The 72,089-nt window shown below is 41.4% G+C and overlaps 2 protein-coding genes across 10 annotated transcripts; both read right to left on the bottom strand.

Annotated features, from left to right (window-relative positions):
- Positions 1 to 11,670: 11,670 nt before the first annotated feature.
- Positions 11,671 to 27,790, bottom strand: VEZF1 (vascular endothelial zinc finger 1). Of its 5 annotated transcripts, none has more exons than XM_074974442.1 (7): positions 27,611 to 27,790; positions 20,803 to 21,608; positions 20,088 to 20,151; positions 18,875 to 19,058; positions 17,071 to 17,208; positions 14,742 to 14,786; positions 11,671 to 14,426 (listed from the first exon to the last, which is right to left on the bottom strand). In XM_074974442.1, the coding sequence occupies exons 1-7, from the start codon at positions 27,641 to 27,643 to the stop codon at positions 13,999 to 14,001; spliced, it is 1,698 nt and encodes a 565-aa protein (XP_074830543.1). In that variant the 5' UTR covers positions 27,644 to 27,790; the 3' UTR covers positions 11,671 to 13,998. The 5 variants fall into 5 exon arrangements, with proteins under 5 accessions (XP_074830543.1, XP_074830544.1, XP_074830545.1 ...); XM_074974444.1 differs by having other exon boundaries at positions 13,927 to 14,426; positions 20,911 to 21,608; positions 27,611 to 27,786; XM_074974443.1 differs by lacking the exon at positions 14,742 to 14,786 and having other exon boundaries at positions 11,672 to 14,426; positions 27,611 to 27,789.
- Positions 27,791 to 50,749: 22,959 nt separating this feature from the next.
- Positions 50,750 to 57,601, bottom strand: SRSF1 (serine and arginine rich splicing factor 1). 5 transcript variants are annotated; one of them, XM_074974969.1, is made up of 6 exons: positions 57,220 to 57,593; positions 56,334 to 56,518; positions 55,803 to 55,975; positions 55,367 to 55,553; positions 54,840 to 54,959; positions 50,750 to 53,640 (listed from the first exon to the last, which is right to left on the bottom strand). In XM_074974969.1, the coding sequence occupies exons 1-5, from the start codon at positions 57,411 to 57,413 to the stop codon at positions 54,937 to 54,939; spliced, it is 762 nt and encodes a 253-aa protein (XP_074831070.1). In that variant the 5' UTR covers positions 57,414 to 57,593; the 3' UTR covers positions 50,750 to 53,640; positions 54,840 to 54,936. The 5 variants fall into 5 exon arrangements, with proteins under 5 accessions (XP_074831070.1, XP_074831073.1, XP_074831069.1 ...); XM_074974968.1 differs by having other exon boundaries at positions 53,634 to 53,935; positions 57,220 to 57,592; XM_074974972.1 differs by lacking the exon at positions 55,367 to 55,553 and having other exon boundaries at positions 57,220 to 57,599.
- Positions 57,602 to 72,089: the final 14,488 nt, after the last annotated feature.

Below are 72,089 nucleotides of genomic sequence, written 5' to 3'. Positions count from 1 at the left end.
CAGCATCCATGGGCAAGAGCCCTGTGATTTCCTCAGCCAGGCTCCTCTTTGTGGTACCAATGCACCGCCCAGGGCCCGGTCTCTAGCCATGAGCGAACCCCGGGGGGGCAGGGAATTGACATTCCCCCCGGCACAGAAGGGGGAAATGAAGGAGCCCAGAGGTTAAGCAACTTGCCCGAGGTCACAGAGTGGAGTCAGTGTCTTGATTAAAATTCAGGTGTGCCTGGCTCCCAGGACCCATTGGTAAGCAGCAGCTGTTGTCTCACCTCTGTACCTGAGAGCAAGTATTTGTGTGGCATGAGACAGCATTGTACTGTAAAAAGAAAAAAGAAAAGGAGTACTTGTGGCACCTTAGAGACTAACCAGTTTATTTGAGCATGAGCTTTCGTGAGCTACAGCTCACTTCATCGGATGCATAGCATATCGTGGAAACTGCAGAAGACATTATATACACACAGAGACCATGAAACAAAACTTCCTCCCACCCCACTGTCCTGCTGCTAACAGCTTATCTAAAGTGATCATCAAGGAAGGCCATTTCCAGCACAAATCCAGGTTTTCTCACCCTTCCCCCCCCCCCCCACAGACACACATACAAACTCACTCTCCTGCTGGTAATAGCCCATCCCTCTTTGAAACCTCTCTTTATAATGCGCATGATAATCAAGGTGGGTCATTTCCAGCACTAATCCAGGTTTTCTCACCCCCCCCCACACACACACCCCTCCAAAAACCACACACACAAACTCACTCTCCTGCTGGCAATAGCTCATCTTACAATGTGCACAGCAATAATCCAAGTTTAACCAGAACGTCTTGGGGGGGGGGGGGGTTTGTAGGAAAAAAACAAGGGGAGATAGGCTACCTTGCATAATGACTTAGCCACTCCCAGTCTCTATTCAAGCCCAAATTAATAGTATCCAATTTGCAAATGAATTCCAATTCAGCAGTTTCTCGCTGGAGTCTGGATTTGAAGTTTTTTTGCTTTAAGATAGCGACCCTCATGTCTGTGATTGCGTGACCAGAGAGATTGAAGTGTTCTCCGACTGGTTTATGAATGTTATAATTCTTAACATCTGATTTGTGTCCATTTATTCTTTTACGTAGAGACTGTCCAGTTTGACCAATGTACATGGCAGAGGGGCATTGCTGGCACATGATGGCATATATCACATTGGTGGATGTGCAGGTGAACGAGCCTCTGATAGTGTGGCTGATGTTGTTAGGCCCTGTGATGGTGTTCCCTGAATAGATATGTGGGCACAGTTGGCAACGGGCTTTGTTGCAAGGATAGGTTCCTGGGTTAGTGGTTCCGTTGTGTGGTATGTGGTTGTTGGTGAGTATTCGCTTCAGGTTGGGGGGCTGTCTGTAGGCAAGGACTGGCCTTTCTCCCAAGATTTGTGAGAGTGTTGGGTCATCCTTCAGGATAGGTTGTAGATCCTTAATAATGCGTTGGAGGGGTTTTAGTTGGGGGCTGAAGGTGACGGCTAGTGGCGTTCTGTTATTTTCTTTGTTAGGCCTGTCCTGTAGTAGGTGACTTCTGGGAACTCTTCTGGCTCTATCAATCTGTTTCTTCACTTCCAAAGATGGACTACAAGCCATCAAGAACACTATCCCCGATAATGTCACGGCTAACCTGGTGGCTGAACTTTGTGACTTTGTCCTCACCCATAACTATTTCACATTTGGGGACAATGTATACCTTCAGATCAGCGGCACTGCTATGGGTACCCGCATGGCCCCACAGTATGCCAACATTTTTATCGCTGATTTAGAACAACGCTTCCTCAGCTCTCGTCCCCTAACGCCCCTACTTTACTTGCGCTATATTGATGACATCTTCATCATCTGGACCCATGGAAAAGAAGCCCTTGAGGAATTCCACCATGATTTCAACAATTTCCATCCCACCATCAACCTCAGCCTGGTCCAGTCCACACATGAGATCCACTTTCTGGACACTACAGTGCTAATAAACGATGGTCACATCAACACCACCCTATACCGGAAACCTACTGACCGCTATTCCTACCTACATGCCTCCAGCTTTCACCCTGACCACACCACACGATCCATCGTCTACAGCCAAGCTCTGCGATACAACCGCATTTGCTCCAACCCCTCAGACAGAGACAAACACCTACAAGATCTCTATCAAGCATTCTTACAACTACAATACCCACCTGCGGAAGTGAAGAAACAGATTGATAGAGCCAGAAGAGTTCCCAGAAGTCACCTACTACAGGACAGGCCTAACAAAGAAAATAACAGAACGCCACTAGCCGTCACCTTCAGCCCCCAACTAAAACCCCTCCAACGCATTATTAAGGATCTACAACCTATCCTGAAGGATGACCCAACACTCTCACAAATCTTGGGAGAAAGGCCAGTCCTTGCCTACAGACAGCCCCCCAACCTGAAGCGAATACTCACCAACAACCACATACCACACAACGGAACCACTAACCCAGGAACCTATCCTTGCAACAAAGCCCGTTGCCAACTGTGCCCACATATCTATTCAGGGAACACCATCACAGGGCCTAACAACATCAGCCACACTATCAGAGGCTCGTTCACCTGCACATCCACCAATGTGATATATGCCATCATGTGCCAGCAATGCCCCTCTGCCATGTACATTGGTCAAACTGGACAGTCTCTACGTAAAAGAATAAATGGACACAAATCAGATGTTAAGAATTATAACATTCATAAACCAGTCGGAGAACACTTCAATCTCTCTGGTCACGCAATCACAGACATGAGGGTCGCTATCTTAAAGCAAAAAAACTTCAAATCCAGACTCCAGCGAGAAACTGCTGAATTGGAATTCATTTGCAAATTGGATACTATTAATTTGGGCTTGAATAGAGACTGGGAGTGGCTAAGTCATTATGCAAGGTAGCCTATCTCCCCTTGTTTTTTTCCTACAAACCCCCCCCCCCCCCAAGACGTTCTGGTTAAACTTGGATTATTGCTGTGCACATTGTAAGATGAGCTATTGCCAGCAGGAGAGTGAGTTTGTGTGTGTGGTTTTTGGAGGGGTGTGTGTGGGGGGGGGTGAGAAAACCTGGATTAGTGCTGGAAATGACCCACCTTGATTATCATGCGCATTATAAAGAGAGGTTTCAAAGAGGGATGGGCTATTACCAGCAGGAGAGTGAGTTTGTATGTGTGTCTGTGGGGGGGGGGGGGAAGGGTGAGAAAACCTGGATTTGTGCTGGAAATGGCCTTCCTTGATGATCACTTTAGATAAGCTGTTAGCAGCAGGACAGTGGGGTGGGAGGAAGTTTTGTTTCATGGTCTCTGTGTGTATATAATGTCTTCTGCAGTTTCCACGATATGCTATGCATCCGATGAAGTGAGCTGTAGCTCACGAAAGCTCATGCTCAAATAAACTGGTTAGTCTCTAAGGTGCCACAAGTACTCCTTTTCTTTTTTCTTTTTACGAATACAGACTAACACGGCTGTTACTCTGAAACCTGTCATTGTACTATAGTTACTTAGGGAAAACACAATGAGCCAAATGCATCCCCAGAAGCAGGCCCCTGAAATTGACGAGGGTTCTCAGCGAGCCTTCAGAGATTCTGGACTGCACAGCCTTCTGCACTGCAAAGTGTGAGGCGCCCACCAAAGTGGTGAGGCGCCCTACAGAAAAGGGAGTGGGGGAGGATCCCAATGTGGGAACAGTTGAGAACCACCGCCATGGAATTCCACCAGAAGAGGACTGGGCCTCATGTTGCCTTTCTGGATAGTGACCTTTACGTGCAGTGGCAGGAAACAGAAGCTAAAGGGACTAGAAAGGGCCAGAGAATTTAGAATAATGTGCACAATGTATCTACTGACTAGGGCGAGAAGAGCATTTACATTTGGCCTATCCTGAATGTGGAACATACCTTTTAAGAAGCAAAGGTGTAAATATTTATATTATGGTGGCGCCCCGCAGCCCAACGTTTAGAATGCCCGGTTGCTGCTCGGAGTTATGCTCCACCATGTGCTGTGGTGCTAATGCTGAAGAGACTATGGAATCCACTACAGAAGCTTCTCTAGAAGGGTCAGGTAAATTCTAGGTTGTCGGTTACCATAGCAATAGGTAGGGACTAAGGCCCTGAATAGAATTTGTCTCAACAACATTCTGGGAATGAGTTTATGTTGGCATAGCACTTTTTGTCCTGAAGGCTCCCAACACACTTTGGGATTGTCCGTAAATTACATAAGGTATTGGGGGGTGGGGGGAGGGTCCTTAATTTTGCATGTTTGTTTCAGTATTAAAGAGGGGTGGGTAGGTCTTGAAAATCGCCAAAGAAGTGTTACCTAATTTATGGGCATCCCCTTTACAAACAACTAGCTTTACTGAGCACCAGTATCATGGTGTGGATATAGAATAAAGAAGAGGACAGTTCCTCCCCCTCCCCCTAAGGGCTTAACGTGAGATGCAGTCTATAATAGGGGATCACTTCAACCACAGATAAAAAGGTGCCATCTCTGGTGTGTAACTTGGCAGTGTTTTTGACAGCTCCCATCAACATCACATAACAGTTTAGGACAGGAAGTGATCTTTTCTAACAAATTACAGAAGAAGCTTAAAGTAGAATATACACAACTTGTCCTCTTTACCAAAGGACAGAATGACATCCTTAATGACAAGTGGTTAAGACCTTAGTTTCACATCTAGATATAAAGCTCCTCAATGACCTGTGCTGGAACATTTGCTTAGCACTGATTCAAGGGGCAGAGTGCCCCAGCTACGGAGTCATCAACACTACTTCCTGCAGCACCTAGTAGTTCCTTAAAGGTCTCCCATCCAACTATGACACTTCTTTGCCCCTGCTTAACCCATGCTTATAGCATAAGGGACAATGGTTGCAGGATATAATTGCAGAATTTTACTATGTTTTTAGTATGATTAACTTTATAAGATAATATCCTGGTCTATATTAAAAGAACTCAACTTGGAAGGGTACGTTTCAAAAGCGTGTGTCTTATCGTTATAGCATCCTTGATCCTGTTGCACAGCATGGGACAGCCAAAGATTGTACATGACCCTGTGTATCAATCAAGGCTGGACATGTCGACTGGTAACTTTACAAATAAGTTGCAAAGATGGAGGCAGGAATGGTTTTGTGATAGATATTCTTGTTAAGACCCATTGTGCGTTATACGTATGTGGAAAGAATAAGTGACAGAAACAATGACATACTTCTTATTTCTATTTAGTGGCAAACTCACATTGTCATGAATGGGAGCTGGAAACTGGCCCTGAATAATTTGGATTTGGTCCTGCATCTGGGCAGGTGGCACTGAACCAGATACTGAGCTACCAAATTAGCTCTCTACCAAGATTCTTATATGGTTCCCATCACCAAAGTGTCTGAGCACCTGTTTACAACAGAAAGCCTACTATTCTGTGTTTGTACAGTGCCCAGCACAGGGCCTGATCCTTGGTTGACCCTTAGGCACTACTGTAATTAACCTGAAGATTAATAATAATAATAGTTCCATACCAGTGCTGAAGGGGACCTCAAGGGGGGCTCCCAAGAGCATCTTGTCAGAATTCCACCATCAAATGAAAGGCCGTTTTGGGGTGATTTCTCTGGATTAACCCCCCTTCTGGAAGTGGGTTTGATAGGATCTTAAGCAGTGCATTGGTCTGGTGGGTGAAATTCATCCTTGTGCAGACAGACCAACACAGAATCTATGCACTGATTAGTCCTACCTTGGGAATGTAAGGACACAAAGATCTTATATCATGGCCCTTTGCACAGAGGTCACTTTCACCCAAGTGCAATTTTTCACCTTTGTTTAGCAGCTAAGCAAACTGTAGCCTGGATAAAAATACATAATGCTCTGACTGTGAGTACTTGGGAATAGGCATCAATAACAGGATCGTTAGTGAGAGTGTTTTCTATAACTTTTACAATTTTCAAGAACATGTTGCCATAAATATTTGACTTCATAAAGTTAAATGCAGACCAGCTTGAGCACTATCTTTGACATTTTAATGCATTTGCAGTAAGCCATTGGCTGACCTCTTGTTTGCTGCCCTGGAACTGCCTGATGGAACTTTATGCTGGTAATATTATACTGTTGCTGTGTGTATCAGTGTCCCTGTTGCACTAGGATTAGCTGTTAATGACACTGAGCACTTACAATGATGGGAGTGAGAAATATAAAACTCTAAGGAATTCTGTGAGTGCATTTTAATCTAAACAGATCAAACTAATAGGACAATGGCTTGAAAAGGGAGCTCTCACATGGAATGTGTATGATTTTATTTAACAGCTGTCAAGGATTCAGGCATGACTCTAAAATGGCTGTAACTGGGGTATTATTTTCTCTCTGAAAAAAATCACATATTCCTTACAAAACAAGATGTCCTCTGAAGATTACACTGACCACATATTTCCCCAAAAATATTTTAATAAACTGGTTAAACATTTTTTACAATCTGAAATGGCTAATATTAGGGTTAAAAAAAGAGTCCTACATTGACAAAGAGATTAGTGATCTTAAGTGTCAAACTTAAGACCTTACAGGGGCCTGATTTTCAGAAAGTGCTAAGCAAACCCCCTCCACTCTCCCCTCTCTACAAATGCAGGTCCCTTAACAAACTCATCCCTTTACTAACTATTCAATTTTTACTTCTACAGACAGGGAAGTGAGGGAGATGTTTATTTTCATAATTGTTATGTGCACGAGATACCATGGTGATGTAGGCCATCTAAGCACCTAGATAGACCTCAAAGACCTCCACAAATACTAATTAATTCTTACAGTATTTCTAGGCACTGGGTAGTAGGTCCATTTTTGAGTGTCAGAGTTTTCAGAAGGGTTCAGTACCCAAAACTGAGGTCAGATTTTTCAAGAGAGCTCAGCTGCCATTTAGACATCAAAATAAGTGGCCATATTTTCAACAGTTCTGCCTATTGGGTGCTGAGAATTTTTTAAAATCTGGCCATTTTTAGGAACTGATATGGGAGCACTTCTTTTTAAAATCTAGTTCCAATTGTGGGTGCTGAACACTTGAAAATGAGGCTTTGAGCTCTTCTGAATATCTGTCTCTCAGTGACTTGTCCCTAAAATCACAGAGCAAATCAGTAGCGAATTTGGAAACAGAACTCAGGAGTCCTGACTCCCAATCACCTGTTCTGTTATTATCATTAGCACCACTAATGTGCGCTGATGTGCATTTCATAAAGTCCTTTTCCCAGAGAACTGAGAGTTTAGTAGGTTCCAATCACTAGGACCCGGATCTCAAAGGTATTTAAATATCTAACTCCCATTGAAATCAATGGGCAACTCCGTCACTCTGCCTTGATTCTAATGGCTAAAGTTTTTATTTTTTTAGACTAAAACCCTGTTAACAGAAGTACAAATATGAATGTCTCTTCTTTGCCATACTTATAAAAATATTTATTGTAAAAGAAAATTCACTCTATTTAAAGAGCTCCTTTTTATATGTTCAGTATTGGCCAAACATTATTTGATTTGTACTGCAGAGGGAGAAAAATATCCTTTAATCCAGGAAGAGGAAACATTCTGAAAGCTATTTTTTTGTCAGACTGATCAAGTATAAAATATCTCTCATGTCTATATCCTTATTTCCTCTGGTAGCACCAACATATTTTATGACTTCAGACCATGACACCCCAAGCAAATTAGCATTAAAATATTGATTCTCTTCATTGTTTCCTGGGCTGTTATTGCTTCAATTCATTAGTCATCATTTCAATAGTGCCTAGAAGCCCCAATTAGGATCAGACCCTCATTGTGCTAAACATAAAAGAAGACCCAGTCTCTGTTCTTATTTTCATACCAGAATGGTTACAATCCAAGGCCCCAGTGTTGCAAACACTTAAGCACCAAAGTATCTTTACCTACATGAATAATCTCACTGAGTTTAATGGTACTACTCACATGAGTAATGTTGTCTGTGTGTGTTTTCAGACTGAGGCCTTAATGTTTTACTGTCTAACACCGTGTTCCCCACCTTCTATCTTTCAAGAACTTTAGGGAGACAAAGCGGGCAAGGGAATATCTTTGATTGGACCAATTTCTTTTGATGAAAGAAATAAGCTTTCGAGCATACACAGAGCTCTTCTTCAGATCGGTGTATGCCCAAAACAATTGGAACAATTTACCAGGGGTTCTGGTGGATTCTCCGTCACTGACAATTTTTAAATTAAGCTTGGATGTTTTTCTAAAAGATCTGGTCTAGGAATTGTCGTGGGGAAGTTCTATGGCCTTTACTATATAGGTCAGACAAGATGATTACAATGGTCCCTTCTGGCCTTAGAATCTATGAAATCTTGTCTCTCACTAACAGAAGTTGATCCAATAAAAGATTACCTCATCCACCTTGTCTCTCTAATATCCTGAGAGAGACACTGCTACACAATGCAAGCACTTCAGAAGCATTCTGAGTCTCCTCTCACGTACAGCAGTGTAAACTGGGGGGATATCACTCCAGTCCCATGACGTTACATTGGCTAAATGGAGAGGGAAATCAGCCCCTTTAACCAGCCTTCATAGAACTTCATGTGAGTAAGGTAATAGGGCTGATCAAACAGTTTCAGTTATTTTTTTTTAATGAAATGTGGCTTTTTGATTGATATGCACTTTATAATATTCAAACATTTCAGATTTTTTGATAAAATGATCCAAAATGAAAAAAAATCATTTCGATTCAAACTCAGTGGAATTTAAACAAATAAAAATTAACATTTTGGATTGAGGTTTCCTTCTCCGTTTTTCCCAATAATTTCACTGAAAAAGCAAATTGTGAGAATATTAAAAATGCTACATCACTCAAAAATCAGTTTATTAAAAAATATATATTTATTTATTGCAGAGCAGCATTCCCAATTTTAACCAGCCCTAAAGACTAATATTATTAATCCCATTTTACAGATAGGGAGACAGGTGCAGGCAGATGAAGTAACTTGCCCCAAGTGTCCAGAGCCAAGATTAGAACTGGAGTGTTCCAGGCACTGAAGTATTTAAGGATGTGTTCAGCTGTTCTTTAATGATCACACTCTCTTTGCAAACACACTAGTTGACAAAAATGCAGAAGTCAGTTCAAGTTTTCAGCAAACTGCCACCCTTCCTAGAATTGCTCCACGCCTGAAATGTTGTACTTCACCATCCATCATCATCTGGCCTTACAGAGTCTAAATGCTGCACTGACAACTGAAATGCAGAGAGAGAGAGCATATTTTTTGAGGAATAACATCCCCTAAATCGCAAAGTCAAAATTTGCACACAAAGCAAATCACATTATTTTCCATTAGCGGGTTTTCATGCTTTTGAGACTGTTACTTATTTCAAATTCTTTTTCAGCTTTAGCAGTGTGAACTTGGGCAAGTCAACTTGCTTCTCTATGCCTCCATTTCCCCATCTGTAAAAAGGGGTATTACCAGCCCATGTTTGTGTGAGGCTACAGTGCTTAATTAACAAGAAAGGAGTTTTGAGATCGTGTGATGGAAAATGCTCTAGAAAAGCATGGTATGCTTAAAGATAGATCATCACAGACAAAAATCCCAAGAATAGAAAGTGCTGTTGCTAGCTGTTATTTTGCTGGGTTGCTGTCTTGTGCCAGTGGTGCCAATGGATTTTAAGCTCTTTGGCACAGACATAATATTCTTGAGCAATATTTTATCTATTACTGAGCACATATTAAACATTATATACAGATAATGTATTTCTACAGTAAGGTAACAAACCACTGATGAAGATTTTGTTTTGTTATTAATAACACTACACTGAGAGTATTGTTCCTGTTCTATCTTAACTATCCCTTGATTGAAGAGAATACTGGTACAAGTAAATGAGTCAAAAATTACACATTTTTAAACAGAAATCAATGGGTAATGCTGTTCACTTTACTTATGTGACTCAAAGTGAGCAGGATTTAACTCATTGATCTTTGCCCCACAATTACTTCAAGATGACTTTAGTATGTGTTTAGAGTATAAGATTGGTTTACTTATTTGCACCTATGCAGGATGATCCACACACTATTAAAAAAAAAAAATGCTGATTACTCGTAGTAGCAGGTATTGTTCTACAGAAAGGCCAAATCCTAAATTATCTGCTTACCCAGAACTGCCACTGAAGTCTGTGGGAGTTCTGAATGCACAAGAAAAACAGGACCAGGTCCCAAGGCATACTGGTTTAGCTGATTCCCATGATAGCCCCTGCCATAAATATTTATTTTACTTTCACTTAACAGAGCTTCTAAAATCACAGGTGAGCCTAGTAACACATTAGCCCTTCTTGCATGCAGAGGATGATTTTTCAGGTCACTGATTAGATCTGATTTCTGGGAGAAGCCATTCTGAGAATTCCATTGAAGACATTAGTCGCCAGAAGCCATTAGTTCACTGCTGAGTGCTTATGAAATCCCACCCTTTAACATGTTCCCTCTGCCACTATCATCCATGTATTATTCATTCTAAAAAATAAGACATCTATCTGTCATAGGTGGTGATGAACCGGGGGACAGACCCTGAAAGAACTCAGGTGACACCACTTTCAGGTTGCATTAATAGGCATAAACTGTCAAGGTGAACAAGAGGATGGCACCAAGGACCAAAATTTAGCAAGATTCAAAGAAGGATTGGATGTTTATACAGAGAAGACTATCCACAGTTAGGACAGTATTTAATGCAAATAAAGTGAAATCTTGGCCCCACTGAAGTCAATGGGAGTTTTAACATTGACTTCAGTGGAGCCTGGATTTCACCGAAAGAGTTTGCAAGGGATTAAAAAAACCTCATGCTTCAGGCTTAGTTACTCTCTCACAATCACGAGGCAGATTATCCCCTATCTGCCTCCTGCATGGCTCTTGCACCTTCCTCTGAGGCATCGGGAGTGCTGACTACTTTGGAAACAAGATATTGGCTTAGATAACCCAAGGACATTATTTAGAATAAAATTCCTAACTAGTCTAAATATAAACTGAATAGAAATTTTAACTCAAGGGAACAGATCTAGATGGCTGCTCCAGATTAACAATTTCCACTGTGCCTTTGTCATTTAAAATAAAGTTAGACCAGCAGTGAAATGGCCCAAGTTGCCCCATAAGCCATCCATCGGCTTTGCCGCAGTACATCATGTATTTACAGTGGCTGACCTTGTTACCTTTCTACACTTTAACCAAATCAGTTCATCTAAAGGTAGGATGCAATATATAAAGTGTAATTAGTTAACTTTAATTTATCAAAACTAGCTTGAAGTATTCTGTGAGATGGCCATACAAGTAAAATTAATGTTGGAATAGGGACAGCTGAGCAGCACACCTTAGGAGAAAAAGTTGTATTCAGTAAAAAAAAAAAAAAAAAAAAAATTACCCAATTAAGAATGAGACAGGTTGAAGATGATTTAATGCAGCCTTTTAGATATAAATCAGATAACTTTGAGCTGAGCCAGTTAAAATAAAAAGGGAAAGACAATACCCTTTGCCTCTTCTGTTGTACTTTCTGCTAGGAGCAGTATGGTTAGTGGTTTCAGAATTATTCAAGAAACATCCATTCTCTAGCACAATAGGGAATTTCCTTTTATGTGTTTAATGAGTTTGTTCCTCTGTAAGAACTGAAATGCGACTGTCAGGGCACAGAAGCGGACTGAAAGATTCATTCTGAATATTACCTTAATTGACAACATACAATGAAGTCTCACAGTTGTTTATTATATAATTAATTCATAACCATTTCTAGTACACATTTCCATATTGTTTAATGCTGTTATTTTTTAAGCTCAGGGACACCCAAACTTCACCCAACTGAGAGTCACAGTAGCAGCTTGCCAGGTGCTAGAAGGCTGTACCTAGTTTGTAAAAATGGTGCAAGTGGATATCACTTTCATATGTAATAGAGGTGTAGGGCTTGGAGACTACATAGCCCAGCATGCAATGCTTGATCACGATTGGGCAGCTAAGGAGAGAGACAGATTTTGCTGGGCTGCATTTGATTACATGCCTCACTTTGGCCACATCAGTTTAACTCGGGTAGCTGTCTGCATGCAATGATCTACTGTGGAAAACAAAGATCTTTGTACTGTTGGAGTAAAAACAGTGGTAACAAAGTCATAGCTACATATTCTTCTCTACATTTTTGTTTATTGAGACAAACTAATTAAAAGGCACAAACATAGGGCATATGTTTACATGGACATTATAACAAACATATACATTAAAAGTGTAGGAATGTGTTTCCTTTCTGCTAAACAGAAAGTTCCTAAGCTTTTATATATACAAAAGTTGTACAATTTGATGTCCTAAAGTACAAAAGATCATTTATAAAATTATTTTACACTAAGTTCTATTTTTTGTTTTACTATGTAGTCCAAGCCCCTAGAACGATTTCGCATAATGAAACAGATACCTGTCACCTGACCTAGAAGTCTGGTATTTGCTGCTTATACTGACAAGGCAGGGTATCAACGGAAGCAGTCCATTTTGACTAGTCAATCCTGCTAGGATTCTGTAAGATGCATACACACTAATCTCCATTGTTTTCAACTTCATTAAGATAAAAACATCTCAACTCTTCTTTAAATTTGTGTTTGTTTTTTTTTTTAAATGTAGAGTCTTGGTTTTAGGGTGTCTTTTTTAAACAAAGTTTTAAAAATGTGAATATGTGACATGATAGTCTAAAAAGTATATCTGTTTCCCTATATTTTGCTTTCTACTTTATGTACAGATAAACAGTCTAAGAAATAAAAAGCACATGTGTAACCATCTGTGGAGTACTTCTGGGCTGGACAGCGCAGACTGTCATGCCACAACCACCACAAATTGATAGAAATGTGTTAACACAATAGAAGAATAAAGTAAAAATGATGTTTGAAAATATTTACAAAGTTGAACAGATTTGCACAACACTTGATTAAGAAATACGGGAGAAATTAAAGATGCTCTTGGCTTGTCCTGTAGGGGCATCCTACCTAGTTAGTGGTTAGAATAAAAACTGTATACAGTTTAATATAAGACAAAAACTTCTAGTGAACAACTAACACGTCTGTCCCCTGCTGCAACATCAACAGGTTCTGATGGGGAAAGAGAGGGCATATACATCACACCCCAGCGCTTCCAGAGTCTTCCAGCTTTAAGCAATATTTTATAAAAGATTCAAAACATTCCTTTTGCTCCTAGATAAGAGTCCCATGGGGTTTTGACTGTTAAAAGACCATGTTTACACACATTTCAACTCCTCTTCTGCCAGCCATGGCTGTTTCTTACCAAACATTAACAGTTCAAAAAAAAAAAAAAAAGTTGACTAGAATGCTACCTTTCCTTAGGGTAATATGTTGGGTAATATTTACATCTCCAAATATCAGGTCACAATCCCTATTATATGTTGAAGTTAGAATGATAAGTTATCATATGCTTTGCATATCAGAGCTGGTATCACCTTTCCCATAGGGAATGCTGCCTGAAATTACCATATTCCCAAAGGTAAAATGCATATTTTCTCCAAAATGCATTAAAAAAATAACATTGTAATGCATTTACTCATAAAAAAACATTAACACAGACAAAGTTACTACACTAGCTCTGAATCAGTGGATTTAGAACTGGCAAGTTAAAATTAGCCATCCACCCTGTCAAGCATATGGAGGGGTCTTTGCTAGTGTTTGGATTAAAATCATTTCCTAGTTTATAATTTCTGGGATAAAACAGTAATGCTGATTTTTAATGACTGGTTTTTAACTGTGGCAAGTAACCACCTGTCCTATTTCAACATCATCATCATCATCAGCTAACGGTAAAACTTGCTTTAAAGAAAGTGATAAATTACAAACTAGTTTGAACACAATGAGCCAAATCAACAGGGAAAGATGCTATTAGGGTTTTTAACTGGTGCACGTTAACCCAGTTATTTAGTTTGACTTTATTATTATATTATTATTAACATTATTATTATTATTATTAACTAAAAAAACCTGCTGGTAAGGATTCAGTTTTAATCCCCTTTAATACTGTTTAGAGATTCTTTACCAAGGAGGAGACGTGGGCAAGGCTTGAGGCAGGAAAGGCATGCTCTCTACTGGTCTCATTGCTATATTTAATGGACCTGCTAACGTCATTGGTGTTGGGAGATTCATAGGAGACGTTATAGTGACTGGATGCGCTATATTCACTGGAGCAGTTACTGGGGTAGGTAAATTGACCGGTGTTGTGAGCGTTAATGGAGAGGTCATGGATAATGGACTTGTTATAGTTACAGGATGCCCTAGGTTCATCGGACTGGATATATTAACTGCACTTGATACATTTACTGGACTTCTCATGCTCATTGCAGCTGCCACTGTGACTGGGTTTGTGATAGTCCCAGAAGCCACAGAGGACGTTATATTGAATGGAGTAGTAAGAGTCACAGGCGTAGTAGCAGCAGTGGAGGTTTGGCACAAGTTAGCAGCTTCTAAAAATGAGACATAAAAAGACAAAAAGTTTTAACACATAAAAAAAACCATGGACAAGATTTAAAAAAAAACAAAACAAGAACAAGTTCTGGAATAATTTTCTTTAGAAAATATTAGTAAGTTAACTGTTAACATTCTACAGCCTACAATAAATATAACTTTCATGCAGCTCATTTGAATTCAAAATTCTTTCCTGAGAAGTCAAGCGAGGTTGTCTTATAAAGAGGGTTTTGATGTTCACAAAAACAGTATTTGTACAATCAGAAAAATCCTCTCAAGAGGAACATTATAAGTAGAGAAGAGAGTGTACATACCGAATGGTACGTACTCTATAGCCTTCTCAAAGGTGAATTGACATTCTGTGAAGGTTTTAAAAAGTCATTATTAGGGACTGATAAGCAAAGCTAATTTCAATGTTTACCTGCTTATTTCAGTCTTAATTATTTCTGCTAAATTATTCCACTGATCGTGGTAAGTTTATCTTAGCAATTTTCAAGTATACCCAGTCAGTAGATCTTATAACCCCCATTATCTCCTCAGCTTTTACATTAACTACAATTCCACACCAATATTTTACTTTGTTTTGCAATAGAGACTATGGCTGAACAGGCAAGAACCAAGAGGACCCTGCACTGAGATGGAGGATCCTGGGTCTGTTCCCAGTTGGGTCTAGCAAGGGCTGGACACTTTGTGGAGAAGATACAGCCAGGCTCCATGGAAGAGGCAGATGACTCCACTAGATATCAGCACCACCTGCTGGTTAGCCATAGAACAACGCTCCAAAAACAGAAGCGGGTTGTTGGACGCGGATAAAAGAAAGGGATGACTGCTAAAGAAACCGAAAAAATATATTCCGTGTCAATGTTATGGCATTTTTAAAAATGTGTCTTGTTTCACATTTGTAGAGTAGGACACCTAGGTCAGTCTATATCCATATTTCAAGAGGTAAACTAAAGAGCCAAGAGTCCACCCTTGCCATACAGGCTATTCAAATGTATTAAGAGCGTGTTTTCTTTTACAGCAGCATTAGCCCCATTTGAGGGTCACTGTTGACTGTTCAGGGTCAATAATCAGGTGTGGAGACAAAAAAAAAAAAACAAACGCGTGTGTGTGGGGGGATTTAAAACAAAACAAATATCTGAAATTAAATAAACTGTTGAATTTAAAAATTCCCCTGTGGTATTGCAAAACCAGCACAACATGTGGTGCTAATGCATGAGAACCAGCATGAAAAAGGACCATGAACAAGAATGGAACTGACTGGTCTAGTTTCATCTTCCAAACAGAGTGATTTCTTTAGCTATAACACCCTCTCATCCCCTCCCCAGATATCAGGGGTGCTCTTCGGGCACCACAGGTTTCACTGAACAGTTTCAGTTTGACTCTTATTGAAAAACTTGGCACAATACTTTCCCCACCCCCACCCTAGTGGCCCTCGCCCCCATCCACCCTCCCCTCACCTTCCCTCTTTTTAATATAGTTGTTTTTGTTAAAAGCACTTCGACCGATACATATGGTAAGAAAGAAGGAAGCAGAAACAAGACATAGAAGAGAATGAGCAGAACAAGCCTCATTTTGGTTTTCCTAGGTCTTCCATCCCCATAGCATTGGGGTACTAACCAGATAAACCCTAATACTTTTCAGTTATCACGGTTTATAAGAAAAAAGGTTAGGCTGTTTCTATCACTGAATAAGAAAAATCTTTGTGGCAGCAGGAATCAGAAACGGAGCGAGCTGCCTTGTACAGAAAAAGGGGACTAGAATAACTAATAGAATATGGAGGAATTGTGAGGAGCTTGACGGGAAAGATGGGTGGAGAATATTTATGGTTCAAAATTAAGAGTTAATTAAAAGGAATAAATGGACAGCAGAAATACATTTAATCAGAGGGAGCCACATAACAGAAATTAGAAACCAAAGGGTTGTGAAAAGAATAAACTAGAGGTAACTGGAGATTTCAAACTATACTCCAAATGAGATGCTAAACTGAAGCAATCTATTCCTTACGCAACAGGCATAGTGAACAACAAAAGGGCACTATTCAACTTTGAATACAATAGCATAGGTAGAGGTGAGCAGTATCTTGGCAATAGTGACTGTAATCTAGTTAATTTTGCAATTAGAAGAATGACACCAAGCAATGGAAGAAAAAGTATGAATTTCACCAGACTGTGGACAAATACAGTTATGCAATGGGTACAAATAAAATGAATGAAATAAAATGGGAAAGAACAGGGATATGAAAACTGTTTAAACGGAAACTGATGTCTACACAAAAATCGTGTGTGTGAGATCTAACAACTGGTGATGTTTTAAAGAAGGTCCAGAAATCACACACAAATCAAAGGCCAAACTCTGCCTTTGAGCACAGGCACAGCTCCCATTAACCGCAAAAGGAGGCTTACGTGCACATTCAAGGGCAGAATCTGATTGAAGATAAATAGTAAAGAAGTTCATTTGAGAAGTGAATGTTACGTAAGGTTATCACAGTTTTTTTTAGCCTCTCTTTTTATGACCAAGAATTAATTTTCATGTGTCAATTTCTGCCATTTCACATTCTCTCCAACACTTCTTTTTGTAAAATAGACTAGAGTTTAAAAAACCAAGTAAATTAAGATAACAGATTACGTTATTTTGTTTTACCTTTCTTCCTTGCTTTGACCGCCTCTTCCCATAATCTCAGTGTCTCTACCTGCTTTCCAGGCCAGTTTGTTACGTGTTGTTGTTGTTGTTGTTGTTGCTGCTGCTGCTTCTGGTTGCTGGTCTCCTCACTCATGCATGCTACGCCAGTCAAGTAAAAACACACACAAATTCACCTTGGAAACGTATGCTCCTTTCTACTGAAAGGATGAAGGCTTTTGTTTAAATTAAAAACATGTTCAGAATCTTGAAAAGAGAAAGATAGGAGTGTTTAAAAACATTTAATTAGTGCTGTATTTCAGTAGAATTACCTCTCTAAGATCTAGAGAAGTGCAAGCTATGAGCTGCCTGATTTCTCTTTCACAGTGAGTGACATCTCAAGGATGATAAACAAAGAGAATGAAATACAGGACTTTAAAATGGAATGGCTTCTATGGTACTCATACAGATCAGATTTCCCCAGAACTCAAGGAGGCAGCTGAGTCAAGTTATGTTAGAACACAGCAATAATTACTTAAAAAGACACCTCTCACCCCTTCTTGAAATCAAAATTAAAAATATTTTTAGTTCACCTTCACATCAGAAAATAGCTATTTACTCTCTGGCCACATAGCTGCTCCTGCCACTTTCATCTCTGCCTTTTGTGAGTCCCATAACACCTCCTGCGAGCTGTTTAGGGTCACTGAACTGATAATGAAAGGCAGAGTAGTTGGTACTGTGGGAACAAGGACGCCAACAACCCCTACTTCAAAAATAATTCACATTTTAATTTTATTTTCCACATCCAATTCAGTAAATATTTGTCAAGCTTACTAGATATTCTAACTGACCTCAAACTTCTGGGAATAAAAGAACACATTAAATATGAACTAAAAGGCAAAACACTGTTTGAAGGTTTTAAGGATGGAATTTTCAAAAGAACCTAGAGGGAGGGGTTAGACACTCAACTCCTTTAGGCTGGGATTTTCAAAGGAGTCTACATCACCAACATGACGTGTAGATTTAAGTTTCAAATACTTTTGAGAGAGAAAGCCAGTCTCTCCTTCATTTACTTGCCACTCCGAAGTTCAGGATTCAGCATTTCTGCTGAGGATATTCAGATTTTAAACGCCAGAATTACAATCGTCTAGTCTGACCTCCTGTACAGCACAGGCCAACCACCACCAATGCCCAAAACGCATCAGGCAATGCAGGAAAATGCCTTGCTTTAAGTGCTTGTTTTGTCCAATGCTTCAAGGAAAAAACACCGACAGCCTTGATCCAAAGCTCATGGAAATCAGTGGGAGTCTTTGGCTTCACTGAGCTTTAGATCAAGCTCAAAATCCTGAACGTAAGACTTGCCAAGTTTTCAAATATTTTGCTATAAAAGGCAAATGTGTCATTTTAAAATCTACACACATTCTGTTACTAATTTAAAATCTTGGACACTATTCTCCCCCCCCCCCTTTTTTTTTTATTTTGCAGTTAAGGAAATAGGTCAGGATGTATCCAAGTGTACTCATAAGTTGAAAGACAAAGATGTTAGGATCTTCATACTTAAAAGTGAAGAACTATTCTCTCTCACTTCAGGGCATTTCTCTAAGAGATAAGACAATACTCCTAGTTCCAGATCAGTTCCACATACCCCGATTTGTTGATCTGAAGCTTTTCATGAAGAATCCATTTTCAAAGATCTATTTTCTGATAGGTGCAAACATCTAAACTGAGTCACAGGTGTATTTTACATTTTAAGAAAGTCAAAGGCAACTTATGTTGCAAGATGTTTAGAACACACATTTACTGAAGTGTTTTTAAAATGTTCACCTACTTTTACTGATGCCTTGTTTACAGGTATTACAGTTGATACTTTGGCTCTGCCCATGTGTCTTTAAGTGGCTGGTGATATACGCTGCACTCAGAAGTTTACCACAGATATTACACGATACCTTTCCTTCATGGCGCACCATGTGTGTCCGCAGTCTGTCTTTGGTGGCAAAGGCAGCAGTGCACGTCTACATGAAGGACAACAGCATTTTTTAAGTGTAGACCATCTTATTCCACTGGGGACCATGTGGCCCATTTAAAAGTATATTTTATTTTCTAGGTGGTACTGTACCTTAGGCATGTTGACAAACCTTTTGATTTTACATGGATTTACAGTGAAGCCTATTTCAAGCTACCATTTAAGAGACGGAACATAATCTAATTGCTTAATGGAAATGGTCTTCTGATAAGTGTGGAACAGAAGAATACTCTATACTACTGGGCCTACTTTGGAGCAATTTCTTAAAATAGAAGATTGTCTTGCATACCTAAGTGATAGATGGTTTACAAATACCTACAGTAGACAAGGGTGGTCTCTTACACAGGCTTCACTGTATAGTTCTGGTTATGATTATTTTTTACTACAGTTAGTTTAGTTCCAATCCAAAATCAGGAAAGGGAAGACAAAGCATTTCTTTAGAGCTATTCTTTTAATTCAAAGCATTTACTTATAATATGATGAGTCACTAGAGACAGGTTGGAACGTGCATGGATGATTCCAAGCGAAACCATAGAATAGTTGAGGCAGAATTTGACTAGTGTTGAACAATCATTTTTAATCTTCAACTTACTTTCACCATGACAATTTGCTTTCGATTTCAAGCAAAATACTCTATTTTCATAACTGCCTTTACCTATAAAAATTGCTAAACAAATCCTACACATTGCTTCAGCAATCAATGTCAATTTGAGGATTTAGCCACACTGTTTTTAAAGGCAAACTTGACTTGAACTATAGGGTTTTGGGAATATTCTCCAAGGAGCAAATAAGCCTTTAATCTTACAAATGGTAGGCACATCATCCTCTTAAGCTGCTTCTACACTGGGATCTTAACTACAACACTAAGTAACTACAAGCAGTGTGGACAGAGCCATATTCCAAACCTTGCATTCAAGGGAACCATGTAAATCAACACAGTCCTTGGTGGAATACTCAGTTGACATTGACTAACTGTACAATTAAACTTATGCTGTTGATAAATCATGTTAACCCTTACTTGGCATTTGAAGGGTCTCTCTGTCGAGTGAACGTGTTTGACATGACAGCTTAAGTGATCAGGCCTGTGAAAGAACAGAGGTACAGAACATGTACCGTTACAAATAGACAGCAATGATTCTTAGGCTAGCAGCACTGAACATTGCATTGATTGCCATTTTCAGCCCACCTCCCTTCAAAAAAAAAAAAAAAAGACTCCCCTTACCTATAAAACAACCCGCTGCTAGAATAATGCAAAAATGGTTACACTAGGACCCAGCCAGCAAAGTTTAAAACTCAGTCATGTGTCTATTATACACCAGGAAGTGCTACAGTTAGTGAATTTTTACTACTTGTAAAAAGGAGTTGCATTAACAGTCCTAGAGATTGACGTTCGCTCTATTCACAGAACAGATACAGCACAGCCAGCAGCAATGCAAGCTCCCCCACACTGCTCTGCCAATGAACCTCAATCTCGATCTGAAAGGAGTTACGTTAAAGGCAAGACGACAGATCAGTCTCCATGCCCCAATCTTTGACCCCTACAAAGATTGCTAACAAGGAGTCCAGTTAGCACCAACGGCGATGTGGACACCTTTCCATGTGACCTGGATTGAGGCCATCAGGTCATTTCAGAACATTGAATAACCATAAAACAGTGACAGCTTTTAGTCATGATCAAATCATCTTAGATTGAGACCCACACCCTAAGTAAACAAGGCTCTTTATCCCCTCACCAATCTTCTAAGATGTCTGGTTCTCCTAGCCCCTTGCTATGATAGTTTAACCCTTCTTGATTACGAAAAGCCAATACTTGAGCTCGCCTGGGATTTTCTACATGGTACCTCGAGAAGCCTTTTCCACAAACACCACAGGTGTATGGTTTGGTGATGCCACCTTCATGAGACCTCACATGATAGGTCATGCGGTCCTTCCTCTTGAAGCGCTGATTACAAATTGGACATTCAAAAGGTTTTTCATCTGAGTGGGATAGCTTATGCCGGTTGAGGTGGTACACATCCCGGAAGGCTTTTCCGCACATCTCACAAGCATGGTTCTTCTTAACAGGCTTACTGGGCTTCTTCACCGTCTGAGTCACAGCCATGGCTGTTGCACCAGCACTACTGCTGGGGTTGGTGGCAGAGGAAGATGTAGTGACCGTTGACAGGATGCCCGCGATAGTTGAAACCAATGAAGTTCGGCTGTTGTCGCCAGCAATAGTTGAGATTAGGGGCACCATTGTGGTGGGAGTTTTCTTTGGCCGTGACACTAACTTTATCCCTGTGTGGCAGGACTCATGGCGCCTCAAATGGTAGCTGTCCCTGAAAGCTTTGCTGCAGTAGGTGCATACAAAGGAGGTTTTAGGTTTTTCCTTTTTAATCCCAACAATAGCATCCTTTAATGTTTCTGGTGCAGGCTGAGGTTTCTGGGTTATTGGTAAGGGTAGAATCGGCTTCTGATCAGGTGGCTCAACAGCGGAGCTCAGGAGGGGCAGCAAACTGTTCTGTGCTGCCTGCTGTTGGTGATGTGAGGCTTCATGTGCCTAAAATCAAACATTCACACTTCAGAATTTCTGTTGGTGGGCGCTCACTTTGACATGCTGAAAACATTTACAGGCAAAGGAAAGCAAATCTTAGACCAAAAAGTCACTGAACTAACCAGTGCAAGAAATTATATAATATCTCACTACAATGATTTCCTGATTGGATAAACCACTTACATTTAAATCCATGTGTTGTGCACAGACTCTGCAGCGTAGGAAAATGCAATCACATGAAACAATTGTTACATATCCTGAGGGCAACATTTCTTATGGCAAATGACCAGGTATTCGTCAGGCCTTTTAACATATTGCTTGATTTCTATCTCAATGACACTCCCTACATAAAAGTGATCATATGGAGAATACACCAGATCTGTGACGGCAGATTATGGATATACCGAAGGGGTTGACCAATGTGCCAGACAAGTGTTACCAGCCTGGTGGATGGTTACATTTAAAAATCCTGTACAAATTAAACTGTAGCCACAGTGAACCAGGAAGAAACGAGGCATCTTACTTGAATCTCTCTCTTTGCACTACTTTGTCAGTGCTGGAACCACATTTAAATAACTTGTTTCAAGAACTGTTTAACTCTAGATTTAGAGTTATATATTTAAATAGTCTCCCATGGCATTAACACAATGACTAAGATGCTCTAAGGTGCTCTTTGCTTATGGAAACTGATGAGAATAAAGACACGTTTCTTTTCTCTTTATCACCAACTCTTTCACAAAAGGGAGAGGGGGCTAGTCAATAAGCACTAGTAGCAATCTTGTGAGTTCTAGAGCACAGATTTACAACAGATATAAAAGTTATTCTTTAAAAAAATAAATTTAACTGACAAATGCTGACAAACCTGGACTGCTGCATCTGTGAGAGCAGTACTAGAAAAATCTCGGCTATCACACCACAATGACCAATACCCTCTCCTACCTGAGGCTGGTAGCAGAGATGGTGTGTGGTGTCTATATTGAACAACTGCTGTAACTAAACTGATATAAAACTGATCTAGTTAAACTGGTGCAAAGCCCTACTAAAGACACTCAAACTGGTTTAAACCATGCTTAATATTATTTAGCTTAAAGTAACATTAAGCTGAATAATTATAAACATGATTTAAACCAGTTTAAGGGTATCTATAGTAAGGCTTTGCACCAGTATAACTAGATCAGTTATAAAATCAATTTAGTTACAGCAGTGCAACAGAACAGGCCTGTGGCATGAAACTGATCTTACTGAAACTTTTATTTCGATTAATGCCACATCTTTCCAAGATTACTCTTCTGTGCTTTCCTTTATTAAGTGATTATGTACCTCATTTTACATGGACTTCCCACATTTGGGACTTTGCAGGTTGAGTAAAACTAGGTAATGATTTGGAGCCTACAGGACTGTCAGCTTTAATTTTTAATCAGGATCTGTACCATTATTAAGCATATTCAAATTCAGATCCTTTCAGCTTTAGCCAATAGCCAATTGCTTAAAGCCCTTTGAAGACTTTACTATTTACAGAAGCAATCTGTGACTTTCTATTTTGGTGGCATCCAAGCCTTCCTTCTTTTGCCTCTACAGCACATCAGTAACCAGAAGCAATGACTACAATATTAAGTACATCTAAGTAGGGGTTTTAAGACTTCCACGCAACACTCCATTCATTCATTCAGGGTGCTCATGTACTCACTTTGTCTTCCCATATTCACCAATCCTGAAGCTTCAGACAATAATGATGTTCTTTGAAAATGGGTTGAAAGTGCGCACAAGTCTTAGCCCACATGGATGAGAATGCCCACTCTGCAACACTCCCATACTATTTGGTGGGAGACTAGTTCACAGTTTAGGTCAAGTTGTTCTGTGTGAAAGTCCATGGCATTACTTGCTTTGATTACTACAAGCAGTTAGGGTGACTGGTCCACCTCTCTGTACTTTTTAGGTCTATTCAGAAACTTTGGATGCAACAAATATGTTGAGCGTTACCAGGCTAAGTGTGGACATACCAAGGTGCCTCAGTTAACAAACCCTAAACACGCATTCTTGAAGATGGAAAAAAAGGGCATTCTTGGCAAATGGTGCAAGTGTGGAACTCCCTCAGAGCCTGAGTTTGCTAACTTAGAGCACTGCTTCTCAACCAGGGGTACACATACCCCTGGGGGTACACAGAAGTCTTCCAGGGATACATCAACACATCCAGATATTTGCTTAGTTTTACAACAGGCTACATAAAAAGCACTAGTGAAGTCAGTTCGGACTCAAATTTCATAAAGACAATGTCTTGTTTATGCTGCTCTATATGCTACACACTGAACTGCAAGTACAATATTTATATTCCAATTTATTTATTTTATAATTAACTGGTAAAAATGAGAAAGTCAGCAATTTTTCAGTAATAGTGTGCTGTGACACTTCTGTATTTTTATGTCTGATTTTGTAAGCAAGTAGTTTTTAACGGAGGTGAAACTTGGGGGTATGCAAAACAAATCAGACTCCTGAAAGGGGTACAGTAGTCTGGAAAGGTTGACAGTCACTGACTTAGAGCACAGCATAAGGCTCATTTCTCCCATCAAGCTTTTGCATGACCTAAGTGATATTTTGTATTGTTTTACTTTCTCCTGTTTTATAAACTGATGCTTGCTGATGTGTAATACATACAGATGCCAAAATGGGTACAATATAAAACACGAGTTCAAGAACATTTCATGCACTTAATTAGAGCTTTCTGTTCAAAGCATTTTCCAGTCAGGCAATAGTAAATGTGTTTTCACACAGAGTACAAGTGGTTAATATCCTAAGATAGCTCAAGATATACAATTTCAAAGGGAGAGCTAGCAGATCGGATAATAGGGAGTCCAAATCCTTTGGACAAGGTTCAAACTTATGCAGTTTAAGGACATTTTTAAGCCTTAAAGAACCATTAGCACTGCAAGGTAAAACAATTATTTCTGTTGTACCAATATAAACGTCTGACACGAAACAATGTATTCATAAGGCTGTCTGCTATGAAACCATCTCTTATATAAGGCTGCTTACCTTGGCTCTCAGATACTCCACCGTTATTACCAATATTGCCTTTTTAACAAAACCTGTCTGCAACAAGCAGCATTCCTCAGTTTCCAAGGATCCTCTATATTAGAGCTTTCTAAAGAGGGATCAGGCTGTATTTTTCCCTTGCTGTTAGAGGAGGGAATGCACAGAATGAAACAGCACCTGCTGCCTGCCTTTTGCAAATAATTTTTAATCACTTGTAGGGCACCGTTTTACTTGACTTAGCATTAATGTCAAGTCAACATTTGTGATGTTTTGATTGCCTAGAAAAAGTCTTCCATGCAAAATACAGTATTTCTCTCACTAAGCAAACTTTCATTCCAGGAGGATAGCAAACAAAATAAAAACTGTATTTCATGACCCAGAGTGGTAGGATGTGGCATTGTGAACTTCCAGTGCCAGAGGCTAAGAGATTTTTGCACTGGAGCCTTCATGTCAGAACAGTAAATTAGCATCAGTGAGTCATATCTTGAATGCCCTGTTTGATGGATGATTTCTCCTAACGTTAACAGATACAACTTTCACTTTCCAGGCAGGTACAAAGTGGTTTTCAAAATATGCATGTGCTAGAACACTAATAAAAAAAATGAACAGAAGTTGCTTATTCAGTATAATCTATATTTGGAAAGGTAAAATTAATCAAGGTAACACCTAAACATGATCAATCTCTTTATTAGGAAAGGAGGATAAAAACTCACTGTATACATTTAATTGCCATTAAAACTAAAATTAAGACATTGAATCATTTCCCCAAAGTCAACTTGCTGAGAATTACAGTTATCCACACAGGGTTTTAAATAGTCCCTTTAATTATTTTAAAAAATTCCTCTACAGATGTCACAATTGAAAACCATGTGAAGTAAACATTGCATCTGTATACTATCAGCACAGTATTTTATATTTAACAGTTACCAAACAAAAATAAAGGTGAGGCTTTGCGAAATGGATTTTAAATTATGAGCCTGCTAATGATTTGTTCTTGTTTTGGTGGGACGGGGTGGGATGAGGCAGTAACAAGAAGATACTACTTATAACTTCCCCAATCACTACTATGTTTAGGTACATTAGGATAAACAGTATTGTAAAGCATTTGTTTTATCAAAATGACTCGAAAGCTACTGAATAGTCATTACAAGGTTTTAAAGCTTTATTATCTGGAAGGATGGAAGAGGAGGGAATTTCCATGTCACATCTTTACAAAGATGCTTACTAGTTATGCACCATTAATTATATTTTTGAGAAGGTAAACTGCTGAATCCTTAATCAAGTGAAGAAATACCTACCCTAAAACCAAAACTAAAAAGTTTGACGTCAGTATTTGAAAGTACAATGCACTTAAAAACAAAACAAAAAAAAACAAAACAAAAACCCCACAATGAAGCAACTGAATTACCGATGCTTAATATCTGTGAAAAGACAGAGCCATAAAATAACTGTAAGACCCCACTCTAAGAATAGTTGTTCTTGAAAATATATTTAAAGGGGGAGCACCGTATATTGAGGGGAGACAGAATAACTGCTAACTCAAGAAAGGGAGGTGGCCCTAGAATGAGGAAACTTTACGAAGAAGTTTATGTTCAAATCACTGCCCACTAGAGTGAGAAAAATTATAAATCCTTATCCAAACTGTGTGTGTCATCGCTGGCACTTATAAGGAACTTATAGTTTCATACCTGTTGTACAAATGAATACAAAAAGATTTAACATGAAATAAGAGTTTGTATATACAGTTTGAATTTGCACTAGCTCAGACTGTTAGATTTGTTTTCTAAGAGAACATTCTTCTTAGCGTGTTTTCAGAGGCAGAGCACCCAAGTGAGTGACTCATCTCCTAGTACTTGCAAGACTATTATTTTTCCTTTAAAAAGAAACATTGCATTCTCTTTACAGATTTATTCATTCCATTCAGGTTTTCAATCAAATGTCATGTTTTTGTTGTTTTCAAAAAGCCAGCCAGGACAAGGAGTAAGTAAGGGGTCCATGCTTGTAATTTTCAAGGTAAAATAATCCTCTTTGCACAAGGTGATGTGTGTGGCTTTTTTTTTTCGGGGGGGGGCGGGGTTGCAATTACATATTTCCCATTTTCAAGCTACAAAGTGGCAGACGGTTTTAGAGAACAAGCCAGTGAGCAAAGGATCCAGGTTATAGTTCACAAACACGAGGGCAAGAGAGTTTTTCAGTATTTTACAGTTTCCTTTTTGAGTATTAAACTTTGTATTGTATTTTTGAGCATTAGGGCCGTCTTGAATACAGACAAAAACAGTGACTCAGTTTGCAACTGGAGGGATTATTCTCGCCTTCTGTGGTTTTTCGTGCTATTCTTTTTAGTACTCAGTTCTTAGGGAAAAAATCCATCTCTCGCTCCCTATTTTAAATTAAATCCTATTTTAAATTAGGACAACATCCCTCCTCAGTCACCGAGGCCCGCTGTTTCAAGAGGAATTAATTTATTCTCTCACACGCACAGTGTTTGCTGCATCTAGGTGGGGGGGGGGAGGTTTTCGGGGCAGGAACCCCACAATGATTGTTATTATTTGCAATAAAAAGAGTAAAAAAAAAAAAAGAAAAAAAAAGAACCGGCAAAACATTTTTACAAAAAAAATAAAATAAAAATTGGGAGGACAATAATTTTTTTGACCAGGAAAAAAAAAAAAAAGAAGAAGCCCCCCCCATATGAATCCCCAGCCGCTGCAAGGAGCGGAGGCAGGCGGCTTAGCCCGGCGCGCTATAGCCGGCTCAGCACAGCGCTATAACGCGGGATCCCCTCTCCCTCGCGCGGCTCCCCCCTCCCGCGCCGGCCTGGGTGGGGGGAGGGGGAGAAGGAGGCCGGGCGGCCGCGCTGACTGACAGCCCCCGGGCCTAGCTGGAAACCGCGCGCTGCGCGGCGGCCGCTGCCCGGGGACGGAGTGGCCCCGGCCGGTGAGGGAAGGGCGGGGGGAGGTCCGGCCTCCCCGCGGCCTCACCTGAAAGAGGAACGCGGTCCAGTTGGCCTCCATGGCGGGGACTCCCGGGGCCTTCGCGGCCTGGTCTGCGGCGGCGGCTCCGGCTCGATCCCCCCTCCCTTCCCCAGGCCCCTGCTACATGGAGCCGACAACAAAGCGGCGGCGGCGGCAGCTCAACATGGCAGCGCCGAGCGGCCGCTTCCGCTAACCTCCGGGCCGCACCACTGCGGGCGCGGGGGGGGGTTCGCGCGGGGAGCGCCGCCAGCCCCGGCCCTGCGGAGAGGCGCGGGCGCCCCGCAGCTCGCGGGGGTGCGTCCACCCGGCGCGGCACGCGGGCGTCTGGGAGGAGGGCGTGGGGGGGACGCCGCTTCCAGCCGCTTCCCGCAGCCGAATAGCGGCCCGAGCCTGGCCCGTCCCCCCCGTGGCCCGACCAATGGGACCGTCCCAGGCTGGGGAAGCTGAGCTCGGGAGAGAAGATGGAGGAGAGAGAGGAGAGTGTCCAGGGCTGGTCACCTCCTGCCTCCCCCCCCCCCCCCCAGTATATGGGGAGGGGGACTGGGGAGGGGGAAGGAGCATCCCGTCCTCTCCCCCCCTCAAAAAAACCAGCCCTGCCCCCTGCTATCAGAAATAGATCGGAGGGAAACAATAAAAATATCCATCATTAATTAGGAAAATGTAAAAGTTTTTTATTTTGGGGGGGGGGGGGAAGAGAACCTCCTCCTCCATGCAGCACCTGCACCAGCAGGTGGAGATTCTGCAGCACGCGCTTCCCAGGCATGATGTCAGCATCTTAAAAAAAATGTTTTAACTCTTAAGTAAGACCCCTCTGAAATAGAGAAGCAGCGGGGGGGGGGGGGCGCATATACAACCGTAGGCAAAGCGGCTGCCAATTTTATCCCAAATGATGGCATCCAGGACAGCTCACGGAAATTGTGCAAGGTGTACCTGTTTCCATGTGAAACCTGCATATAATAATAAATATGTCAAAGGGGGACGACACCAAAAGTTATGGGTGTTTTCCCCCCTAACAACATCCAAACTGGCCTGTTGATGCAGTATCCTGTCGGTTTCCATTTGAAACCTGGACAAAATAATTTTTTAAAAGTGCTACACTTTTAGTTCAGCTTCACTCCATCACCCAATGCACCCTCTTATCTACTGGGGCCACCTGTGGCTTATTTCAAGGGCCATCTCTTATTTTGTGTTGTTAGCATCACAAAGTCCCACCTCAAACTCACAGTCTTGGGTCGGTATTTCTGCAATTATCATTCAGTTGGTTATCATCTGACACACACATGTATGCTATGGTGCCATTAACAGAACATTGTGGGTTGTGTTGCTCAAACAAACTCCAACATGCATTTTTCATGTAGCTGCATAGGTACAGCCACTGGGGGTGGCTTGAAATCCCCCTTTAACTTTTTCCTCTACAGCTGCTGCAATCTCCATCATGACTGCAAGGGTTCTATATTTCCATTCCTAGTCCCCCCTTTTCTTCCCAACTTCCACCCCAAGCATTTTCTTAGGATGACCACACCTTTGCAAAGCTGGTCCTTTATTTCCTCAAAAGGTAGGTGGTTTAATGCTATTTAAAACAGGGTCGTGCCCCATGTCTGTTTTTCAGTGCAATTTCTCTGGATTATCCAAAGTGCACCCACCTCCCATGAGATTTATATTTTCTTGATATATGTATTAAAGCACTTAACTTACAAGGCTCATTTGTAGCCAAGGCACCTCTAATGCATCATCTAGATGCAAATTATTGCCACAGTCCCACAAACCCTTAAGTATGTGTTCATCTTTAAATGCATGAGCAGTCACATTAAGTACATACGTAAGTGTTAGTAGGTTTGGGACCTAACTGTTGCATTGAGTTTACTGCTCGCTGCCATTGCTTACTTTAGTTGCTCTTATTTGTAGGCATGTTCCTTCTCTATACAATAGCATAGAAAGTGTACAGTAGGCACCATGACAGACATCACAGATGGCTGTTGTACATTTACAGTGTTCCCCATTAAGTGCAGGAAATATCACAAATACAGACTTGGTAAAGTCAAATACTGAAGCACAGCAAATGGATTATTTTAAATGATACCCACTGGACATGGCACTTTACAGAACAGGACTGTTTCCCAAGAAAGCTGGGAATTGACTTACAAAACCCTCCTGGGTTAGCCTTAGTCAATCCTCTTTACTCAGGCCAAGGTCCCAGTGACTTGGAGTCTTGGGTGCACAATGAGTAAAAGATCCATCAGCTTCTTGCATTCATGCTTTAGGAAGGGAGACCACAATGGGTGTATAAGAAATGCAGGCTTGTTACCACCGATTCCTTGGGAGTTTGGCCTCAGTAAGGAGGGCTCAATAGGGTCCCAGCATAGTAGGTTTTCTATGCTATTCCCCACTACCCCCACACACATACTGAAAACCTGTTTTTTTCTCATAAAAATTAAGTTACATACATTTAACCCAAAGACACACAGACTTCCCCAACAGTAATATTTCACTGCTAATGTTTCATTGTTCACAGTACGGGAGAGGAGGGTATCTAGAAAGGATAGATATCTAGTCCTTAGAATGAGGGAGACCCAGGCTCTGTTCCCATCTCCGCCATTGATTTGTGGGACCTTGGGCAAATCACCTAGTTTCTGTAGTATGCTGTTTCTCTGCCCTCTGTAAAATGGGAATATTTCCCCACTTTGTGCAAACATGGTGAGCTGTAACTAATTCTGTTGATTCAGTCTTGCAATTTTAATCACAAAATCTTGTAATATGTGTGGTTATTCTTAAAGACCCAGCTCCTGGAGTCAATTGATTTAATGAAAGCAGAGATTCATATGTAAAAATAGTTCCTAGACCTTGTGGTTGGGGAGAAAAGCATGAAAACATTAACCCTAAAAGGTTCAAAAATAGAGGGCAAATAAAAAGCCAACACTGATTATTTAGAAAAACCATGATTTTTAAAGCCATTCTCTTGATATTTGGGAACTTGACTCACTTTTGACCACTTGGGGTTGATCACTGCTGTAACACTTTATTATCCTTGGACAGAAAGTGCTAGAGATGTGCATTTTTCCATTGTTAGATTTAAAAGCCTATTATGCATTTTGAAAATTCAAGGCTCTAAAGAGAGTAGCCCACTATAGACTCTTACAGTACAGCTTTTTTTGTCAAGACGTGGATGACTTGATCTTCTCTGGCTGGTCTGTGCTAAACAGCCGTGTTTACGGAACACAAAATGCCAAGTGAATGCTCATTTTCATACCTCGCCTTTTCAAGCCATTCGATGCACCATTCAGGAAAGTCAAATATGCGTGGGAGCTAGAAAGGCCTTTTTTAATTAATGCCCCCCCCTTAAAAAAAAACCAACCTGGGCACACAAGTTCTCTTCCTCTCACCTAGTAATTATCTACATGTTTACACATCATCCCTGCTGAAATAAAGCAGCAGCGTGCACATCCCTTAGATCTGCTCCCCTGCCTTTGACTGGGGAGAAGCAGGCCCTGGTCGCACTACTGCTTTGGGGAGGGGGGGTAAGATTTCTTCTTCTCATGTCCCCCATCTGACCTGCCCCCTCCTCACTTATTTACAGGGAGGTTTCCTCGGGGCTGGGGGATTACATTTCAGAACAAACATTAGAAGCCTCTAGTGGACCAATTTGTACCGTGGGGGGTGCTGAGAGCCATGAAACCAAACTGTAAACCCTGGATAGGATGGCGACCGCAGCAGCACCCCTAGCTCCAGCATCTATGCTCTTGTGCCCTTGCATTATCAGTGTAATTCTTTTGCAATGTGTGTCGAAGAGCGCCCTATATTTTTAACCTCCCTCAGATCCAATCTTTCCTACAAATGCTCTCCTCCCCTGTCCCCTTCAGGGTTAAACACACGCCAGAGAATTACAGCTTGAAGAGGTTGGGGTCGGGGGGGACACGACAAAACAAAACACCAATCCAGGCAGCCGCAGCTTGCCAGCCCGCTGCGTTTCCTCCTTCGCGTCTTTCAATGCGCTGCCCTGATTGCGCCGCGCCTTCCCCGGCCCTCTGCCCCGCGCGCACACACGCCCACCCCGCCTTGCAGTCCCTTGCAGCCGAAAGGAGCGGGAGGGGAGGGGAGAGGCTGGCGGGGCGGCTTTGCAGCGGAGGTGATGCTCCGTCAAGCGGCAGCTGCAGCCGCTGGTCCTTGCCTGCCGCCCGCTAGGGATGCGCTGCTTTGACTGAAGGGGAGGGGGAAAGGGAAAAAAAAACAAAATAATAAAATCCCGCAGCCATGCTCGGCGGGCATTGCAGGTTACACATTGCAGCCGAGCGCCCAGACGTGGAAGAGACAGCGAGCAATGGGCGTGTGCAGCTCTCTCTGCAGCCCGGTCCCCCAGAGGAGCCGGCTTTCACACGGGAGTAGGGGCAGGGCTGTTTCGTTCCTTCGGCTTGGTTTTTTTGTTTTTTTTTGGGGGGGGGGCTCTTGTTGTTCCTTTTTTTGTTGGTGGAGGGGGGAAATCCAGCCCCCGACATTCAGAGTGGGAGCCAGACGCTCCGAAAGCAGCCCGAGCACGCCACCGTCTAAACCCACAGAGACATCAGAAGAGATTGCTAGGCAGAAGACACGTCTGAGTCGTGAAACGTGGCCGCAGAGAGCATTAACTAGGATCTGCCCGGGGTTACTTTAAGCGGCACGGGCGCCCTCGTTTCTTTTTGGTGTCTTTAGAAAGCACGGCTTTTCTTTTTAATTCAGTTTAAAAAAAAAACATCCTCCCCAAAATACTAGCAATGTTATAGCTGCTCGTCCCTAATTTTGCTGGTGGATTATTTGGAGCTCTCAGATTTAGCTTGTGAACTCTCTCACCTTCATTGGAGGGAAAAGGGTGTTCAGTTTTTAGAATAGCTCCCTCTTTCTAGCGCTAGATCTCAACGACTTCCTTTCTCCAGCCTGTTCCTTAGCCAGGTGTTAAATAGGTCAAAACATATGAAATGGTGTGACTAAAAATGTTCCCCTTCTTTGTTCAGCTTTCAGGCCCTTGTGATGTCCTAATTTCAGGTTTTGGGGTCACAATACAGCCTTTCATGACAGACAATTTACCGTTTGTTTCTGGGAGGGCACACAAGGCACTGTGCAAATACAGGTTCTGCACTGGAGAGCTCAATCTCCTCTGTGCCAAGTGCTTTATCCTGTGGGCAGCAGTTCAGTACACAGAGCGCGGCTAACCAGTGCCAACTCCTGCGTCCTGCCATTTTTCACCAGTGGGGAATTTGGACACTTGTGATGGGACAGCCAGGGGTGCAGGAGATTTAATAATTAATTCAAGAATTTCTCATTTCTTAGTTTAGTCAAAGCTCCTGTTTATAGCAGCCAAATAACAGTTTGAACATGGTTCCTTTAACAGCGTGGGGAGGGATTTCTCCCTGCTCAAAAAAAGCCTTATAAATACTCCATGCATCTGAAGAAGTGGGTTTTTTACCTATGAAAGCTTCTGCCCAAATAAATCTGTTAGTCTTTAAGGTGCCACCAGACTCCTCTTTTTTGTGGATACAGACTAACACAGCTACCCCTCTGATAATAGATACCCCCTCCATCATCTGTAGGCTTGCAGTGCTGAATAACTCAGCAGTTCCTGCTCATAGTTCAGCTCTAGGGTGCTACACAGGCCTTTCCTCTTTTGTATTACAGTGGCACTCCTGCACTCCCCACCCAGCTCCAAAGAGATTCCCCTTTTGGAAAAGTGGTACAGAGACAGATGCTGTGCAAGTTTCACAGTGATGCCAATGGACTTCAGTTCTGAATTGCAGTAGCCCTTGATTCTTGAGCCCCTTTTTAAAAGAAACTGACAATCATTCCAATTTGTGCAACGGATAGAGAGACAGACTGTGCAACAGATGCACACACTTTTGTCATTGTGGATAACTTGATAGAATCCTAAAACTGGAGATCCGAGATCAAGTTGGGCTTTAGGTGACAAGTGAAAGTGACTTTGGAGCTCTTATTCAGGTCAACCAACTACCATCTCAGCCAGGTTAATTCATAATCATACAGCTTTTTTACAACAACCCATTTCTGCTTAGACAGGTCCAAGAGTGGACAAACTGGGGTCTTGCATGTCAGGATCAAAATGAGTTGGCAGGCTGTCAATACAATCTATCTGTCCCTCACTGGACCAATGTAGACATAAATAGAGGGGCAGAAAAAGCAGGAGAACTAAACAAAAAACAGTGGTAAGAAATGATAGTATCGAGCTGCATGTCCAGCAAAGTGCTGCAGGGATCAATGTTGGGTCTTGTTCTGTTTAATGTTTTCATAAGTGATCTGCAAGAGCAGGGTAAACCACATAATTCAATCTGAAAATATCGTAGATTGACATTTAAAGTAATTAGTTTGCATGAATCCATAGTTTAGGTTCTTTATTACATGTTAGGCAATATATGTGCTACCTTATGGCTACATTGCAACCTTGTTCAAAATGATCAGCACCTGTGTACAGGGTGTGAATAAGGGACAAACAATATTCACTATGGGGCTGTGTCACTAATTTTTCTCCAAATGAGGAAAACTTGCTCTAACATCCCTAGTCTTTGACTGTTTTGCAGGCTGGATATTTTCCCCAGATGCTTTTTTCCTTATTTTATTACAGACAGCAAGTGTCAGAGTACATATAAAAAAGAAAAAGGCAGAAGGCAGCAGTTGAGTGACAGAGCAGTGTCAGGCATGTATATTAATAGGGTGCTAATTGAATGGACATAAGTTGAAAGCAGAGGGTGTGTATTGGGTTGTGTATTAATTAAGGAACCGTGCAAATGCTCAGTTTTTGTAATAAAGACCAATTGAACTTTGTTTTCCTGTGCTGTGGTGTTTGGTAACACCTCTTCATACGTGCTAAAATTCAGCTAAATTTCTTTGTTGGATGTTTCACAGATGAATGGAGGTGTAAGATTATTGTTTTATTTATAGACTGAAATAAACAGAAGTGTTTGTATGATTTAGGATTATTTATAAATGGTGCAAGCCTCAAGGGGACTATCCCAATCTAGCCTTTATGTTCCCTAATTAAAACTTTCAGGTAAGATATTCAATAGATTTACACTGGTTTCCTTCAGATTCTACTCTACAGTCAGAGGATAGACAGAGCTGTGAAGGGAAGGGAGAGATTTCACACAGATGGGAAGAGAATCAGCATGAGAAACCCTAAACATAGCTCTTTGTTGTCAAACGACTCACACAACACTTCTACTGACATGCAAAATGTGAAACATTTGAGTGGTTCAGCCGGTTACAGGAATTGAAATTACAAATTGCCAACACCTCGTTAGCCCTGATTTTATTTATTTAGCATGTGCATAGTCATCTAGCCTGGCATCTTCAGTGGCGTGATGCAGTTCTTCTAGGCCACCACTGAACCTAGTCATCAGGCATTCCTAGACAATATGCATCATTGGCTGTGTGGCATCACAGCTGCACAAAGGGCTGTCACAAAGGTCCTAGTGACACTGGTTGGCTGCACAGAGACCTTGCCCTGTCCGGAACCTGTTCAACAGGGGCCATTGGCGATGGGGCAGGTCAAAACCAGGCAGGCAGATTGTGGGGTCGGCAATGAGGGACTGGTTGGGGATGGGTTTCAGAGTAGCAGCCGTGTTAGTCTGTATCCGCAAAAAGAAAAGGAGTACTTGTGGCACCTTAGAGACTAACAAATTTATTTGAGCATAAGCTTTCGTGAGCTACAGCATCCGATGAAGTGAGCTGTAGCTCATGAAAGCTTATGCTCAAATAAATTTGTTAGTCTCTAAGGTGCCACAAGTCCTCCTTTTTTTTTTTTTTTTTTTGGTTGGGGATTATAACAGATATGCATTCCTCTCACCAGAGTGTTTCTGCACTAATATCCTGGCGTGGCGGATGATACCATAATGGGCGACGTGACGGCAAACGTGCAGCTGGTGTTTTAAAAAGGTCATTGTGCAGTGGCAGGCTTGAGTTGGCGCGTACTTTCTCCAGTAACTTGTCAGTGGCAACCTCTCGTCTGATATGAAGAGCAGCAATATTGCTCAGAACTGGGAGCCAGGGGAGTGGAGTCAGACGCAGGGTGCTGGAGATGAAATGCATGGCAGCATGTAACTGGGTATCCACCAGTTAGCCCTGATCACCACCTTCCTCTCTCCCATGCATAGGGATTAGGGTTACACATAATAATGAGAGACAGCAGCAGAGGGTTTGCAAAATCTCACTGGTCAAGTTTAGGTTTTCATAAGTCTATCTCTGGACTGATAGATAAGGTTACTTACTACCCGCTCCTCAAGCCCCACCTTTGCCACAGTGCCCGGAAGAAATCTATTTTGTGTATCCCATTTCCTACTCTTCATGTCAATTATCTTCTTATATTGTAGTCTCCTTGGGGCAGTGACTGTCTCTTCTTTGTACAGCACATCCATCTACCACCAGACAAGTGAGTAATCATCCAATTAGTGCTCTACTTCAATGCAGAATTAACTTGAGTTATAACTCCAGTCCCAATGACACGCAAACCCTTAACTCCATTATGGTGGTGCTTTTAACTGAAGCTTGCTGGTTGGTCAATAGGTACAGGCTGCCGTTTGAGTTAGCACAATTTATCAGCTGCTAACACAATCACCCTGTGGAGTTTGAGGATTATTTTTCAGCATGTCTGCTCTCAGTCGAGTTCACTTGGGCATGGATAACTTGAATTAACTTTGCAGTGAAGAGAAGCCCTTAGTGAGGGCTAAGCTGAGAGGCAGCTTAACAAAGTGTCAGCTAAACTTATTTATAATACATTTACACAATAGTCACACCTGATTTTTAAAGTACATGCAAATATTTTAAGTGTATCCCATTCCCTCCTCTTCCTGTCAATTATCTTCTTATATTGTAGTCTCCTTGGGACAGTGACTGCCTCTTTCTTTGTACAGCACATCCCACAACAGGGCTTCTGGATACAAGTATAATTTAATACTGAACAGCAGCAAAGACCATTGGTGGTTCAAAATTAGATACCATTTATCCCCTTTCCCTGGGTTTAGCAGACCAGGAGATATGGGTCTGTTTCCCTGTCCCCTCTTTATTTATTTATTTAAATGAAGTGTTCAGTTAAATAATCTAGACCTAGACCCAGCTTCCTGGACAATACCACCCTGCTTTCTTTCAAAGTGGCTCTAGAAACATATTACAAAATGTTGCCCAATTTCCCACTAGACTAAGTTACAGTAAATGTCAGCACCTGGGCTCAGATAATTTGTAGACTCCTTGGGACAGGGTTGCTTCCCAACACTGTAGGGCAGAGATGACCCCCAAAGGTGATCAAACTCATTCTGAAGGCAGAAAGGGGAAAAGGGGATTTAGGCCCTGCTTTCTTTTAAAAGGGAGGCAGGGAGAGAACAGAAGAGAAGAGATTCCTCCTGCATTGTAAATTCAGGTGTTACCTACCCTGGACTAATGAAAAACTCCTAGAATGAGGACGTCAAAAATCATATGGAAATAAAACTTGATTGTTGAGAGGGGGAAGTCATTGCTATTCAGACTATTTGCAACTGCTTTTTTTTGGTACTGATTGCTAACCCCTATTACTAAAGCACTTAGAAAAGCTCTCTCTCTTAAGGGTTCAACACCTAACTTCTTCAATTAAAGGCTGAGAAAGCTACAAGTCCTGATTCATCCAAGAAATCCTGACAAACACAAAGATCAGACTTGAGATTCATGCTGCTATTTCCTTTGGTTAGAAACAAAGAGGAAGAAACATTTTTTTTTTTAAAAAGGACATGAATTATTCTTAATAAATAATAAAAGAGCAAAATAAATGAAGGCCATGAGTTATTTTTTCCTCTTGACACAGCATATCTAGAACCTTGCAAGGCAATATGAACAGGAGCAACAAAATTCTCTCTTACTTACCTCAGACAGACCTAGAAACCCGTAGTAACTTCAGAGCTGTAGAAAGAGAAGCCTGTCTTTGGGACAGGGTGAACCTCAGCATTGTGGGCAAACCTGTAGGGAGAAAGGGCTTGTGGGAGATCCATTTATAATGGGTGTGTGTCTGTTGAACATATAGGAATTTCCTTTACCCAGAGCACAACTAGAAGTCTAAAAAGCCATTTTTAAAAAATGATTAAAATATATGCCCCAAGGCAGACCAGACTTCAGGTAACGCACATATATGTGCCTCAGTTTCCCCATCTATAAAATAGGGATAGTGACACTGCTCTCCTTTGTTAAAATGCTTTGAGATCTACTGAAGAAGAGCTCTGTGGAGCTTGAAAGCTTGTCTCTTTCACCAACAGAAGTTGGTACAATAAAAGATACCACCTGAGCCACCTTGTCTCTCATATAAAAGTGAGGTATTATTATTATACTGATTAAAGCAGTTCTGCTTCTAACAGACCTATGCCATAGGAACTTTGAATATTTTGGCATTGATCCTTTTCACCTCACTTACCCTAAAATTGTGATAGTAACACCAAACATTTTCCTGCTATTCTTCAATACAAGAGATGTAGGGCCTCGAAGAGAATTTCTTCTTAAACCCCCTCCACCAGCAAGGCCTCTTTCCCATACCTCGCGGGCACCTGCAATGTTGGAATGAATAAAATACCATCCAGTGCTCTCAGGACTATCCTGTGGCAATCAGTCTGCTCTATCTGTAACACATATGCCAGTGTGAATCAAAGATAATATTGCAAGATGCAGGATAAGCCGGTCATCACCATTGGCCCCAGTAACTCAGTCCCCTTTTGTCATAGATCGCTGATGCTGCAGAGACAGCTGCATAGAGATCAGGATTTGCAGCCTCCCAAGGGACACTCATTAGCAATGCTCCACAGGTTAGATATTGTCTAAGGTCTTTCCCTAAAACTTCCACCAGTTCAAACATTGAATCAGTTGTTAAAGCTGGGGAGAGTAGTAATGAACACAAGGCTTTGACGGACAAACCCATTTTTACTACAGTTTCATTTTGACTTACTCTCCAGCAGTTTTAACTGAAAATGGCAACCTGAGCCAGACAGGCTAGTGGTTCATCTGAACCAATGTTGGAACTGTCTGGTAAATTTCTACAGCCTAAGGACCAGATCTTGACGGTGTTGAGTGCCCTCCACTCCCATTACTGTCAATGGGAATTGCAGGTGTTTAGGACCTCACCAAAGGTGCTCAGCACCCCACAGGACCAAGGCTCACAAGAGGGATGTTTTCTTCTTCTCCATGCTTGCTCTCTGATGAACTTGGCCAGCCTGCCCAAAGAGCAGGAACTTAAGGATGTTTCCAAATCCCCAGTGCCGTTGCACTGCAAACATTCTCACAGTTATAAGTCGCTATCAGAGACTGCAACTTTGTGCAGAAAACTAACCCACATTATTCATGCCTCTTTGTCTCAATTAGTAAGCATGCCCTGGGAGACACAGACAGGTCAGAGAGAGAGGAAATAAGTATTGGCAAGCTTGTCACGTTCTGCACGTAATCTAACTAGCTGGTGTATTTAAAATGATCAGCCATGAAACAGTTAACAATTGCTGTGTTTGAAGTGCCACCATTACACAGTGCTGTCTGAGTGTTAACTCAGAAGCCTACTAACTACAAAGTACATGTTAATTATTTCACTATGGTTATTTTAACAGAAACATCTATTATGTTGGGGTGGCAGGCAGGACTTGTGTGATAATTGTATTTTACATTTATATAGCGCACATCTCAAAGCACTTTATGAAAGCATATAAGGATTATTATCCCCATGTCACAGCTGGGATAACTGGGATACAGAGATTATGAGCTGCCCACGCCTTCTGGGCAAGCTGGTAGTGGGCTGTGAGGCTTTATAAGGTCTTCTATACATTTGTCCTCAAGGTATTTCAAAGATGCAGTATTTTAACTAATCGCAAAACTGTTTGCTGAGGTACACAGCCATAATTTCACCTCATGAGTATGTACTTGAAATGCTAGGAAAATGGTGTCAAATATTTTACTTTAGAGGAGTCCCTTTCTGTTTATGCTCTGCTCCCAGAGAGACACAACGCGTTTTGAATTTCACGGCTTCAGGGGAGTGAAGAGCCCTTGAGTGTATAAATAAATTGAGAATACATTCCTAAGAATTTATTCTCAGTGAGCAGTTTCCTTTAGTCATGTTCTTAATTCCATGTCTTATTTATTTTCTTCTTTGCAGTCTGGTCTCTCCTTTTTCAATTATTCAGTGAAGTTAAAAGGAGACGTATTTAATAATGGATAAAAGGAAGCAAGGTGGGGACTTACTATTGCAGGAACTTATTGGGACAAGAACAGCAACTTAAGTTCTGAAGAAAGTACTAGCTATTCTAACGGATAACTGTTGCACCAGCAGTGTTCCTATGCAGCGCTCTGTGCGTTATGTGGGCCGCATCCACACAATATATATACTATCTGCATGACCCTGAGGATGTCACATGGGCTGCAGCTGTGGCTGACTGGGCTGCAAGCGGCTGGAGAACCACTGCTGTATAGAATATAAACATGCTAAAGGCTCTCTCTCCCTCTTCATTTTCCAGGACATCAGCTGGGGTCAAGTAAAACGTCCTCTACACCAGTGGTTTTCAAACTTTTTTTCTGGTGACCCAGTTGAAGAAAATTGCTGATGCCCGCAGCCCAGTGGAGCAGGGGATGAGGGGTGTGGGGTGTGGGAGGGGCTCAGGGCTGGGGCAGAGGGTTGGAGTGTGGGGGTGAGGGCTGCGGGTTGGAGCCAGGAATGAGGGGTTCAGGGTACGGGAGGGGGCTCTGGGCTGAGGCAGGGGGTTGGGGTGCAGAAGGGGGTCAGGGCTCTGGGCTGGGGGTGCAGGCTCTGGGGTGGGGCCAGGGATGAGGGGTTTGGGGTGCAGGAAGGGGCTCTGGGTTGGGGGGGCTCAGGGCTGGGGCAGAGGATTGGGGTGCAGGGTTGGGGCGCGGGCTTACCTCGGGCGGCTCCTGGTCAGCGGCACAGTGGGGGTGCTAAGGCAGGCTTCCTGCCTGTCCAGGCACCATGGACTGCGCTGCGCCCTGGAAGTGGCCAGCAGCAGGTCCGCCTCCTAGGCAGAGGCGCACAGCTCTCACCCGTGGGCACCGCCCCCGTTGGCCAATGGGAGTGCGGAGCCGCTGCTCGGGGTAGGGGCAACATGCAGAGCCCCGTGGGTCCCCTGCCTAAGAGCCAGACCTGCTGCTGGCTGCTTCCAGGGCGCAGCGCAGTGTCAGAACAGGTAGGAACTAGCCTGCCTTAGCCGGGCAGCACCGCCAACGAGATTTTTAATGGCCCGGTCGGCGGTGCTGACCAGAGCTGCCGTGACCCAGTCCCTTCCATTCTGCCACCCGCAGTTGGAAAACCACTGCTCAGGGTTGCCATTCCAAGCCAATTAATAAGCATATTGGACATGTTCCAAAGGGTGACCCATTGAATCCTCCTGGGCGAGGAGAGATGATAGCTAAAAGGAAAGGTATGCATGTCTGTAAAAGAGGATAATAAGAGGGAGGGCACCAAAGACACAAAAGATCTATCTCCTAGAAAAAGAATCTGACAGTTGCCCAGTTGTATGCACAGCAATCATTGTCTTTGCTCCCATGAAACACAACGCCTACAATCAATCAGCTAACGTGTTTCTCCCAGGAGGAAATGGAGGCATCATTTGTACACTGCATCTCACTCGTTTCCAGTGGCTCAAGGTCTCTAGGAGATCCTGCTAACAAAAAAAATGCAGCCACACCATTATCACAGGAAGACTGATGTTTCTGAAAGCTCTGTGGAGAACGTCATCTTTTCTTTACAATTAGGCTGTCTGGAACATCATCCCACTTTTCAAGAGGAAAACAGGATGCAGGAAATTACCAGCAAAGGTGGTTGAATTACTCTGGTGAAGTATTATTGAACTAGTGAAGAAGCAGCAAGAAGCTACTCAGAGAAAAGAAGCTTCATTAACAAGACTTGGTAGGGATTTTTGAAAGAGCTTCTTGACTTTTTGCTTTTCTGAAGTCCTCAAAGACAAGCTTGAGGTGGATGCATGTGCATTGCCGGGAGGGGAAATGGGGAAAAGGAATGTGGGAAATGCAGTATGGACACATAATGGAGACAGCAAGAGGAACTGTTGAAAAGAAAATAGGATTATTGTGATTAAGAGAGTAATAATCAGGATTGTATAACGACCAGCACTGGGAAAATCAATCACCATGGGTAATTGTAGCTATGATATTACTTATTGGAATAGTAGTTTCAGCACATTTGTTGAGAATATTCTTGCTAAAAGATTGACTTTTGTTGGCAGGGAAAAGACAGTTTGTTTACCTGGTAGCTCTAAAACCTATTACAGGGTGGCCCAACAGTAAGAGCAGAGGACTGGGGGTCAGGACTTTGAGGTTCTCCTCTAACTTTGTGATCTTGGGCAAGTTACCTATCTTCTGCTCACTTCCACTTCTCCAGCTGTAAAACTTATCTTTTCAGTCAGCCTACAAACAGTCCCCTCCTGTACACGCTGCTGCTGTCAATTTTTGTGTGTGTATGCTCAGCTTGGTCTTCCAGCACCAGGATGGGTTACCTTCTGCACAGAGATACGATGAAAGCACTGTTTCTCATTCCCAAGGCAGTTACTATTAGCCAAGGGGGAATATTACTAAAGGACCAGATTTATAAAGGTATTCGGGCACCTAAAGATGCAAAGAGGTTCTTCTGAAAATCCCACTAGGCACCTAGCTGCATCTTTAGACACCTAATTACCCTTGTAAATCTGATCCAAAGTCCCTAAACCAACAATAGTAGTTGGAAATATTATGACCCCTTGAATCTGAATGAGGCTACCTTATGACAAAGTAGGGAAAAGTTATGAGGTTCCTGACCAAAACCATAGAAATCAACCATTGTCTCTTTCTAGACCCTTAAATGCTCAGTCTGAGCAACTGCCTTCCATCACATTCTATTTACATACTAGTGAGGCTGGTGAAGAGTGCTGTCTAGAGGTTAGAACGTAAGATGGGGCTTGACATCCAGGTTCTCTTCTGTATTCTGCCACAGTCAGGCTCTGGGACTTTGAGTAAGTCACATAAGTTCCCCATGCTTGTTTCTCCATATGTAAAATGGGAAAAGAGATAGGTAGAATTGACTAGTTTTTAAAACTGCTTTAAGAAAAGGGCTGTATGTGCAAAGTTTTACTCAATTTACATTTAATACATATGCAGTTTTCCTAAACTTAAACATCGTAATTCCCTTCTGTATTTTTATTAATAGCAGGACAATCAAAAATATTTTCAGTCTAATATCTGTAAATCTCTCTTAGTGGACTGTATTCTTCACTTGTAGGGAGATGGATGATTTTATATATTATAGATTACATAGTTTGTTGTTCCATCACTTAACTTCTGTGGATCCTACAGTATGTATAATCCTAAGAAGGGGAATGGAAAGCCGACAAGGCTTCTAAAGGTCTTGCATGCTCAATGAGGCTGTTTGTCTGTGTCTAATGAGAGAGACAAGAGGTAGAAAGACTGTTTTATAGATCATGTTGTTTTTCATTCTCCCTATTTCATGGTGTAGAGCAGACTCCATGCTGCACTGACTTCTATTGTCTGGTTTTCTCAGTTCACTTTGCCACACCTGCTACAGAAACCCTTTCCTGTTTCCAGTGGAATTCTAGCCATCCTCACTAATCTTCTCTTGCCTTTGATGTCCTTGTGAATCTCAGCTTTGTCCCCTTTCACTCCATGGCCCTCCTCCTCAAAAGCCTCCCAGGGCTTTTTTTACCTCCCTCCCCCCCCATTCCTTTACTTTTTACTGCTTGTAACACTTGAGGGTTATTTCTTAGTCACAGGGAGAGTTCTTTCCCATAATGTCACTTTTATTCCCTCTCTTGCAAACAAAAGCGTGATTGGGCTGGCTTCTTTCATGTCAAATTTTGAACTCACAGTTTGAGTGGAACACATGATACAATCCTATTGTGTTTTTAACACTGTAGCCAAATGTTTAAATATTAAAAATGAATAAAAAATAAAAATTTGATTAGAGTTTTTAATCCATTTCCTCACACTCCATGCCCTTTATTTAAAATAAAACAAAACCAACAACCATGAATTGGAGGCCTAAATTAGTTGAGAGGTGCTCTTCTATTTCCTGTTGGCTGTCATATGATACATGAACTGGGCTGTATACCTAGCTCCATCACTGACAGTGATATGGGTAAATCACGTGATTTCTGCACCTCCCTTTCCTAATCTGTATAAAGGGGGTTAATATCAACCTTTCCACTTTTAGCGATAGCTGAAATATATAAATTGTTCATTTCTCCATTGCAGCCTCTTCCTCTGGACGTGTCACACAGTGCTGCTCGTGTATTGTTTGCAGGTTCTAAAAATTGCACCATCACTTTTATCTTATTTTTCCACATGGCCACTGAGTGGATGAGATGATCTTATTTTATTCTTTTCTAATTTTTGGCAGATTGCTATTGAGTGTATTTGCTTTAGAAGAAGCAGATATACATTAGTGCTGGTAATAGCTCACCTTACCTGATCACTCTTGTTACAGTGTGTATAGTAACACCCATTGTTTCATGTTCTCTGTGTATATAAAATCTCCCCACTGTATTTTCCACTGCATGCATCCGATGAAGTAAGCTGTTGCTCACGAAAGCTTATGCTCAAATAAATTTGTTAGTCTCTAAGGTGCCACAATTACTCCTTTTCACATTACTTAGGGAAGCTGATGTATAACAAATCATTATCTTTCTAGCATGTGTGCAAAATAATTGAAAATGTACAATAAACAGAACAGCACTTACGTGTGTCCCTGTAACACTCCCCAAAGCACTTGTTCTAGAGTTATGCTTTGATTTTAAGTTCTTTGAATCAGGGATCGCCTGGGTTTTTGGATAGGGTTTAGTGAAATGGTCTGGCATTGGTAGGCATTATGGCAGTACAATACAGATCTGTATTTCTGCAACTTTGGGAAAAAAGGAAGTGCCTCTTCTTTGCTTGGTGCATCCATTCCATTCATTAAAAACTTACATTTACAGTTGTTTCATTCATAAATTCACTCAATTTGACCTATGTAACACAGGTCATAGAATTTCATGGTTATTCCTGTATTGAGCCTAGTAATTTGTGTCTGAAAAAAGTGTATCTTTCAGAAAGGTAGCCAGTCTTGATTTGAAGACTTCAAGGAGTGGAGAATCTTCCAGCTCCCTTGCTAGTTTGTTCCACTGGTTAATAAGCATCACGGATTTATCATAATCATTGATAAAAAGACAAGGCTCTGCCTGGCACTATCCACTTCTCCTTCACCAATCTCAGGCCAACTCCTCTTCAGTGGGCAGGGAATGGTTTGTAGTATATGTGAAAGGTTAACAGTGTGCTGAGGAAGTGTGGTCACATCTTTAGAGCACCAGCCTTAGTCAGATGTGTGTTCTATTCCCTGCTCTTCCACTAACACATAGTGCAATCTTGGGCAAATCAGGCTCTTTCCCCCTCAGCACAGTAAAAATAATACCAAGTTAAATACCTCCTAGGGTTCTTATGATAAATAGTAGCAGAGTTTCAAATACATTGAGTCAAAGACAGTAGGAATCTGACAGGATTATGGTGAGTTTCTGTACAGTGCAGACCATATGGTAGCAGTGTCTAGTGAACCACCCTCAATCACAATTAACAGGACTCGCTCCCCTTCTTAGCGCTTCCCCTCCCATTTGTGATCTCACGACCTCCTTTCCAATCATGGAACAGCTTATTGGAGACTGTAGCAATTATCTGTCTACAGAGAAAAGCTGCGTCACTTTAGCTGCAGTGGTACAGCCGCTCCCCCCGGTACTGTGGTGTGGGGGTTCCCCCTCAGACCTCTTCCCCACAGCCTCCCTATTCAATTACTTACATCAGGCCAGCTTACCTGTGGATAGCTATACCGGTGTAAATGGGTTCAGAGTGGAGTACTATATTCTTATATGGGAAGAAGAGTAAGTTGCACCAGAACAAGCACATCTGCACTTGTAAAGTGTCTGCACTATGGTGGTTTAACTGAAATGGTGGGAGGGGGGAGTCACCCCCCTACTTTAACCATCATTGTAGAAAAGTAAAGAAGTTTATGAAGCCTTAGAATTTTTCAAAGCTCTAATGCAAGAATGTGTTTGTCTTTTTTGAAAGAGTTATAATTTCCTTTTGCACCTTTTCCTTTTTCTGTTCATTTCATCCCCTATTCCAGCAGTTCTCAAATTGTGGATTGTGACCCCGTTTTAATGGAATCACCAAGGCTGGCTTAGACTTGCTGAAGCCCTTGGGCTCAGGCTTCAGTCCCCGCCCCCCATCCTGGGGTCAGGCAGCAATTTTTGTTGTTAGAAAGGGGTCAGGGTGCAATGAAGTTTGAGAACCCCTGGCCTATTCTGTTCTCTAGTAATAAGGACAGACAGCACAAGGTGACCAGGCAGTAGTCTGAAAACCACTGACAAGTATTCTACAGAAGAGTTCTGGGAACTCTGGGGTAAAAGCTATCGTTGAACACGCAGCATGGGTATTTTTAAAAAATAGCCAGCGCATTGCTGTGCTGAAGAAAACAAATATGTATATAAATCCATCTGGTTCCTTAGTGAACAAGTAGTCTAAAGGTCAGATAGAGGTATTTTCTTAGTGAATTATAAACGTGGAGTTTCTGATAACATTTTATTTAATAGCAGCGGAACTGCTATAGCTACTAGAGGCAAACTACAACACAGATGTAAAAGTATTTGCTGGATACAGCACCTGCCCTATGGACACAGACGCTAAACTGACATTTATGTATTATGTAGCGGGGTTATGTTTATTAAAATATTTAGCTGTTTTCCCAGTATATCTTCTGCCTAGGGAAGCGTATAAAAAGAGACTTCTGGTCAGTTTTTCCATTTCTTTAGTTTTAGAAAGCTCTTAGTAAAGGAAGTCTTCCCCCACCAGACAGCACCACTTACTTTTTACATTAGTCAGTCATTTCTTGGCTACCCTGGAAAACTCAAATAGCAACTTAAGAACTAGAAACGTGATATGAGAGAATGAAAGCTGAGAGGCTGTGAGGAGGATTTTAGGGTGACTGTTAAAATTGGTGTTTGCTTTTGTTAACATCTGTTTAACTCCCGAACAAATATACACTTGGCTGACAGGCTGTATGCGTTAAGATTTCAGACACACACCTTTCCAGTACAGTGTAGCAACTTACCATCAACCTGAGTTTTCCCACACATTCCTATTTTAGAGAATGTAATAAAACAGAACACTAACAAGTTCAAGTTGTCTTTTTAAATCACACAACCTGTTAGCAAAAAACAGAACAAAAACACACCTTTTAAAAAAGTTATTTGAATATCACCGATCTTGCCCACTAGATGGCTCTACCGTCCAAAGAAGGATTTCATTTGTTTTTCTACCCTTCCTGAACTCTAACTGCCCTATTTTGTTTGTTCTTTTCTTTAAATTAAAAGAAAAACCCCCTCAAAGTAAATAATTATTTGTTTGGCATTTATGAAGGAATTTTCTTCAGAATAATCCATATTTGTCCATTAATGTGTCTAGCAGCCTGTATGGTTAATCACAAGCCAGTACACAGGGATTAGCAGAAAGCACACATGATTCTAAAGAACTACGCAAGGCCACACAGTGAGTCAGAAGCAGACCTGAGATTAGAAGCAAAGTGTGTAGCCCATAATCCAAAACTCAGAGCCTTATAAACACTCTTCCCCACATTCTTAAAGACATACACAATTCCAACAACATGCAAAAGGGAGTGAGGTCATAGTAAACGAATGTGCAATTTACAGGGATGAGTTACGAGGCATGGGACCTGAAGCCCTGTTTCTAAAATGTATTCCTCATTGTCCTCTTTTGCCAAGTTATTCTATTTACATTAACACTGAAGAGTCTATGTGGAATTAATTTTATGTCAGAACATTATGTGACAATTGTCAGACCTGTGATAAAGGCTCAAAATGCACTTAAGATTACACAGTCCAACTTGTCCTTTAAAAATAAATTGAGTAGACACTGCACCATTTTTCAAGAGAATGTACAGATGTGCACAGCTATAATAGGGAAACATCAGAGTGGTAATAAGATAAAAGGACACAGGTTAAAATCCACCCTGTGACAGTAGTATGTTTTTACTGGTGCCTGTTTAGTGATTTAATATTTGACCTAGATGATCAATAACTGACAAAGTTCAATCAGGTCATTTGACAAAGAAAATGCCTAGACTTACAGAAAACTATACTGAAGAACTGCAACTACTACAATTAAATAGAGCTGAACCAAAAATCTTGGAACTCAAACCAATGAGGTCTAGCAGATAAAGTTACTGGACTGGATGTCAGGAAACTTACTGTTCACTTTATGATGGACCAGAAGCTTGAAGATTTAGCTAAACCACTTACCAATATAAAAGTGGGTTAAAGGACAAAGTAAGAGTATTAAAATGGAGAGGTAATTACTCATGCGAACTATGCCCGTCTCAAATTTTTAATGACTATGTTAGTGCCACTGCTGTGATTTTGTGCACTAAAGATGTTTCAAACATTAAACTCTGCTTCGAGTAGTGGTTCAATAGTGGATTATGTAATGACATCATAACTCAGACTTCTTGTCTAGTTTCAAAGCAATTCTGCAGTGTTGGCGTAAGAAGCACATCACTTAACCTGTTCTGTTCCTCATCTATGAATTGGCATACCTATTTAAGAGGGAATGTTGCAAATATTAGTTGGTTAATGTGCACAGAACTTGGCCTTCAACTAATTCATTCATAACTGTATGCATAGTTATTGTCAATTTTAAACAAATTATATTTTAAATTGAAGTTAATTTAGGTTGTGTGTTAACTGGAATGAACATAAGTATGTTTGGTTGGAAGTGTATATTTTCTATTTTCATTGTGTTAGTTAAAAAGTAAAGCTACGAAACCAAACACTGTTTTAATTACACTACTCAATTTAGATATTATGACTAGGGATGTTCTGCACTGAATACAGTGGACACTACAAGTATCAAATCTATCTATGACTTATCCACAAAGTAGTTTGTGAGTGACAAGCCTAAACAAGCTATTACCAAGCAAGATTCAGGGATACATTAAAGTAATTTGGCATTTTCCCCAAAGGATTCAAAACCAATAATCATATTAGCAATATTAGTGAAGAACCATTTAGTTTCAGATTTATTAGAGGGTGGATAAATTTGATCAAGACAAAAACCTATGGAACAGGGAAATAACTAAGTTGGGGCAAGTAGGGGGCATGAAACGTGTACCACCACTTAACTCTGCACTGAGATGTAAATTAAATTGCAGGAAGTCAGACAATTGAGGAATGCAGATTTGAAGAGGGTGGGGGGAATTAACTGATGAAGCATCCATGATAAAGTCTCTTATGGAACTCAAAGACTTTTATGTTCCCAGTGGCAACCAACACTTGGATGTTCTACTACAAGAAAGGCAGTCAACCAAAATTGTATCAGTGAGCAAAAATATTACAGAATACAAACAGCATGTAAAAGGACAGGGATCCATTCTCGGTCATGTTGCTTTTCTAGTTAAACACATCAGAAAAGAGAACCAATATTTTATTAATCATTTTAAAATGAAGTCTAATCTTATCAGTTCATTTGGCAAGTCCACCCAGATGTTTTATTTGGCACAACCAGGATGAAAAACTTTGAAGTGTGATCTCACCATGTCAGACAAAAGAGACATGTAAGTAGTTTGCATTGAATGGCATGAATGCTTTTAGATAGGCTCACTTGCCAATTTTTATGGATTCAACATTTTTCCCCCCTCCAGAAGGGCTTTCCAGAGGAAATTCTGACTTTTAGAAAAACACTAAGAATTTTAAATGGGAAATATTGTCATGGTGCCTCATGCCTCCATTCTCCTTTATGGGTCAGGTTCCCCACCACACAGGCTACAACTCTGTTGATACACCTCAGGTAGGGATTCTCATGATGCACCACTGTGATTCAGCATGAGAAGCAGCTATGGTGCATCACTGGAGATGTTGTCTGCCTAGAGAGTGCCCAGCTCAGAGAAGACTGAGGACATTAGGCACCTGAACTACAAATGCATGAGGCACTGTAGCTGAAATGTTCGGTTTCAAACTGAAATGAGGAAGTTTTTTGTGAAAGATTTATAAAAGTTCTCAGTGTTAAATTTTTCACCAAAGAAGCTGATTTTTTCCCCATCTGGTATTGGGGGGGGGGGGGGGGGAAGGAATGACTCCACATTTTCCAACCAGCCAGTGGTAGAGTCCATATTGCAGTAGCATCAACCCCAGTTTTTAAAAAACCCCTCCCCCCCCAGCACAACGTACTTCACTGTGTATTCCATTACAAACAAGCAACTGCAAAGAACAGGGATAAAACCCAGAAACTGTGTGAAAGAAAGAAATTACTCCTCAGCAGATTCACACTGAGATTGCGATGCTGCTACTTTTGATATCTGAAAAGATTTACATGCAGGAATGCAGAAAAAGAGCACATTCCAAACTCTACCATGCACTGCTGGGAGAGAAAGATGCTCAAAACTCAGTGCAGTTTTCCTTGCATGGCCATTAGATCATAAAAAGGGGAAGATCACATTTATAACTGATGTTAACAAAATGATGGCATATTTCTCCAATGGAAGCAAAAGAGTTGTTGTCCTTCATATGGTAAACAAAGCCATGCGGGCAGCTTTAAGTTACATTTCCCTCCCCATGAAAACAGTCTGTTTAAATCTTCACATTAATTTAAACTTTATCCTTCTATTATCTTTGGAGCATATGTATACCCAAGGCATGACTGGAAACTTCACCCTGAATTTTAGGAAGTGCAAGAGTCACATGGTTTAACACAAAGCATGTGATCCCAAGGAAAGTCTAAAGGTGAGCATACTCCGGCTGCCACAACTTGTGTAACCTTACTCTATTGGTAGTCCAGGTGTCTACATGGCTCCTCCAGTCTAGGTAACAACAGTGTCAAAGGAAAGGAGCCAAAGAGACATGATACGAAGACAGCATGCAAGGACACCGATGGATACAGGAGAGGACAGATTCACACAGACCAAGTCCATATAACACTTTTCCTAGCTCTGTCTAAGAGTTTAAACCCTTCTCTAATTGTAGGTCAGTAAGCCACTGTAGTCCATTAGTTGTGTACTTTGGCTAAAAGAATTGTAGAAGAGATTGGAAAACATCCTTTTTGAAGTATTGAAAGAAAAGAGTATTTTGCATTATAACAATTTTATTTCAGGATCTCAAAGTGCTTTACAAACATCAGTACTTCAACACTGTAGTGAGGTACATATTGTCTCCATGTTACAAAGAAAATGGAAATTAAAATGATTTGCCCACTACCACATAGGAAACTTATGGAAGACACAGGAATAGGGACCACCAGTTGCCATGTCCTGTACCCAATCCATTGAATCATTTCTCTTCAGCAGTCAGCAGGAAAGAAAGAAACATCTTCAGAATTATTCCATTTCTTTCTATTTAAGTTTATATGTGAAAGAATAGATGCTGCTGTTCTGTTTAAACTAGCAGAGGTTAACATCCTCCAACCTCTTAGAAGTACGCTGTTGAGTGATTCTTTAAGGAAAGTATTGTCTGCTTCACATGGACCTAAAAAAGCCCATAGCAATATTTTTTTAAAGCGCAGGTGTTTATATTAAGCCAACAGGCCAATAAGTCCTCCTCCTCCTCCTGGCATAGAGGGTGCAGTACACATCTGCCCTCCATTCCATGGTGGTTGTCTTTCACTAGGGCTAAGTGTACTTTGATTGCAAACCACTTTGAGATAACCCTGGAAGCAAATGATTTTCAAGTATTTAACATCTATAGCTTAATTGCACATGAAGCAGTTTAAAAAATGGGTTTCCAGTATGTACTGTAAAACTCACTGTATATTTATTCAGACATGTTGCTTACCTGTCAAATTTTCAGACTGCTGGGAAGTGCAAGTCAGGTCACTTTCAACTTCTTGGCAGATTTCTTTTTTAAAATAGCCCTTTAAAAATGTCAGCTTCCCTACCAGGATTAACCTCATGCCATTCTCTAGCACAAAGCTCTGCCAAAGGACAATGGGCTGTATTGTCACACATCATGACAGCATTCCTGGGCTGCCATCATTCCGTACTTCCACTAGTAAGCATCCCTGCTCCCCCAACTTCCTTTAGAAGTATATGAAAATTACTTGTAATGTTGCTCTCTCTTGCACCCCAATACAGGATTACTATATAAAGTTTTAAAACCCCAATTGTGATATGCTTTCTACTTGAATTTATATCCCCCTCCCACATGGATGCTTTTACTCATTGTCATCTGAGAAGCTCTACAACGGTATCTATAAGCAAGTAGAAATTCCAGTCTCATTTATGCAGTATAGATTGTGCCACATTTGTGAAGCACACACATTACACTTTACAAAGTAACATCATTGATGCCAGTAATTTCATATTAGAACAGTGCCCACAAGTCTATTTAATGGAATAAAAATCTAGATTCTCACCTTGAAATGCAATGTACTTGACATCTTGATCACTGCAGTCTGGATGCTAGCCCTCCCTGCCATCCGGAAACAACCTACAACCACCTCTGAAGGGAATCAAATCTTAACATATATTTACACCATTAGTCTGTTTAAAATTAATAGTATGACAGCTCTCCTGTCAGTGTTGGTTATGAAACCCATCTGTGCAAGGGTTATAAATCAGACTAGGTAAATCTATTTTGGCATCTTATTTAACCTTAATCCTGTAAGCATTCTGATCTTTACTCAGTGATTACATCTTACATATTGCACCCCCGCTCTTGCTTACTCTCAGCACTCCATTTCACAATGGCTTTTATATAGTGATTTTATTGATAGTGTATGGTGTATTTATATTTAAATTTAAGTAATAGCAAGTTTTAAAAGGAGATAAATTTGGCTGTGAACTAGTTCTGATGATACATGGTTATATGTTTTATAGCCATTTAGAAAAGTTTAATGTCACATTCGGATACACCAAAGAGTGTGTTCTACAATGACACACCGTGGGAATTAAAAGGACTTAGCCTGGAGCTAAGTAACAGACCCACGCGTCCTTACTCAACAGCCTACAATACAATCATGGTTTAATTACAAGTTTAACCCTCTCAGGATTTCTTCTTGACAACCTATAATATTTAATCTTCACACATATTATATATGAAGTCCAGTTGAATATTTGTAATTCCCCAATTATCTAAACTACTTAGCATTTTATTTTAACAGTCTGAAGCATATTTTAGTCCTTCCTACCATATAGTTATTTACTTTCATCAGGATTACAACCAAGCTTGCTCTTTATAGCATGGTCCCCTAAAAAAGTTTGTCTACATCTTTTGTCTTTAAAAAGTTGTTGCTAAGAAGTTTTGTTAACTTGGCTAAAACTTGTGCTTTTTTCCTGTATACCCTCAATAACTAATCTATGTCCATTTTGTGAGAGATTGATGCTTTAGAGGCAATAAACTATCAGATTACAATAGCAAGAACAGATACAACAGTTTATAACGTTAAAAATCTTACCATACCATTCCAACCTTGGTTGTCTTCATTTTAAAAGAAAAAAATATCAGTGAGCTTGATCAGTTAAGAGTGACTGATCAAAACATTTTCTATAAAATATGCGTCACAGTATTCTCTTCAAATTAAGAAATCCTCTATATAATCCTAAAAGTTAAAAAGAAGCGACCTGCTTAAAACCTCAACTATTAACATTAAGAGTTGGTGTGAAAAAATGGACCTTTATGGAACTCAAAATAAAAGCCCCTTTGTCTGAATACTGTTAAGTGTAACCTTTAGTCTTATTGTAGTTCATTGTGGCAGGACTTTGATGACTACCTTAAGATTCTTACATTTGACAAATGAGAACAACCATACAATTTTTTTTTAAAATTTTATTTGTCAAAGAAAAAAAAGGCAGTAAGCCAATTGAAAACCTACTTAATCTTTAACTCCAATTTATCTTTAAATTTAGAGAAATGACTGATTTTTTTTTTTAAACAAACCCCCCTTTTCCCCTTTAATGTTTACCATCTACTCGTGCTGAATCCTTCCAAGGAGATTGCTCCAGCGTACCTCTCCAGGTCCTCGCTTTGCTCCTTTTACCAAAAAAATGAAAAAAAAAAATGAAAAAAAAAAATCCATCGTGCATCTTAAGGGCTCCAATCGTCAAAAATAGGAAAAAAAATCTTTGGAATAGCCAATTGAGTTGAATAAAAAAATCCACACGAATGCGGTTTGGTTGGGGCAGGAATCCACTCCTATGTTCCTGGTAATTTGATCCCGCTCCATGAATCCTTGTAATTCAGCCTCCCTATCCTATCCACATTATGATTTGAATCCAATGATCCAGCTCCAAGGATTGGGATCCAGTGAGCCCTCTCCAATCCAAACCTTTATAACCAGCAAAACCAAAAAAGAGGAGGCAAAAAGTTAGATACTGTAATGAAAAAATAGGATTCTGGGGAATGATTAGTTATGTTTGCCATCAATTAATAAGAGATGTACATTAATAACTATCAATTCCCCAAAACAAACTTTTGAATGGTGATGTTCAGATAAATTTTAGGAATATTAATTATTTGGAGAAAACATTCTAATATTTACATATGTCAACTGATAAGGCCAACATAGTCACTGTTGTAAGGTGTATTACAGGTTTTGTGGTTGCAAAAATTTTTTTTTGATATTGGAAAAGTTTATCACTAAAGCCATCCACTTACTATATGTCTAAACTAAAGCTAGTATTCCCATCTGGAAGGTAACAAAATTAACTAACTGAAGTTTTCAAACATATTAGTGAGTCAACTGTGAATTAGTCTGAAGGGGAAGGGTTGAGATTTAAGGAATTATTCCCAGCCAAGTTTTCTATATTTTGTTTTCATTCTGATACTTAAAAAAAATGTAATAGAAACGCTGTATCAGTCACACAGAGGACATGCAGATTTTAGCAGTATTGATATTATACTCTATCTGGTTTCAAGATTCCCTGCATCTACAAATGTACCAGCACTACGTCATATTAACATTTGTAACTGAATGCAGCATGACAAACTAAACCAGTATACTCCACCCTCCCTGATTTTTTTTTTAAAACTAGAATGGAATAGAGATACAAAAGCAAGTAATTTAGCCACAATTGCCAACATGGTTTTAAAGAAAAGAGCAATTGTAGTCTACAGTAACTAAAACATGCCTGTAAAAGTTACAAGATAAGGTGTATGTATATACTTATTTAACCATGGTATAAGGTCAATACTGCCAATTTCATCTGTGACAATAGCACTTGGAGTCATACCATTGCCTCCATTATTGATCTGATCCTCCTCAATCCTCCTTTTGACAATCCTAAAATGATTGACATGTGCTCCACAATCCTTTAATCCAAAGCATTCTTAATCCATCTCTTCAGATATGTCTACAGAAAGACACATGAAAAGGCAAGATAAAATATAAGATCCCCCAGAAGAAACAAGTTAACCACAAACATCCCAACATCCCCAGCTCGTATAAACCATAGCTGAACACTGAGACATTTACACAGCAATACCACAGTCTGCAAAGTGTGGGTAGTTAACTTTAACTAAATTTAAACAATCCTGGCTATAACATCAATTAAAATACAATTTACCAAAGACATGAGGGGAATGTTGATGTTAAGGAGCAAATACTCACTAGGGATATTACACAAGAATGCAATTCAACACTTCAGCCAATTTGAATAAAACAGTTTGAATTAAAAAATTAAAGACTGTACTGAGTAAAGGAAAACTGTGTACAACATGGGGTTCTACAAAAAGAGAGCATCACTAATCATTTATGTACGAGAACGGGATCTGCTGTGACGGGGAGAGTAGCGTGGAGATCCTCTGCTTCTTCTTGGGGAATAACTGCGGCTTCTGCTGTTGCTTCGACTACGGCTTCTGCTACGACTACGGCTGCGTGACCGAGATCTTCCATAGCTTGGACTTCTTGGGCCATCAACTTTAACACGGATGTAGGCAGTTTCTCCCTATTAAATAGACAGAACTTTCGATTGAAAGGTCTAAGATTTTTAGCTATCTTTTCAGGCATGCTGATACACTGATTACACTGATATAAAAACACAGAGATAGATCTCAAAACTCTAAATGAGAATCTTATTGTAAAAGACTCAGCTACCTGCATGTTAGTATAGTAGAGACTTCGTGTCCTTACCTTCAAATCCTATTGTTAAGCCCCGTGTATCCAATTCTGGCCCCCCAAAAAGCATGAAACCTACCTCATGAGATCTAAATTTAGTGTTATCCAGTTTTCGCACTGCGTAGGTCATATCTTCTTTCCGTACAAACTCCACGACACCAGTTCCATCTCGGAAAACATCAGCATAACATACATCACCTGCTTCACGCATGTGATCCTTTAAATCCTGCCAACTTCCACTTGGAGGCAGTCCTGAACAAAAAGCAGGTTCCAGATTACTTCAAATACAAACTTTTATTATTTACTTTCCATTTACAATGCATCACCTCCCACTGCCGGGTAAAGGAATTGCCTATTATAGTTGAGAGAATGTCTTCCAGCAGGAACCCACATAATATGCACACTATACAAAAATGTTACTATTATGCTCCTTAGAGGCTGCATAGCACAATGCTAAACAAATAAATACACACAATATCAAAATACAATATAGCTAATTGACAAGTGTAGCATCCTTTGCCATTAAGGAATGACTGTAAACATGCCACAACTGAACTCATAAGAATCGATCTCATAATCCTGAGCAAACCAAGAGTATTAAGCAACTTACCGGAAACTATCACTCGATACTCAGACCGCCGGGACGGGGGGCCATACCTGCCCCTGGGGGCCCCACCACCTCCACCTCCGCCACCTCCTCTGCCGGTGCCTCTGCCGCTTCGGGGAAACTCCACCCTCAAACGATATCCATCATAATCGTACCCATCCCTTCCGTACACCGCGTCCTCCGCATCCCTGCAAGAGAAGGGCGAGTGAGCAGAGGCCCAGCCACACCGCACTGCAGAGGCACAAGCCGGACAACGCACATCCTCCCTCCCTTTGTTCCCTTGCAGCCATTTTCCCGCCCTAACCAGCAGGCACCATGTAGCCCCGCCCCGAACAGTTGAGGCCAAGCCCCAGCTCACCTCGTCCCCCTCTGCGATAAGCTGCTGCAGCATGGCTGAGGCAGACAGTCACCTGAGGGGAGAGCACGGCAAAGCGAAGGCCGGGCGGTGCCCGCCGAGGACACTGGAAAAAGGTCTAGGCAGACATGGGGGGGAGGAGGATCTGTCCCCGGGCCCTCCAGCAGGAGCGCTGTCTGCATGGCATGTCCCTAGGGCTGGGGAGTGGTGCCCCCAGGACGGAGCGGGATGTAGCGGGGTTTTGGCAGGCCAGCGTGTCCCCGTCCCCCACCAGGAGAGAGAGAGGATGTAGCGGTGTCTCGACAGGGAAGCAGCTCCCCCCACCCCCACCGGGTAGGAGACGTAGCGATATCTCGGCAACGAAGCGGCTCCCCGACGGGAAGCCTGGAACTCAGAGCGGCCCCTGAGGGCTCCTCGATCTGCTCGCCATGGGGGAGGCGAGGCAGCCCGGCTCGGGAAACGGCCCCGCTCCCGGAGGCGAGCACCGCGGAGGTGGCGGCGGGTCTCACTGGGAGTCCTCGGGCGGGGCCTCACCTGGGGTCCTCGAACTCCACGAAGGCGAAGGGCGGCCCGCCGCGGCGGTTCTTGAGGTCGATGTCGCGGATGGCCCCGTACTTGTAGAACACGTCCTCGATGTCCTTGGTGCGGATGTCGGGCGGCAGGTTCCCCACGTAGATGCGGCAGTCGTTGTTACCGGCTGGGCCGCGGATCACGCCCCCTCCGGACATGGCAGGGTCAGCAATGGCTGCGGCGGTGACGAGCCGAAGCTGGTACAGTAAACGGGTAAGTAAGCGGCGGGAACGGGCCGGACGCTCAGGAGCAGCTACACACGCCGCCTCCCTGCAACCGCTTCAAAATGGCGACTGCCGCTTCCCTCGCGCGGCCCCACAGGCGCAAGGATTCTAGCACGCCCCACGCAGCGCTTGCCCCCTCCGCTTCGCAACACTCAGCGTTCAATGGTACACAGTGCTGTGCCGTTCCACCTCCAAGGCGCATGCGCCGCTGAAGAAAAGGAGTCCGCCCCTTAGCAGCCGCAGCTTGGAAGCCCCACTAATTCCGGCCGCGCAGTCCTCGGCCTCGAGAAACCACCCCGTGTAATGACCCTTATAACCTAGGAATAAACGTTCACCGCGCTCGAAAAAGTTCCCTTCAGCCGCTGCAGGCCTGGGGCCCTCAGACATCCGGTGAAGAGTCCACGCAAAGAAGATCCGGCCCGGGTGGAGAGGAGGGGTATATCCCACCATGCACCGCGCGGGGGGAGCTTGGCGCCAAGGAGAGGCGTTATATCCCACAATGCAGTGGGGTAGGCCTCAGGCGGGTGCTGGTGTGGGGCGTGGGCCTGAGGCCCTGCGGGCGTCTCCTATGGTGTGTACGGAGCGCTGGGCGGGTGCCGGCTTTGGCTTTGTGGGTAGCTTCCAGCTCCAGGCGAAGGGGGCAGAAGGTCTGGAGCCCAGTCAGCAGCAGGGCTTGTTGGGGGTCACCTCTCTCATTGCTCCAGCAGCAGAGTTGCCCCAAGGGGGTCTCTGGGCAGGGCGAGGTGGGCCTGTTCCCTGGGCACTCTGATTCTGGGGCATATGAGGGGGAAGTTCAGCTGCCCCAGTGGGCCAGCGACTCTTCAAGCTGCTTGCCAGCATGACTGTCCTTTGTTATTCATTTTATGGTAGTGCCTTGAGATGCAAGCGCAGGGCTGGTCTGGGCTAATCATTGCACAGGTTGGTGCATACTAAGGCCCTGTCTACACTAGGGAATTTACAGTGGCACTCACTATAAACTCCTGCTGTAACCCTCCTCTCTACCTGAGCTGGATGTGTGACAGCCCCAGGCCTGAAGTGGCCGAAGAGAACTTTTTCTAGTGCTGCTGTAAGATTGCGTCTGTAGCGGTTCTGTGCTGATGGGAGAGAGCTTTCCTGTTGACATAAAACCATATCAGTGAGCAGCAGTAGCTATGTTGGCAGGAGCTCTCTCCCTGACATAGCGCTATGCAAGCTACCACTAGTGCTGGTGAAACTTATGTCACTCAGTGGTGTATTTTTTAACCTGGTGTTAGGGAATAGCCAGCAGGGCAACTGCCCGGGGCCCCAAGCCACAGGGGTTCCCATGAAGCAAAGTTGCTCGGGCTTCCGCATTAGCCTTGCACGGTGGGGCTCGGGCTTCAGCTTTCTGCCCTGGGCCCCCACGAGTCTAATGTTTATTTTGGAGGACCCCCTGAAACCTGCTTGTGGCCCCCCAGAGGGCTCTGAACCCCTGGTTCAGAACCTCTGATCTAGGCCATCTCTGACAAGTGTTTGTCTAACCTGCTTTTAAAAATCTCCAATGATGGAGATTCCACAACCTGCCTAGACAATTTATTCCAGTACTTAACTATCCTGACAGTTAGGAAGTTTTTCTTAATGTCCAACCTAACCCGCCCTTGCTGTAATTTAAGCCCATTGCTGCTTGTCCTATCCTCAGAGGTTAATGAGAACAGTTTACCTCCCTCCTCCAACAGCCTTTTATACTCTTGGCAGTGCTTGTAATTTGTCCTGCCATTTCTAATTTACATATCACATATTCATCCTCCGTCCCAGTGTAAGCACTTGATGTTCATTACATATTGGTTAGATCACAGTGGGGAAAGATGATGTATCTTTCTTACTTATTTCTAGGTTGACTCATGTCAGTCATGGGGTTTAACGTTAAGTTATCTTAATGTTGTCAAAGATTTAGCTTGTCAATTAATGAAAAATAAATTATATATCTGTATTATGCTAGTGAATTCCTATGCTTGCACTAACCCAGGAACCAATCCCTGCAACAAACCATGTTGCCAATTCTGTCTGCATATCTATTAAAGGGACACCATCGTAGGACCTAACCACATCAGCCACACCATCAGGGCTTGTTCACCTGCACATCTACCAATGTGATATATGCCATCATGTGCCAGCAATGCCCCTCTGCCATGTACATTGGACAGTCTCTACACAATAGAATAAATGGACACAAATCAGACATCAAGAATTGTAACATTCAAAAACCAGTAGGAGAGCACTTCAGTCTCCCTGGACACTCAATAACAGACTTAAAAGTGGCAATTCTTCAATAAAAAAACTTCAAAAACAGACTTCAGCGAGAAACTGCAGAGCTGGAATTAATTTGCAAACTTGACACCATCAAATTAGGCCTGAATAAAGACTGCGAGTGGCTGGGTCATTACAATCTTTTTTCCCCCCTCTGTTGATACTCGCACATTCTTGTCAACTGTTGTGAATAGGCCACATCCACCATGGTTGAATTGGCCTTGTTAGCACTTCAAAAAGTAATTTCCCCTCAGTTGATATTCACTCCTTCTTGTCAACTGTTGGAAATGGGTGACATAAGGCAACATTTTTTCATGTGCTGTGTATTTATACCTGCCTGCTGTATTTTCCATTCCATGCATGTGATGAAGTGGGTTATAGCCCACGAAAGCTTATGCCCAAATAGATGTGTTAGTCTCTAAGGACTCACAAGGACTCCTCGTTTTTTTTTATGCTTGCAGTGTTCGACGTGGTAAGTCAGGGCTTGATGTTTTGTTGTTAGGATCACTAGGTACTTTTCATTATGTGCCCTGTTTCTGCATGGAACCTTCAAAGTGGGGCACCTAATTCAGTCCCAGCAATTTCTTTTTAAAATATGCATTTAAATACAATCATCAATGCAGTGATCAGACATATTTCTCTCCTTGTGTAGTTCTTCCATTCATTTATTCAGAGTGAGCCATATGTGCTATAATATGCTTCTTTGTAGATTTCACTTTGTGGTGCATAACAAGAGAACAACATAAGGAAGCAGGGGGATAGGAAGGGGAAGATGAAATCACTGCCATGCATGATTTGAGAATACAAGCCACATAAGACAAAAAAAGAAACATAGACAAAAGAAACGAAAATACTGAAAGGAAATAGATTGGACAGAAGCAAGAAAAGAAAGGAATCTAGTGACTTTTAGGTTATAGGATTGTGTTTTGCGTATGCAGGTTGTTTCCTACATCTTAGTGTATTTTTCTGGTACATATCACCGCCATACATGTTGGCAAGAGGGTAGAATGTTGTTATTCTGGGGACTTCAGTTAAACTGCTGTTTACTACTGTAATTAGATCAATGGAACATGTAATTTTTAAAATCACATGCTATTTTAGCAGACACTTGCCTCTCTGATGTTTAAGCCTAGACAGGAATACATGTGTTTTCCAAAGGTAGCGGGTAAAATTTACAAAAAGGCCTGAATGACTTACAGAATCATAGGACTGGAAGGGACCTCAAGAGGTCATCTAGTCCAGTCCCCTGCACTCATGTCAGGACTAAGTATCTAGACCATCCCTGACATTGCTTCTTGTCCTATCCTCAGAGGTTAAGAAGAACAATTTTTTCCCCTCCTCCTTATAACAACCTTTTGTGTACTTGAAAACTATTATCATGTCTCCTCTCAGTCTTCTCTTTTCTAGGCTAAACAAACCCAATTTTTTTCAATCTTCCTTCATAGGTCATGTTTTCTAGACCTTTAATAATTTTTGTTCACTTTTTTTTCAAGGAGTGTTACACTGTTGACTCATATTTAGCTTGTGGTCCACTATGATCCCCAGATCCCTTTCCGCAGTACTCCTTCCTAGGCAGTCATTTCCCATTTTGTATGTGTGCAACCGATTGTTGCTTCCTAAGTGGAGTACTTTGCACTTGTACTTGTTGAATTTCATCCTATTTACTTCAGACCATTTCTCCAGTTTGTCCAGATCGTTTTGAATTATAATCCTATTCTCCAAAGCACTTGCAACCCCTCCCAGGTTGGTATCGTCCACAAACTTTTAAAGTGTATTCTCTATGCCATTATCTAAATCATTGATGAAGACATTGATCAGAACCGGACCCAGAACTGATCCCTGCGGTTCCTCACTCGTTATGCCCTTCCAGCATGACTGTGAACCACGGATAACTATTCTCTGGGAATGGTTTTCCAACCACTTATGCATCCTCCTATTATAGTAGTTCCATCTAGGATGCATTTCCGTAGTTTTTTTGTTTATGCTCAAGTCCCATTTTCAAAAGTAAGGTAGGCACTTTCGCTCTAATCTACAGAAGTATTTAGCCCCTTACTTGATTTCTGGGTCTCGGCACCTCTAGTCAGTGGGACATAGTCTCTGAAGTGGCAAAGTCACTTTTGAAAATGGGACTTTGGCTTGGTCTACACTCTGTACTGGTATAACTATTTCAGTTAGGGATGTAATTTTTTACTGAAGTGGTTATATCAGTACAACTCCTTGTGTGGATGCAGGTATATCAGTATAAAGGTGCCTTATACTGCTATTGCTTATTCCCCTTCCCTTACCATCTATAATGATACCAGTATAACTGCCCCCATGCTGGGGAGGTGGAGGGCTGTACCACTTTAACTATCAAGGTAGAGTTAAAGCGGAACAACTTTTGTGTATAGAGAAGCCTTTAGGCATCTAAGTCATTTAGGTGCTTTTGAAAATGTTGCCTAGCATCTTTAGCAGTGTCCTTTCTTTGCTATGCCTCATTTTTTTCATGTGTTAATTAAAAATACATGTTTCTGTAAGAAAACAGCAATCATGATGATTTACCATTAGGAAAATATCTGCAGTGTATTGTCATACCATGCCAATTTGACTATTCTAAATTTCTTTCATTTTTCCCTCATGTAGGTTAAAATACAGCAATATGTTTTTCTCTAATGACTTTAAGATTGATGTTACTTCTCTTTTTTGCTATTTTTTTTAAAGTTTGCTACTAATTACTGAAAGGAGTTATATGAAAACTCTTCCTACAGAAGCAGTAGTTTGTCTAAGTATATGATCATTTCCATTTTAATATTTTTATGATTTAATAATTCTAGTGACATCAAAATATAAACTAGTGAGGCAGCAAGAATAGTGTCACACTTCAGTTCTGGGAACTAGTAAAGTCTTGGGTACAAATCAAGGGCTTGTCTACTTTAGAAAGTTACACTAATTTAGCTTGAATTGATGTAAACCAATATATTTAAACTGGTGCAAAGGGCAATGTGGAAACTCTCATTTTGGTACAATAGTGTTTCATTAAAGATAGCGTGCATCATCTGAACTGGGTGGTTGTTGAGTAAGTGCATTTTTTAAAATGCAGGTATAATATTCACAGCTGATCAATTATGTCAGATTACTAGAAATATTTTCTATATTTTAAGTTTAAAACATGATACTCTCTTTCCTAGCACAGATAAGTCCCACATCATTTGCCTGGAAATCAGATTTTATTATCAAAAGCTTGTTGATTTGCTCTATAAGGCATCATCAAAAATGGTGAGTCTGCTTGATTTGGTAAGACATCACTTAATTTTGTCCTCGTTCTTTTTTGTGTTGTTAATCCTTAGAACTATGTTAAAAGACTGACTTAATTATACCTTTATGAAGTGTCTCTTTATTGAAATATTTGAATGTGTGAATGTTTTCTTTCTTCTTGCACTTCTAAATCTTGGTAAGTGTTATCAACAGATACTTTAAATACAAATGGAAATGCTGTAGAATATTTGTTTACCAAGTGAGAATCACTTTTGGGTTTCTGATAAAACACACATAGAGAGTCATTAAAGATAATAACTTTGTAGAAAATAAATTACCGGAAACGGAATGACAAGCACAATGTTATCTACAGCAATCCCCTAATGTAGCAATAAGAATCACAGTTCTAGAATGAGAGGTTTTGCTTTTGAGAATGAGGGTGATATAATGCAAGGCCTTCGTATTTAAAATATTGAACAGCAAAACCAATATTAACCACACAAACCAATGTTCGAAATGTCTGAGGGTACCTCACCTGAGCAACATTGAAAGGCGTTGGAGTAAAATTTGTCCTAAATGCTCCATTGGCTGCTTCTGGCCCTCCCAAGTAAAGCAAGAAAAATAGGTAAGTCTTTGGTTAGCCCTTTGTTTAGCAGTTCCCTATGCCCCCAATTGCCCCCCCTAGTTTCAAATGTCTTCCCTGTTTTGCATGATGCGCTCCTGACCTTTCCAAGCACTTTCTGAATTCTCTTAGCTCATGGGTAGGCAATAATTTTTGCAGTGGGGGGCCACCCATGAATTTTGGTAAGTTGTCACGGGCCGCACATTTCTACTATATTAATAAAATTTTTAAATTCTATCCCTCCACTGCAGTGTCACGTAATAAAATAATTTGTGCAAAAACTGAGGGTGCAGGAGGGGATGCGGAGTCTGAGAGGGAGTTTGGGTGCAGGAGGGAGCTCCGGGCTGGTGCAGAATCTTGGGGTGCAGGAGAGGGTGAGGGGTGTGGGCTCTGGGAGGGAGTTTGGTGCAGGAGAGGGCTTCGGGCTGGGGCAGGAAATTGGGGTGCAGGAGGGGATACAGGGTCTGGGAGGGAGTTTGGGTGCAGGAGGGGGTTCTGACCTGGGCCAGGGGGTTGGGGTGCAGGAGGGGGTGCGAGGTGCAGGCTCTGGCCGGGAGATGCTTACTACAGCTGGCTCCCGGCTGGCGGCGCAGCAGGGCTCAGGCAGGTTGCCTGCATGCCGTGGCCCCACACCACTCCCGGAAGTGGCTGGCTGCTGGCACATCTCTGTGTGCCCCTTTGGGGGGAGGGGGGCAGTGGGCCTGCAAGCACTGCCTCTGCAGTTCTCATTGGCCAGTTTCTGGCCAATGGCATTTGTGAGGATCGTGGTGAGGGCGGGGACAGCATGCAGAACCGCTTCCCACCCGCCAGGGGCGTGCAGAGACATGCCAGCACCAGCCAGCCACTTCCGGGAGCAGTGTGGGGCCACGGCAGGCAGGCAGACTTTTAGCAGTGAGGACAGAAATATTAGTCATGGCAGGCCGGACAGAAATGTTAGACGGGCTGGATCCGGCCCACGGGCCGTATTTTGCCCACTCCTGTCTTAGCTGTTCCTTGACCATCACTGATATAGCAAGAAAAACTGTAAATTATCTATTTTTTTTTCTGACTTTTCTGCGGCCCTCTCCTTAGTGTTGATTAGAGCTGGCTGGAAATGTTTTTCCAAAATGTTTTTCATCAGAAGTGTTGATTTGTCAAGACTGAAATTTTTTATGGGAAAGGGTCAGTTTTGACTAATTTCTTGATTAAAAACAATTAGGAAAAAAGTTTCAAAATTGTCTAAATATCTGACTGATAACTTTGAAATGAAAAATTCAGGTTTTTTGGTTTGAATTACTTTTTGGTTTGAAATTTTAGCTAAGTATAGTAAAGAAAAATTAACATTGAAATTTAAACAAAATATTTAGAAAATATGTAAACAAACTTTTGATTGACCCAAATTATGTTGTTGGTTTTTTGTATTGTCAGGTTGTGAAAATTTGAGATTTCAACTGATTCAGAATAAGAAATATTTTTGAAATCTTGGCAATTTTCAAAGGAAGGGAAAAACATCTCCCCCCAGATCTAATATTGAAGCTGTGGGAGTGCTGTGCACTAGTAATTCAAGATAAGTTTAGTTATCGTATGTGAAAATGATCAGACTTGGGTTCTGATCCTGCTTTAGTTCTTGCAGTGGTATTTTAAAGAATACACAGTTGGGCCCTGAGTGTGTTTTTTGGTTCTTGCAACTAAATACCATTACTCTTGTTGCTTCTCTGGGCCTTCTTGACCTACTCTGAGTCCCCATTAATGCTGCCTGTTCAAGAAGGTCAAGAAACATAATGGTGATGATTATCCGGTGGCACGAGAGAGAGTCCACTGTCACAAAATTCAATACAGCTCAAAAACAATTTTCTCTAATGTAAATCCTCTGATTCCGGATTCAATGTTGTATGTATTATTGGACAATTTTCTTGGGGAAAACTAGTTCCCAAAATTTGTAACAAAATTGTGGTACTATCTTATTCTCAAAAAGAAAAGGAGTACTTGTGGCACCTTAGAGACTAACATTAGTCTCTAAGGTGCCACAAGTACTCCTTTTCTTTTTGCGAATACAGACTAACATGGCTGCTACTCTGAAACCTATCTTATTCTGATACTCTTCCACTGAGAATCAGAGGCTGAGTTGCCTTGGTCAGTGCTCTAAGCAGGAGAGTACAATTTTAAAGTATGGATGGGGAAAAATCCCTTTTTTCCCCTCCATAACTGTGGTCCTGATTTTGCTGCTTCTGTAGGAACTGGATTCTTTTGGCAATTCAGCAGTAACAATGAAATACATTGAAGATAGCCTGGGAGCATGAAATGATACTTAAAGTGACATTTTACAGAGCACTCAATTTTAAGCCATTCTTGTTTTTTCTTCCCCTGGTAATGATTTCCACCATCTCATCTTTATTACTAATTTGCTACTGTATGGAAAATGTAAAAGTTTATTGTTTAATTTTTGAACATGACTCATCTTTAATGGATAATCACTGATTGATGTGAAATGTTACAGAATAAAAGTTGTGCTTATATTAGTTCAAAGGGAATATATAAATCTGTGAAAATTATTCTGTCCGCTACTCTGTGAATATACAAAATGGCACTGGGAATGGATATATTTGGAGAGAGAAATATATCTCATATATATCATTATATATATATCATTTTATATCTTAAGAAATTGAATAAGTCTCAATAATTGAAGAAAACTTGTAATACAGCATGGTCAGTAATTTGGTGGCAAAGCATGGTAGCAACTTTGTAGAAGGGACACTGGGATCTCAATTGCCTTGTGGCTCTGAAGTATATCGGAAGGGTAACATAGCTGAGGGGTTGGCAGCATACTTAATGTCTTGCTTATTTGAGAGTAGAGATGATTTGTTTTTCACAACAATGTTGGTATGGGTGTTAGTGGAGTCCAGTATTCTTCCACACTGAGATGTCTGGCGTGTGCAAAGAAAGTGAAGATGGCAGTGGTGTTCTCCGGAGGAATAAAATGGTAGCTCTGGAATGACGGGTTGAAAAGGAGCTTGAGGCCAGATTTCTGCCTGGGCCAGGTTTGCTTGACAAAGGGCAGCCTCCAGTTTGAAATTGGCGGAGGGAGAGATGAGGACCAATAGTAAACCTTGGATTTGAGAGAATATAGGGGGATACAAATTATGATGATGGATATGGATGTGAGTACGAGGCTGTATTTTATAATATTGACTCTTGGGAGTTGGGGGGGGTACAAAGGTAAATGAGAATTTGTGCATGAAAGCTTAAAATCACTTTCCAGAAACATTCTTCTAGTAAAACTCATTTTATTTATTTAGATTTGTACGTAAGTTTAAAAAATGCATATGCACATGCTCTAGGTTCCCTTGTCATGATCTTCTAATACAACAAACTTAATATTCAAACATAACTAACGTGCAGCTTGACTGCTCAAATGTTTGCTGAAAGCAAGTGCAAAAGAGCAACTGCAGGTATAAAGAATAAGCCAGATAAGCTTCCTAAGAGAAGGAGAGTGCCAAATTCACTGAGCTATATAGTCTAAATTACTGTATTTAGTACATTGGAACTCTATGTGCACCTGAGACAGACAAATAGAAGTGAATTCATTAAATAATTTAAATGGATATTTTTACAGAGGAAAATTGATATTTTCTCAGCTCTTAAAACTACAAGTGGTCAGCACCTTGAAGATCTTGTGTTTTGTTTTGTTTTGTTGCCTTATCTGAAACACATCTCTAAACAGAACAGAATCGTTTCTAATTATGACGTATTGGATCAATATTGCTTACATTTGTGTATTGAATCATACTGCTAGTTAGGCCATCATGTTATTCCCTCATGCCTGAATCCACTAGAGGTATTAAGGAACAAACATTCCAATTTTTGGCTATGTCAGACTATGGCTGTAACCTCATCAAATATAGCAATCCTTGATGGTTTTCCAAACTTAAGTAGGAAATTCAGACCCTTTAAAATGTAGTATAAAAGCCACAAATTAGAGGCAGGATCATAATTAGAAAACAAAAAGACTCAAAAGATTTTGAAAATAATTTTTTTGAGATGTGGGATTGGAGGATTCATTCAGCGGAGTACACATTGTGTGCAAAATGGGTGGCAATGCTAATTGAAGCCTTCTAGCTTGTTGTGATGTCTCAGCACTGTTCCTTGCAGAATTTATAAACACAGCTGGTTCAATGTATAAGTGAGACTGCTTCTCTGAACAGATGCTCTTCAGAAGCTTATTTAATACTGGATGGCTTCTGATTTCATTGCTAGTGTAAGCGGGGGAATAGTCCTGCTCTTGTGGGGAACTTTCCTGTCTTCTGCACTACGCCGGTGAAGTGGGCTAGCGAAAGGATCTGAGTCCTCGCTCCCACTTCCTTTACCCAGTGGCCTCCCTGCCCTTGAGGACTCCCCTTCCACTCTCCTGTCTGGCGGAGTCCTCGTAACCCCAACAAGGCTGGGCCCAGGATTCCTGGGGGGCTCAACCCCCAACCCTGCTGTGGTCACCTAGGACAGGGCTAGGGTGTCCCCACTCCGGGGTACTCTCTCTGCACTGGGCACTTCTATGACCCACTGACCATTACACACAAGTTAAAGCAAATGCAAGTTATTTAATCAACAATTAATTTTAAAAAGAATAAGGAAAAATGGGAAAGGTTAAAGGAAACACATCAACCCACTCTGTGGCAGGGAACATCACAAACAGTGTCTCTGGAATGCCTGGGCAGTTCACAGTCTGTTCCTTGTAAGTCCCAGGCCAGGTACACAATTTTGAATGGTGATGCGGACTCCTTTGGAAATCTTAGTCTACAGTGTAATCTTAGACTAAGATTTCCAAAGGGGTCTGCATCGCCATTCAAAATTTTTTTGGGGTCCACAAATGAAAAAAGGTTGAAAACCACTGCACTAGCAGAATGTTGTGTTCTGGGGTGGAGACATGGGGTGGGGTGAGAGGAGGGTTGAACTTAGGAAGGAAAAGTTTTACATTTTAAAAATATTTGTTTTCACTGAACTTTATTTCCATGAAAATATTTATATTCATGAAAGATTCTTCAATCTTTCTTCCCACTCTGCATAGCTCACCGCCTCCTGATGTTATTAAATATTGTAACAGCCTGTTTCATTTGTTTTCACTTTGAATCTGAGACTGGTATGTTCCAAGAACCTGACATTTACAAAGAGAAAACGAACGCAAATGTTAGTGAAAATACAGCAGAAGCTCTCTCTTTGTGGTTTCAAGATATAAATAAATGAAAAGTAAAATTTGTATATTTGATTCACTTATTTCTTTAAAAATAACAACCGTCTCATATTTGAGAGACAGATTAGCCAGAAAAGTGACCAAACAACACTGTAAACTGTTCTTTCGCGGTGGAGGGGTTCAGGGATCACAGAACGAGAAGAAAAAAGGAGGAGTATTCCTAGTTCTGTGCAGGGGCTGTCCCTCCCTGTTGTTTCTCTGGGATGCCTTTTCTTTGGTAGGCACCCTGGAGTTTAGATTCAGGATAGCTCAGTGGTTTGAGCATTGGCCTGCTAAACCCAAGGTTGTGAGTTCAATCCTTGAGGGGGCCATTTAGGGATCTGGGGCAAAAATTGGGGATTGGCCCTGCTTTGAGCAGGGGGTTGGATTAGATGACTTCCTGTGGTCCCTTTCAACCCTGATATTCTATGATTCTATGACTTGACTTGGCTGGGGAGGTGAGTGCAGGCATGGAGGCACAGTCAGTGCTGCTTCCAGCTGTGGGAGAGGTGGCTTTAATTATCCTTTGCATTTCTCCTATTCCTGGCCCAGTCCCTGGCATTTGTTGTAGCAGACTCAGTGTTCTCAGGTGGACCATGACTCCCAAGATGCTGGTCTTGCAGCTAACTGTGCTCTGATTGTGCCTGATATGCTGGGGGGTTGGCAGAGAGACTTTATGCTGATTCTACACCACCTGGGGAACTCCCCTTTCACGTTGCACCCCCTTTATAGCCTCTTTACAACGTGAAAGAGAAAATTGTGTGGATGATTTTTCTCTGGACAGTGTCTCTTTAATCTTTCTCAGTCATGATAATACTACTTTTTGGGTTTGTCTTGCAAGGGGTTGGTGTCCCACAACATTTTAAATAAAAAACTAGAGCGATATAAATTAAACATGGTGTATGTTAAATTAATTAAAAACTGGCTAACTGATAGGTCTCAAAATGTAACTGTAAATTGGGAATTGTCATCACGTGGGTCTGTTTCCAGTGGTTTCCCAGTGTTTTAACATCTTTATCAATGACCTGGAGGAAAACAAAATCATCTCTGATAAAGTTTGCCGATGAGACACAAATTGGGGGAGTGGTAAATAAGGAAGAGGACAAGTCACTGATTCAGAGCAATCTAGATTGCCTGCTAAATTGGGTGCAAGCAAACAATATGCATTTTAATATGGGTAAATGTTTACATCTGGCAACAAAGAATGTAGCCCATACTTAGAGGATGGAGGACTCTGTCCTAAGAAGCCGTGACTCTGAAAAAGATTTGGGGGGGAGGGGGGAGGATAATCAGCTGAACATGATCTCCCAGTGTGATGCCATGGCCCAAAGAGTTAATGCAATCCTGGGATGTATAAACAGGGGAATCTCAAATAGGAGTAGAGAGGTTATTTTACCTCTGTATTTGGGGTTGATGCGACTGCTGCTGGAATCCTGTGTCCAGTTTCGGTGCCTAGAGTTCATAATTGTTGATAATTTGGAGAGGATTCAGAGAAGAGCCATGAGAATGATTAAAGGATTAGAAAACTTGCCTTATAGTAATAGGAGAATGTTAAGGAGTGCCTTGATTACAGTCTATAAGTACCTATGTGGGGAACAAATATTTAATAATGGGATCTTCAGTCTATCAGAGAAAGGTAGAACACAATCCATTGGCTGGAAGTTGAAGTTAGACAAACTCAGATGTGAAAGAAGGTAAAAATTGTAACAGTGAAAGTAATTAACCATTGGAACAATTTACCAGCGTCATGGTGGATTCTCCATCACTGATAATTTTAAAGTAGAGATTGGATATTATTCTAAAAGATCTGCTGTAGGAATTATTTTGGGGGCATTCTGTGGCCTATGTTATACAGAAGGTCAGAGGAAAGGGTCACAAAGGTTCCTTCTGTTCTTTGAATCTATGAATATGAATAATATTTGCAGCTAGGCAGAAAATAGAAATCTGTCATGTACATTAAAGCTACTGACATTTTAGATATAGATTCAACAGATAGAGACACTGATACATCAGAAAAAAGAATTATACTTACTTTTTAAGCAATTGTAAAATAGACGTAATATAGTGATACCATTAAAAGGTCTGCCACGGTTTCCATTATAAATCATGTTTCACAGGGTTTTACTACCCAGATGTTTCCAGCTCCAGTTAGGCACAGATCAGTGTGCACATAAGAGGCAATTTTTAAAAATAAAAAGCAAACCATGTCGATTCAGCTGTTTTAAAATTAATTAATAAAATGTTTAATCTGAGAAATTAGGAATGAAAAAGACCAATTTTGGCATCTACAACTTCCCGCACCTAGGACTGAATAGTTCCCTATGCTACATTTTTAATGCAATAGAATTTTCTTTTTATGATGGGTCTGACTTTTTGGGTACAACAGTAGCCCCATCTCCTATAAAAATAAATAAATAGAGGGTGAAAAAAATCTAACTATTAACAAATGTATTTGTGTAGGTTGTTTTATAGGAAAAAAAATAAATAGAATTGTGAAAGATAATCATGTTGCACAAGCAGCTACTGAGCTATATATTACAGTATTTAAAACATAAAACATTATAGTCCATGAAATACCTTACACAGAGAAAGGACAGAGGAAGTTGAGAGTACAACCTAGGGAATTCTTGGGATCAGGGGAGCTGGGAGGATGAGGATGGAAAAGAGTACCAAAGTGAAACCTCCTGCTTCCTTCATGGAATCTCTTGTACTACAATAGTAAGAACTCTGGATAATCTTACACCATATTAAATGGATCATCTTGCGAGCCTTAACTTGTCTTTACCGTGTCCAAGTCTTCTCCAGAAGACGGCCACTTTGTCCTTAAAGTGGCACTCAATTTTTACAGTAGATATGAACATATTTATTTAGTCTCTGTTGTTTGTAATATCTTCTCCAGATCTCGAGAACAAAATTTCTTTCCTGACCAATTCTGTTCTTCACTTTGGGAAATGTATTTTGTTCTCTTTCTAGCCTTCTTTATTTTTTTAGCAAAATTGCACAGTCTCAGTTCATGGGATACAAAATCTTTGTGTATGAAGCTGGTGAGCAGTATAAAAAAATGCTAAGCTTTTCCAGGGAAGGAAAATGAAACGTTAACAGCCAAGTTCATCCCTGCCCCAACCCTTGTACTCTTCCTATTCATGGGCTCCCCAAAACCTGACCCCTAGTGCAGGCTAGGGTAGGTCTCTGGGCCATCTTAGCTTATGCTCCCTGCTGCCGGGCACCCATGATCATTGCAGGAGTGAGAAATTTCAGGGGTGCGGGACTTCCCCACCCATACCCC

Source organism: Natator depressus, chromosome 17 (assembly GCF_965152275.1).
Source record: "Natator depressus isolate rNatDep1 chromosome 17, rNatDep2.hap1, whole genome shotgun sequence".
Taxonomy (NCBI): Eukaryota; Metazoa; Chordata; order Testudines; family Cheloniidae; genus Natator; species Natator depressus.
The sequence above is the reverse complement of the archived record's forward strand: the minus strand, read 5'-3'. Positions and strand labels throughout refer to the sequence as shown.

Coding starts and splice junctions, on each gene's coding strand:
- VEZF1 (XM_074974442.1), bottom strand. CDS start 27,643: ATGGAGGCCAACTGGACCGCGTTCCTCTTTCAG. Junction 20,152..20,802: donor CCAGACATCTTAGAAGATTG/GTGAGGGGATAA, acceptor GTTCTTTCACAG/GCCTGATCACTTAAGCTGTC. Junction 17,209..18,874: donor TAAACAAGGCATCAGTAAAA/GTAGGTGAACAT, acceptor TGACTGGCGTAG/CATGCATGAGTGAGGAGACC.
- SRSF1 (XM_074974969.1), bottom strand. CDS start 57,413: ATGTCCGGAGGGGGCGTGATCCGCGGCCCAGCCGGTAACAACGACTGC. Junction 55,976..56,333: donor GTATCGAGTGATAGTTTCCG/GTAAGTTGCTTA, acceptor CTTTTTGTTCAG/GACTGCCTCCAAGTGGAAGT. Junction 55,554..55,802: donor CTAAATTTAGATCTCATGAG/GTAGGTTTCATG, acceptor TCTATTTAATAG/GGAGAAACTGCCTACATCCG.